This window comes from Toxorhynchites rutilus, chromosome 3, assembly GCF_029784135.1.
Source record: "Toxorhynchites rutilus septentrionalis strain SRP chromosome 3, ASM2978413v1, whole genome shotgun sequence".
Classification (NCBI taxonomy): Eukaryota; Metazoa; Arthropoda; class Insecta; order Diptera; family Culicidae; genus Toxorhynchites; species Toxorhynchites rutilus.
The window spans coordinates 138,045,927-138,118,015 of NC_073746.1; positions in this window are offsets into that span (position 1 = coordinate 138,045,927).

A 72,089-nucleotide genomic window follows, 5' to 3' on the forward strand; every position below is an offset into this window, starting at 1 on the left:
GAATCAGGTTCAGGTTCATTCTCACCTAATTCTAAGAATCAGGTGACAGAGTTCATTGCATCTGACATTTTTTACTTACATCGATTCTCAGAATACCGACACGTGCGCGAACTTGACTGTCACGTAGAGAAGCGTCTTTCGGAATAACCCCCATAGTGTTATGGTTGGATGAATCGAAATTTAACCATTTTGGTGCATACGAAGATAGTAAGTGATGAGAAGTGTAAATACTGCATTAATATGGAACTAATATACTGATAAATATGGAACAACACTATCAATGAACACCAGTGCAATGAACTAGAGATGGGCAAAACAGTTCCCTTTGATGAACGGTTCACTCATTAACCGTTCATCTAAACGAACCAGTTCTTTTGAACCGTTCTTTCGCTCTTTCGTTCAGCGGTATTAGACCCCCGCATACAACAGACTTTCTGTCAACCAACAGTTTGGTCGGGTCGGCCTTCTGGTGCAAAAACCGACCCAACTGAATCGGCGTAATGTGCGCACATGCATACCTCTCCGTACTGATTAAGAAGCCGACCAAACTATCGGCCGACAAATCAGCCTGCAGTCTGCGGGGGCTCTTAAGAACAACTTAGAATGTTAGCTGGAACCCAACATCAATAGACAGCTATTAATTGATATCGTTGAATTGGATAGTGTACGTATGGGATTTATATTTTTGAAATTTAGTGGGGAAAGATAAGCTGCTTCTTCTTTAAAAGTCGCAAACTATATGTGAAAATATCGTTATCGGTCGACAAAAGTTTATGTAATAATGTGATGTGCATAAAATATGTGCAATTTTTCATATTCTCTTTTAGGACAACACACAGGTTCCATGTAAGATCATATTTCATAATGTTCATTCAGGGGAAAAAATCAGCAGCGATTTTCACTAACAATCGATCATACAAACAATCACGATAACACGTACACGCAATAGGCCAAACAATGAATTGAAAGCAACGAAAAACCTTTGCCCTCACTATAAGATTTTATGTTTACCTAATCCATGAATCGCCCCAGCTTCCCCCAGATTTTTTTTCTGATAATCAGGATAAATATGAATGTTACGCGGAATTGAAAGAATACATGAAATTGAAAATATATAGTTTTGCTTTTAAAACTACTAAAATCTAATTTAATTTTTAACACAAAATTGAGTATACATTAACAAAATAAACGCTTCGTTAGATGCATTTTGCTCATCATGACAATATCGTTTTATTTTCCTTACAAACGTTCTCGTTATATTAGTCCATTTCTGCCAGCGCAAATCAGATCAGCTGCACTAGTTCGTTCGCAAACAGTTCGCCCGCAAACACTTCGTTCTCAAACAGTTCGTTCCCAAACAGTTCACTCTCAATCAGTTCTTTCCCATACAGTTCACTCTCAAACAGTTCACTCGCATACCGTTCTTTCGGAATCAGTTCGTTCACAAACCGTTCGCTCGCAATCAGTTCGTGGGGAGAACTACCGTTCTTTGAAAAAGAACGACCGTTCGTTCACTCTTTTCGGCGAACTAGTTCGTTCGTACCGTTCGTGAACGATTTGCCCATCTCTACAATGAACATCAACATCAGCTTGTTATAAAGTTCATTTTTCATTTGCATATTCATTCTCGCCATGATATTCGTATGTGTGCACCCGTGGCCGAGTGGTTAGCGTCATAACTAACATGCCGGGTGTTCGGGTTCGATTCCAGTTCTGGTCGGGGGAATTTTTCGTCAAAGAAATTTCCTTCGACTTGCACTGTGATCACGCGTATTCTAGAGCTTGCCACTTAGAATGCATTCAAGGCGTGTTATTTGGCATAGAAATCTTAACTAAGTACTAATAAAAATGACGCAAGTAATACTACGTTGAGACGGCGAAGTTCCTCTAGGAACGTTAGTGCCATTGAAGAAGAAGAAGAAGAAGATGATATTCGTATCGTCGAAATTGAATATCATTGCGTGTTAGTGAAAATCAAAGCATAAAATTGAACCTCAACTAATTGAGAGTGAAATCGATTAATGGTAAAAGATAGCCATTCATTATACAAAATTCTTGTTTTTGGCGACCTTGGCAATGGAATGTATGGTATAATTCTAGCTATATTTTATGAACCAATTCCCGATTGGCCAGAAATGGCGTACATCCCAATTATATGGGCAATGGGTGACAATAACAGACGAGCGAAAAACGAACATAATCTTGTTTTGATTTCCGGTTTAATGATACTGGCTATAAATGACTAGCAATCATATAAAAACCCCTACGATATGGGTATTGGATGGAAGGGCTTAAACAGCGGAAGTCGAATATCGTATTTCGGTGACTTCTGGTTCATTGAAAACCGCCCTAGGAGACCGAAAATGGAGTTAGATAAAGAAAGTGTTAGAAACTAAGATTGTGTTAGAGCGAAATGGCGATAGTAAAAGATCATATAAAGCAGAAACGGGAACGTGCAACGGGAACGGATCGTACCCTTCACGCTAAAGATCGCGAGTTCAATTCGCACTCCCGACATTCTTCCAAAAATGGAAGTGACAAGCCAGCCAAAAAGTGTTGAAAGTCATTATAATACAGTATAAAAAAGAAAAAGAAACGGAAACGGAACGCTCAACGCCGTTCAACGCTAGACGTCGCTCAACCGCTCAACACCGCACAACGTTCAACGCTCAACGAAAGCTAATGTTGCCTTCTCCGGATTCCTTTTTTTTCTAAATATGGAAATCAAACACGTTTTCAATAGAAAATCAATGCAAGCGATAAAGATCAACTTAACGTTCATGATAATCACCTGAAATTATTGACAGTAATGGAAGTGCCTGAATGCAGGCTTTCCGAAATTCGTTCAATATACCAGACAAAGTTCACGCGTCTCGACTCTTGTGTTATACTCATTATGACAGATATGGCGTTGAATTACAGCAGAAGAGAATTCATCCGACACTGGGAAAAAGCTAATGTCTTCATTCGTGAACAGATTTTGATAATTTGTGGCACTGCTCCTGATAGTATGCATCTTTATGGATACATACTATTGTTGCAACTCTCGTCACAAACTTATAAAAAGGATTAAATATATGAAGTCTAATCTAAGTTTAATAAGTCTAATCAAATGGTTTTCAGTATGATCAAAGTTACAAGGTTACATGAGCATTTTCAATGAATATCGTGTTAAATAAATCATTGTTTAAGCCTCTGAAGCCAAATAATTTGTGCTTTATTTCTTAATAAAGCTACAATCTACATTATGTCATTTGTCAGATTACTCCGTCCACTGTTATTAATCAATTGAGTATTTCGATAGTTCAACTATTGTATTTACGAAATAGTTCTCAGCATTTGTTTGGAAATGTTTTCCAGTTAGTTCCATCTTGTGACCTATATTCATTTGAACCGAGCATTTAACATTGTTGCTCGGCAGATACATCTGCGTATGATATTCCATTTTCTATCGTTAACTGGCGTATTGATAGGGCATTGGTTGTTTCGAACATCTCCCATATTTGAAAGAAGTACAAAGGCTAAAGGATGCCTTCCTGGAGTCGTATGTTAACTCACTAATTATGCGTGACACAGTTCCAGTTTTGAACTACCCATTATGGCACATACTGATCTCCGAGCTATGTGACCTAAGCGCGACACCTTGGCGAAGCGAATCTCAAGCGAATTAATCCACGTTGAGATGTTCCTGTTGTAATTTACTTTTGTTTCAGCCGCTTAGGCCATGTTGTAATGAATCCTCTAGGTTTGCTTCTATACGAAGTTTTTTTTTGTTCAACTTCTATGAGTTATGGAAAACGTGTGACTTCGTTGCACCCACTTGGTTAGCGTTTCAGCATAAGATCGACTCCACGGTGCATATCACGGTCAGCCGTTGTATATGAGGCCGGCTATAGTATAACGATAGTGTAACAATCTCATGAGGTACTGCACTACAGTAAACAACACATTTGATCCATTCTCCGGCTGAGACGCACACGAGGGAGCGTACAAGTAGTTGGCCGGTTAAACTCAGATAAAGCTACAATTACATCATTGTGAGAATAAACGACGCAGCAGCAGTAGCAGCGGAGGGCTGGGAGGTGCAAATTGCTGTGACGAACGTATATTTGAAATCGAATTTAAATATTTCTGCCTTCACAATTGTTCTGATAGTATGCGATTCTTGTTTTTCTTTCCCAATTGCAGCTCAAACGTTCGATCGACAGGATAGTCTTTGCGAAACCTCTACATACGAGATTTATTTGAGCCCAGGAATTGTGAACTGTCTATGAAGTTTCTTGAAGCGTTATCCCCGAAGAGTGATCTCTACATTTTCCAGTGTTTTTTGTGGTAACAAAACACCCAATGCCGAAGGTGTAACTGCTCTTATAATTGACTCGACCATACAAGTTGGTGTGAAGGAAAAACGAGATTGTGGTGCTCTTGAGAAACGTGTCTCGGCTTTTCGTTGTTATGCTGCTTAACGTTTAATGAATTCTGAAAGCGTAGTAACTGTCTTAACAAAATCCAATGTGCTCTGGCTGAATAGTGGTTGTGTGAATCTAGCCATATTTGATAGTAATTGAAATTGCGCTTACTCACATTGTTTGGAGTGGCTGTGAAAAGTTGAATCATATCTGTGGTCTGCAAGTTATACTTGTTTTTCTACCTTGGCGCCACGATTTGGTGCGGAGTATGTGAACGAGTGAACGTGGAAAAATAGATGTATATATATACGTATAGAAGTGCAATTTGCTAGGAAAGCGGAAAAAGTGTACCAGAGCGTCATAGAGAAAAAAAATCTGGGCCTATCTGTTTGCAACCCGCAGAATGGGAGTGAAATAAAATAGTGTGAATGTTTATCAAGTTTTCATGCTAAGGCAAGCAGAAGAGAGTGAGATAAAAAAGATCGACAACAACAGAAGCGTATTTTTGCACGGATTATTTACCCACGGATTAGCATTGTGCCTCCAATACATTGTTCAGATTTCTGCAGCAGCTGGGCGTAATAATTGCAACAACGGATCCAAAGCGCACTCATAATCACGAAACGTACAGTTGCGAAACCTGACCAGCAGAACGTAAACTAACGACTAACGGACAGTGCTTCTAGCATCGAATCATCGAAGCAGTTTTTTGCTGGACCCAGAATATATTGGATTAACTTTAAAACAACGATACGTGAAGGTAGGTCACCGATGCAAATTTGATTCGAAATATGAAATAGTTTAATAATTAAAATGGAGAGTATTCATAAATCAAGTCCGTATTTTATAAACAAAAGTTCCATACAGTTTAATCAAGCGTCAAGGTAGACAATATTCAATCTCGAATCCGTATTAACATATTGCGGACCGCTCACGAGATTTTTCGTGTTTCGCGTTCCATCTGTTACGGATGGATTACGAACTAACCCGTGTTTTCTACACATGAAGGTTAAGTCCTTGGTTTGCCGAGAATCTAACAAGGCCTACCGATGGCTCGCCTTCATCTCATCCACATCGAAGGAAACGAACTCATTCGTGGAATTCAAACAAATGAAGCGTTCAAGTTTGCCGCAAAACGTGCTGTCCTTAATGTGTTAACTCTTTGTGGTCGTTTGTCTGCTCTCAGCCACCACAGCAAGAAACCATGCTAATCTTATACTTTACTCAGTCAAGTATCATTTTATGATTTTCCTAAACGAAGCTTGAAGTCTAGTGACCCTGTTCACGAATCAATACGATGCTTCTGAGCAATAGACAACGGTACTCAGTATCAAACAAGACAACTCACAGTGCGTTGAATGCATAGGAATGTGGGTCAAAAATCATAACAGCAGAATTTAGCCATTGGTGTAGTGGAAAAGATTGTTTATAAGTATCAGGTTTGCATAAATACCTCTAGTTATTTGAATAATAGCCTAAGTGTCTCAAGCGACGAAATCTTTGTTCATCTAAAGTGAAAAGTTCTGATCATTTCGGATACGCAAAAATCATTATTTGGGAAACTAGTGGTTTAAATTATGTTGATGTAGTTGTTTTTAAAGATGCTGCTCTTGTTTGCATAAGTGTCTTATGTAATCTGTATAATATCATATAAAAAAATCTTTATTTGTTAGAATTGAAAAGTGCTGATCTTTTTGGATACACATTGTTGGCAATCATTACACATTTATTGCATCAATGATAAAAGTATCTCATAGTCAACGGATAATAAAAATAAAATTATGTATTGATTATACTTCATATGACTTACTCTTGAAGACAGTTTCACGAAGACGAATTATAAAATATCACAAATATAACATCGCATTAAAAAATATTGTTGAGTTAATACATATATATAAAGTTCACAACAAAAATAAAAAAAAAATATTTTACATGATCTTCCATGTATCTCTGCTTTTTCAAGGAAAAATAATTCCGACCAGTACGACACCCATGCCCAAATGTAATACGAACGCAAAGGGTTAAAGTATGAAAGCTCACGATGATGATCGACGACTGCAACTGAGAGGGCAAGCTTTTTCCTGCTAAAAGTAGATTTCGTTTTTCTAGTCAAGCCAACACGAAATCTGAAAAATTTGTCAGAAGCGGCAAGTCCTGGAATACGAAACATTAGAAAGAACATCCCGTACACTATTTTCCTAACAGTTCTTTACCAGTATAACAATATGAGGTAGAGCGTTGTTTTATGGTGTATTGCGGCATCGCATTTAGTCGTTGGAATTTAGTCATTCAGTTATATGGTCACTTTTCGATAACACGTTGAGCCCCGGATTGTTCTTGCTCACTTCCCATTCAGCCCGCAGCAAGATGATTTGCACAACATCAGCGTCGGTCCCCACTCCCAATGAAATTTATTGTATAAAAAGAAAATAGTCTTAAATTCGTCTAGAAAGTAGTCACATGTCGTAAAACATCCGAAAACAAACCATGTTCCAAACCATGCTACATGGTTTGGGACATGGTCTCAGTGATCAACATTTTTCTAACGAAAAGCTCAACGTCAGTCTCTAGGGACCGACACTGGTCTCAACGGAACATGTGCCATCGAACGAAACAAGTTATAATCGTACGGTTCATTATCGAGGAATATGGCGGGTGAAATTAAACTTCCAATTAGGTATTATTCGATTTGGCAAAGTGGGACCAAGCGTTGTCATGCTGTACAATAACTTTGTCGTTCCTCTGCTTGTATTGTGTCCATTTATGCCACTTTACGAAATTGAAAATGAGGCATGTAACGAACATTTTAGACGAGGATATCATTTAGAATTCGCGTGCTCCCGTGGCCGAGTGGTTAGCGTCACAACTAACATGCCGGGTGTTCGGGTTCGATTCCCGTTCTGGTCGGGGGAATTTTTCGTCAAAGAAATTGCCTCCGTCTTGCACTGTGGTCACGCGTATTCTAGAGCTTGCCACTCAGAATGCATTCAAGGCGTGTTATTTGGCATAAAAATCTCAACTAAGTACTAATAAAAATGACGCAAGTAATACTACGTTGAGACGGCGAAGTTCCTCTAGGAACGTTAGTGCCATTGAAGAAGAAGAAGAAGAAGATAATTTAGAATTGTTTGAATAAGGTACAAAGAATAGTAATATTTGTACCACTAACAAACAATTAAATAAAATAAGGAGGGCGCTCGTGCTTTTTTTTTGTATTTTTAGGAAACTTATGTCCTCAGAAATGTTGTCCTAAAAGAATTATTTGTTATGTGATTTCATTGGAAAGTTACAGCCAAAAGTATGAGGTCAACTCAAGGAATATAGTATTGCTCTACGAATTTTCAATGGTCGCTTTCGTTTTTTCTCCATGACCATGTTTTTTCAGCTGACGGTATCGATATCTCACGATCTACTCGCGGATTTGGTTGTTTTGGAAATTTTTAACAGCATGTAGGAATGAATTATCGTTATCGTTCTTTGATATCATTTTTTTTTCGATTTTTCTATGAGTTTCATGGAAAACAACTCATTTTTAACAAAAAAGGCCGCCGTATTGTCCTAAAGTTGCAAAATATTCATCGGAAACCGAATTTTTGGTTTTGGACATTTTGGCGCTGTAGACAGGATCTAGGCTGCGAAGCGAAGATATTTATAATTATTCCCTCACATACTAACAAGAAAAACTTTCAGCATTCTTTGAAAATATTCATTCATTCATTCATTGAGAATTAACTCTTTGCGGTCGTTAGTCTGCTCTCAGTCACCACAGCAAGGAATCATACTGAAAACTTTATTCAACGATGTAATAGTTTACATTTTTTCTAAACGAATTTTAATGTCTAGAGAACTTTTTCACGAATGTATACGAAGTTTCTATGAATAATAGGTAACGGTACTCAGTATAAACAAAATTTTATTAGCATGGAAAGATAAGAAAGTCTCTTTCAAGGGAAATTAATTCCGACCGCAAAGGGTTAAGGGACGAATGACCTTCGGGTTAAAGTCCCTTAAAAACAAGAACAGGACATCATTGATAATTGATTCCGATGCGTCTTCAAACAAATGGTTAGCATGAAAACGTTTGTCCTACGTCCACCTTGCGGTTATATTACTGATATAACCCACTTCTTGTTTTTTTTTTGTTTTCGGACAAAGCGTATCGATGTGTATTACGAACTTTTCTCCATCTGCCGACAACAGGCTCTTACAAGATGGCAAAATAAATGGAACGGAAATGATTTCGAGAGATGGTTACACCCTGTTATTCACAATGTTCCGTCATGAGCCTGGTTCAAAGGTTTTATGTTGATACAAATTTCATTATAATGATATCCAATTTGATGTGCAATCGCTTAATACGTTCGTCTGCCAACGCGACGTTTCTAAAGGTCGAACCAGAATGTCGCGTTGTGCGTCGCTTCAAATCAGTTGTCATCGCTTCGTTTTGTACTAAAACATTCGCCTGACGTAACATGTTGATTTGTAAAACAAAGTAAAACGCTCAACAATTCAATCAACTAGTGCATCTTTAATTTCATTTTAAAAATTCTATTTTAACAGACTACGATTAGTATAAACTAGTGGAACTGAAAAAGACATGAATCAACATCGGAGAGCAGCCATCGCCGTAGCAGCTATTCATGCTACCCGGAAAAATGCGAGGCACCGGCTACTGTAAGTGGTGGATTCGACCAAAGAACCAGAACTGCGATCAGGGGAGATTTTTTAACGGCTGATGCGACAAAGCGAACGCGGTTATTTTGTGGGTTCGATGCATATAGTGGAGAAGGCGATGAAGGGGTTTTTATCAGCTCTGAAATTGGAAAACGCTTTCATAGAAACGAAGTCATTTGGCCTGATTCTTATATCTTGCGGAAATCCAACATAATATTTCTACATTTCATTATTGATCACGCAGCCTGTTCTCTAAAGTTCAACCTCATGCGATCTTATCCCGTCACACATTTTCTGGTTGTTCATGAAAATTAAGGAAAAAAAAAACAAATGGTAGCAATACTTGTAAGACTTCGTATCAGCTAAATGACACACTTACCGGTTATGTGAAAGATAATTGAATTAGATGACAGAATAAAACAATTAAAAAATCGATAACATGACGTTTATATTCCATTGTGATCATTTTGGGACTCACTGAAGACAACAGTCTCATGCAGATGGAGAACGGTGAGGCATCTGTCCTGGTACTCAGCCTTCAGTGGTCTAGCAACCAATATCAACATCTTCTCCATTAAGGTATTTGTCAGGAATGCATCATGTCTCGAAAGCTTTGCTGCATATATTGTTTTCGCCATGAACTCAATGTTGCGGAGATCAACAGCTTTGTGCTGCTGTTTGTTCCATTTCCAGAACACAAGTTGTTTCGTCGTAATTATCCACATCAGAACCGATCATTCCGATTCATAACCGATTCAATCTGAGGCACTCGTTTGTTTTTACTAATTCGATAAGATTTGATTCAAACTAAATTTCCAAAAATTTTTTTGGCATCACTGCTATAACGTTTATTGTTGTTGTTTTCATACTGGAATTTTGTTTTGCTTTTTCTGGTAGTTCTTTAAGTTTTAAATACCATCGAACTCTTTGTTTGTATCGTTCTTCGCTCCGTGTCTCAGTTGTAGCGAAAGTAGTGAATAGTTCTGTGTACTTTTGTGCTGGTGAAGCTGTGAATTATCTCCGATCAATTGTGTGATACAACGCTACAGACTTCCACACTCATTTTTCCGATCGAAGCGCCTCTGCAGGAGAATAGCGGAAAGTGCTGTTTATAGAGTCATACCTACTGCCTACATCTCGGAGCATCCACATATTTCCAAACATACCGTCACATTACGCTAACGTGCACAGTTATGGAGAAGAAATGCGGAAACTGCGGTGAGGATGTCACCGGCATCGAACCTGCTGTATGCGGTCTCTGTAGTGCATTCTATCACGTTGGAAGAGAATGCTCAGGGGTGTCCCGTACGGAGATGAACAATTTGTTTTCCAAGGGAGTCGCTATCTGGATTTGTCCATCCTGCAGACCAAATTTCGACGGCAATCGCGTTCGTAATTTGTTGAAAACACAGGCAGCGTGTTCATGTAGTGATTTGCAATCTCAAATTGCTCAACTGACAAAGCTTGTGCAAGAATTGGCATCGAAAGTTGAAAGTCATTGCAGTCAAGGATCCAAGCAAGTGTTAAGCAAGACCCCTCACGTTTCTGGGATTTCGTCAAGCAACGAAATTCAAATAACCGAATCCCACATAACGTAAGCTACGATGGAGTGAATGCTCACAACAACACAGAAGCAGCAGACCTCTTCGCTACGTTCTTCGAAAGTGTATTCAGCAAAGGATCGCCGGTACAACGTCATGATTGTTACGCTCATCTGCCGTCTTATGATATCGACCTTCCTGATCATTTTTCCACATCCGAAGTTCTAAAGGCTCTTGAGAATCTAGACGTTAAGAAAGGTTCTGGTTCGGATGGCATTCCGCCATTGCTCTTGAAGAAATGTAGTGCTACACTAGCAGCACCAATTTCGTATATATTCAATCGCTCACTACAAGATCGGATATTTCCATTGGCATGGAAAATGGCAATCATTGTACCAATCCACAAAACTGGCTACTGTAACCGCGTTTCAAACTATCGAGGTGTTTCTTTACTTTGCAGTCTCAGCAAAGTTTTTGAAAAATTGGTGCACAACGTTCTCTATAACGCAGTCTCGCCATTCATCTCTGAAAACCAACATGGTTTCATGAAGCACCGGTCAACAACTACAAACTTGATGTGTTACGTATCCACCCTGACTCGCGAGATGGAATCAAAAAAACAGATTGACTCTATATATATCGATTTTGCTAAAGCATTCGATACTATACCACACATCCTCGTTGCTGACAAAATGAAGCGCATGGGTTTCCCGGGATGGATCACAGAGTGGATTTATTCGTACTTGACGGATCGCTCCGCTTCTATAATGGTTAATTCTGCCTACTCTCGATCATTGTGCATTTCATCCGGTGTACCTCAAGGCAGTGTTCTTGGTCCGCTGATTTTCAACATCTTTGTGAACGACCTGGGAATCCTGCTGTCATCGTTCAACCTCTCTTTCGCGGATGATTTGAAACTATTTCGTATTGTCTCATCTTCCATGGACTTCGCAGCCTTACAGAACGATTTAAATGTGATAATAACATGGTGTGACAATAATGGTATGCGGGTTAATAGTGACAAATGTAAGGTGATAACCTTCACTCGTGGCACTAATCCGCTCAATTGTCGATACTTGCTGGGGCTTGATCCTGTTGAACGAGTGCAGATAGTGTGTGATCTGGGCGTTAAATTCGATTCCAAGCTTAGTTTTAATGAGCACATAGGTACAATCACCGCCAAGGCATTTTCGGTATTGGGATTCATTCGTCGACATGCCTCTAGCTTCACTGATATTTATGCTCTCAAGACGTTGTATTGCTCGTTGGTACGTAGTATATTGGAATATGCCGCTCCGATTTGGTGTCCGTATCAGGTAACGCAAATTCTCGCGATTGAAAAGGTACAACATTTTTTTATTGTATTGTGCTCCCGTGGCCGAGTGGTTAGCGTCAAACCTAACATGCCGGGGGTTCGGGTTCGATTCCCGTTCTGGTCGGGGAAATTTTTCTTCAAAGAAATTTCCTCTGACTTGCACTGTGGTCACGCGTATTCTAGAGCTTGCCACTCAGAATGCATTCAAGGCGTGTTATTTGGCATAGAAATCTCAACTAAGTACTAATGAAAATGACGCAAGTAATACTACGTTGAGACGGCGGAGTTCCTCTAGGAACGTTAGTGCCATATAAGAAGAAGAAGAAGATTTTTTTATTAGATTTGCTTTGCGGGAGCTACCATGGAGGGATCCAGAGAATCTACCACATTATTCAGATCGATGTCAGCTTATTAGTTTAGAGACTTTGTCTGCCAGACGTACAAATCAGCGACGATTGTTCGTATTCGACTTAGTGCAAGGTAATATTGATTGTCCCGCCCTGCTCGAACGAATTCCGTTTTACGTTCCTCCCAGACGACTACGTTACTCGCCGTTATTGGCTATCCCTTCCCACAGAACTAACTACGGTCATAATAGTCCTTTCGACTCGTGTCTCCGCGTGTTCAATGAAGTTGGGGAAGATTTTGATCTAACAATGTCGAAACATGAATTTATTAGTAGAATTAGGAGATAAAATAAGAAATATTCAATCAGTCTGTACGAAATAAGCGAAGACGGTGTAAATAAATAAATAAAAAAAAAAAGAATTTCAGATCGTTGGGAAATCTTGTTCTTGTTGTTTACACTGCATCAGTTGAATGTTTTTAAAAACAACACATTAACATATTCGACGCAAGTAATTTAAAACAAATGTCAGAGTCTAGTACAACGATGCTAATGACACGACGCTTCATTATGGGCAACAATATGGAAACACAAATATTCAAAATGAACTGTCAAAGCACAATTGTCGCACATAACGCAGCATTCTGGTCCCACCTTAAGTTTCTTGCGGGCCCAACTTGCGGATAAATCTTAAATCAACCATAGTTTGTAGAGAACTTTCACATGATCTAGCAATACTTTCTTTAATTTAAAGACGATTTAACAACAATAACACATGCCAATGTCATATAATATGGGTTTCTGCAGTACAAACCAACCGTACTATAAATTAATAAAAAGTATGGTATAAACATCATATTAATATGGTTATGATTTTATGAATTTTCTACATTTCATAAAGTTATATTTAGGTTCTTATTACATCAAATTCTTTTTTAAAATACTTTTCAAATTGTGTGAGCAATGCCATACAAATAAAACACAAACTTCTGCATAGCTCGAGAACTAATGAAGCAAATGGAGCCAAATTTGGGATGTGAGGGTTTTTGGGTACGCGAAATGTTTCTATGATGGTACGACACTCTTCCCTTCTCTGGAATGGAGATGATGTCCCATGAAAATATTACACATATTTCAACCATATGATCTCTAATTACATAGTGACAAGCGTTGTTAGTCCATTTGATGTTTGCGCTAACGAAATTGATCTTTGTTCGAAAGTGGAAATGGATTTTAGTGTGATAAAATGCACTCCTACATCTTCTTCTATTTATATAAATAAAAATGGATCACAATCAACAAATCAACACATTCGATTTGAGCATAACTGGGGGTTTGTAGGATTTAGGACTGTGTTTATTTTATCATATTTTCTGTATCAAACATCTATTCCATGTAATGGAGAAACATGTTATTTGCCTCCCCCTCCGAGGACAAGCGTGGACATTTTCATACCCCTCCTCCTGTTGTCATATTTTTGACTGTAACTTTCCAACGAAATCATATATCGAAAAATCCTTTCAGTACAACATTTCTGAGGGCATAAGCTTCCAACAAAAATGTAAAAAAACAAAAATTATATTTTTTGCGATTATTCAGACCGCTCAAGTTTATATTGTTTCAAATTTCACTAGCTGTACCCTGCCACGCTATAGCACATTGAGGTTTTACGACAGAGAAATGAGTAGCAAAACGAATACGCATCCGAATATAAATCGTACAATTCCAAAGATTGATCTTGAGCAATCCCAATCGAATAAAAATAAATGGATTCAAAATCATTATCAGATACAATTTTTGTTCACGATTTTTAAACACTTTCAAAGAAATGTGCTGCCATCACATAAAATACATATTCAATACTAGAAAATCAATTCACATTCACAGCATAATTTCAGAAGTGAGCTCATTCAATCTGGAAATCTTAAAGGTTCCAGAGGCGTTGGCAGTGGCAACAACAATCTTGGAAGTGGATTGCATATTGTATCATAATATGTATTCCATCAGTGCCGAACTTTTCGAGTTTTTGAAGCGCACAAACACGAACAGAACAGTTTTATATGCATGGATTATTTTTTATCACTCGAAAAGAATTTCAAGAAAAGAAAAGATTGAATAGGGAGCATGCACTGATATCTATTGATCCTTTGTCAAGATTGAGGAGTAAAGGGTCCAAAGGGGCTTCCATAGAAAGTTTCAGTAGAACTATTTACTACAGATGTATGAATGAAACAGAATGAATGAAGAGAGTGAAAAATTATCCTTTAATTTTGAATTAGGAATATTTCATGAAATAATGAACGGACAACAAATCGTTGGTCAAATATGCCCACCGCAAACTTGAAACTATTATATACAAGGTCCAGTTGTGGCTTTGACGAATGCATTATTTTATAACAGAGTTATAGCGTTACAAAAATCACTCAAAATTTTCGATATCGTATTGTGCTGCTCTATTTTTATTTTTTGTCGAGTGTAGTTTTTTGCCCACTTCGGAATACGATCGGTCACAGGAAATGTCGGTTTCTTTACATACTCGATTCACTTTCGGTCGTCAGCGCAATACGAAACTGCTGATCCGTAATATTTAGGTGATAGAGGATCATAAAAAATCTTCCGCGCTTATGGTCAAATCTGACTTTAATTCGAGAAGTACGCTGCTTATCACTATTCAATTGCTTCCATTTGAGGAAATTTTGCATAAAATTCTGTTGTGAAACTTTCAAACTAGTGGATGATAACAAGAAGGATAACAGTGTGGTGTAAAGGAAAGAGTTGTAGAGTGGTTGGAGAGCTTTAATTTAGTTGATAGAATCAATCCTGTGTATCACGCTCTTTTGGAAAATTAACAAAACACGCAATATTTTAAATTTGTTCGTTTCGCTACATCTAAAAGTTACTTGGTTTCATTATTTTAAATGTTCTACAACTGCATTCAACACAAAATTCTCTAATCTTTCAAATGAGCAGCATAATTATTCTAAGTAGTGTAATTGCTAAATTTTAGTCAGTTCAAGACATAAAATTAGATTCAAGAAAAGTTCAACAATATCCTAGTGATGCATGGGCACTTTCATACAAATATAAATATTGATTCCTAGAAATTTCTCAAATTAAAATACTTCATAAAATGATTTCACACGCAATTCTGTATGAGAAACTATACAGACATTATTATCCCAAGACTAGCTGTTCTCGAGATATAACAAAATGTATAGAAAATAATATTTGATGAAAAATCATTAACCTATATCATGAAATCTCAACTCATAATGGTTACGATTTCATGATATGGATCGTTTAATTTTAATTAGTTTTGGACTATAAGGGTCTATGCATACCCCATAACTACAAAAGTTCGATCATAGGAAATAGTTTGGTCATTCACATTTCACGTAAAATATTTATATAATACATATTTCACTGAAGATCGATGATATGAGAAAAAAAAATGTGAACGTTTGACCGGGCAGTTGTTTCAGGTGGCTCAATCCGTTTTTTGATAAATATGGAGTTTTGAAATTCTTGAATGTGTGTTAATTAATTTGATTTTGAATGTATGGGTGGTTGAATTAAAAAAAAATCTACCTGTCCACGTGGACCCAGTCTGTACCCCCTCCCCCCTCTCCGTGGACAAGTGTGGACATTTCCTTACCCCCTATCACCCCTAAATTTGTCCACGTGGTATGTGACAGCCCCTTAGATAATATCATCAAACAACCACCGTATTCATATGTTGGATTATTTGTTGACACAATTCGGGTTTACATTGAAAGCGTAGATATTTCACTTTTTTTATTGAGCATTTTCCAGTACTCTTTTGACAGAATGATTTCAAGTAAAAGTAAAAATTAAAAATTGGTACTTATTTAAAGCCATATTTTTACAGAACGATAAACCGGTTACTACACTAGTGTAATGCAAGTAACTGGCAAAATGAAGCACATTTCGTTCCGTCATTCGGTTGTATTGATCAAAGTTGTAGAGAACATCTATCTGTTCGTAGAACAAACCGTATGATATGTTTGAATGGCTATGACCTATAACTTCAAAAAAATTTTTTTATTGGATTACAAAAATTATGAAGTAATCTGATTGCTGCAAAAAATCTCAGTATTTTTGCCACGCCATGAAATTTTGTGCTCGGAAGTTCTAAATAATAAATTTACTGAAATTAATGATTGATGCCTACAAGCAGCAGGGAAGCTGTTACTCCACCTAAAATACGAATTTTATATTCCACTACCAGAAGAGAAACGTGCAAAAATGTCAATCCTGCATTTGCTAATCTGTGTATCTATGAATAAATTACAATACACGATCTTCGGGCGGGTCGATTTCCGCGCCTTACTTGTCGCTCAATCATTTCACCTTGGACGCGGACGAAGTCGTACGTAATGTCTTCACCAGCAGCTTTCAAGTGCAGCACTCTGGGGACTTAACTCCCCCTCCTTTTTGAGCATGCCGGCTTCCCCGGCTGGTTGTAATCCACTGCTCAATCTGAATCTGAATGCATTGTGATTGTGTGCTAGCAGCAGCTGGTTCGGCAGGCGGTGCGAAACATTTGAATATAAAAAAAGGCTCGTAACGAAATTTTCTTGCATCTATTTCCAACCGCGGGCCTCGCGGTTTATGTGCCGTGGCATCGAATACGTGCGCCCAATCCCCAGGCATTCAGTTTAACCACCAGCTAACCTTTAGAAAAGCACATGTCGCCTGTTTGTCATTGGCATTGGCAATAACAAATTGAAGAAATTACCCACTGCTGCTCGGCTCAGGCCTCCGGTCTTGGCGCACAGCAGCTTTGTTTGACTCACTGTTGTTTAATTTTTTAAACATATATGTACACCTGCACATATGCTCATTCACTGTTCCAGTGCCATGGACACAATGAAAAAATACCTAGTAGAAATAAGTTAGATTCGAATAGTCGAAGTAGCAGAAAAAGTTGCGTAGCCCATTATCAAGACAGTAACTATAGTGTTTATCAACATTTATTGCAATTGTGTACATTGACGGACAAATGTGTTGCAACATTATACTTACTAAATAAACATAAATGTAATTCATCGCAAGCCAACTAATCATCAATTTTATCTCGATCTATGTTAACGATTTCATTTCATATTCTCCTTGTGCAAAACGTTTGAGCTTCACTGTCAGACGTTTTCTGTTAGGCTACACTTTACCACGTACACGTGACATCTGTATGAGGAGTGTGACTAAGTTAGACCTTCTCGCAGTGAACGAATTAGATTGAACTGTTACGAAATTGTGTCTTTTGTCTGCGAAATTATCTGTTTTGTACATTGGACACAGGTCGCAGGTCGAGGTAAGAGGTAGGATGTAGACTACGCCCGACTCAGTGTTATGTCTCCCGCAGATGCAGATGGTGTTGAAACATGTAATGAATATTTTCAACCCTGTCGTGTGATCATGGCAACATATTATACATGCCCATAGGTTATAAGATGGTGTGGTGTAACAAATTTTCCTTATAATAACCGTATAAAAGTAAACAGCAAACTGTGTTGTACTTCCAACTCCAACAGTTTCCGCTCGTTTTGCTACTTTGGAATTTGTTTCTGAATAACTTGTTCTTCTGAGAAATGTTTTCGCAACTGTCGGATCTGAGAAACTTTGGGTATCGTCTGGGGAGTCATTGAGCGTAGGGGTGACATTTGGCTAATTGTTTAATGTTGCAAATTTCAGAAATATACCCGAAACGATTACTTAACCCATTAACGACCAAGCTGTAAAAATTATTTTTTTGACGAAAGCGATTGTTGTATTTTCGATTATTAACGCTAAAGGAACTCCAATGTTCAAGAATTATTTTTTCGAATCTTCCATTTTCCAGGAAATGACTGTTCGAAAAATCGAACATTGGCCGAAACCCGCACTTTTTTTTTTTGCAAGTACAAACATACTGCGAACTAAAGGTCACTTCAATTAGCAAATATACGGTATTCATAAATGCATCAATTTTGGATTCCCGGAAGAACAAGAACAGGGAAATGGAGGTTTCTAAGTATAAATCCAAATTAATCCATCAAAGGTGAGATGTGGCATTTCTTATTTCATGTAATTTTAACTTATTACTGACAGGCTTTTTCTTTCAAACGAAAGCATATGCTGTTATTTTTATTGTTTTTAAAGGGTGTGTCACATCAAATTGCATCACGGAAAAAACGCTGTAGAAATTTAATTTTTAGGAATTATATCTTCAGCTTTCGCTTATAATCAGATAAGAGTGTATAGATCACATTGGCCATGCTTCACTGTCAATTTTCCGTAAATTTGGGAAAATGTCGTCGAACGAAAAAGAGCGTCGTGAATTAATCCTGCGCACTCATTTCGAGAATTCGGACATCGGTAAGATGCTGGGAATCGTCCAATCCACGGCCAGCAGAGTACTAAAACGATACTTCGAGAACCTAACCATCGACCGGAAGGTGAAGAACGGCAAAAATGGATGCTCCGTCAGTGAAAAAGATCACAAGCGCGTAGTTAAGCAGTTTAGACGTGATCCGAGAAGTCCGGTCCGGGATGTCGCCAATAAGCTGAATTTGTGAAGTTCGTTCGTCCAGCGGACCAAGCAGCGGGAGGATCTGCGTACATACAAGGTTCAGAAGGCTCCTAACCGCGATGAAAGGCAAAACATGGTGGGGAAGACGCGAACCCGGAAGCTGTACACCGAAATGCTGACGAAGCCGCATTGCCTGGTAATGGACGACGAAACCTACGTCAAAGCGGACTTTCGTCAGCTGCCGGACCTGTTGTTCTTCTCCGCAGAGGACAAATTCAGCGTTCCGGAGGAGATTCGCAAGCAGAAACTATCCAAGTTTGCCAAAAAGTACATGGTGTGGCAAGCGATCTGCTCTTGCGGAAAGCGGAGCGCCCCCTTCGTGATGACCGGCACGGTAAACGGGCAGGTTTACCTTAAGGAGTACCTACAGAAGCGCTTACTACCACTATTGAAGCAGCACGAGGGCCCGACCATCTTCTGGCCGGATCTCGCTTCGTGCCACTATTCAAAGGACGTGTTGGAGTGGTACGAAGCCAACGATGTCACCTTCGTGCCAAAGGAAATGAACCCGCCCAACGCGCCGGAGCTTCGCCCAATAGAGAAATATTGGGCGATTATGAAGCAGGCCCTCCGGAAGAACCCAAAAGTTGTCAAATCGGAGGCGGACTTCAAGAGAAAATGGATTTCTGTTAAAAAAAACTACAACCTGACGTTGTACAGAACCTTATGGACGGGGTAAAGAGGAAGGTGCGAGCATACGGGCTTGGGCTCGAAGTATGAATAAAAAGAAAATGTCAAAAGTTGTTTAATAGTTTTTATTTTACTGTCTAAAATTTTCAAAAGGATCGGTCTACTGGGCGAATTTCTACAGCGTTTTTTCCGTGATGCAATTTGATGTGACACACCCTTTATTATCCCTTCTGTTTATTTTAGGCTCTTTAGCATTTCAGCTGTAACAGAGCCGAATTTTAATCGTGTACATGTCACATGTTTATCATATCTATAATTAGCACATTACACAGTTGCCACTTTTCGGCGTAAGAGTATTTCTTTCTATACCATTGCATAGAAGATACCATAGTACATTTACACAGTAGCCATTTAGGCGTAAGATTATTCCTTCTATTCTTCCATTATCCAGTTAAACCACCGGACAGCGGAGACAGTTGATATGATCACTGTTGAGTTATTAATAGAACAGCAGCCCGATGTTTCTTGCAGAACAGAGCAGTTGTATAAATGAATCGATCTTCATTCGACCGTGGATCGATCTCCATCGCTGATGATGGTTGCGTGGACGTAGTTATTCTGTAACAACACAAAGATGGTCAATGAGGGCCCTGAGTTTTGAATTCACGATCGATCCAGAGTACTGCTAAAAACAATGACCTAGAGGGTTGAAAGGTTATCATTCGGTCCGGCGGAAGAATATTCACACAAACAATCTCATTAGAATCCTCGTTACACGTACTGATCATTTCCTCCAGCTCCCCCACAAAAGAAATTCTACGGGCCGCCATCACCTAAGGTTGTTACGGAAAAAAATCATACAGATTTTCAATAATATTTGCTAAATTAATCGATATTTGCAAACATTCACAACTGAAAATGCAAGAATAAATGAAAATCCTTCCGTCTTTAAAAAAAAAATGCGCAGCGGAGGTTCGATATGTTGGTGTTGATTCAGCAAAAAAAAAGTTCGTTCAGCAGAAAAAAAAAATGTTCGTTATGGCCAACGTTCGATTTTTCGAACACTCAATTTCCCCGGCTGTTATTTTCCTGTATGCGGCTCAATCGAATGATTTTCGCTCTACATCACAATGTATGTTCTTTTATCAAAGCAATACTGTAGAAAACTTCACATATTTTTGTATTTTATTGGGGTTTTTAATTGAAATTGAAAACACCTTCCAAACTTGCTTTAAATCGAATTTAGTATCCAATAAAGTTACTCAAAATTTAATGAAATCGATATAAGTGGTAGCTAATAAATTAAGCTACACTACACATACACTCTACATATAACAAATCGTTTCCTTTAGCAGGGTTGTTAAAATAAGTATCATGAGTAATAGAACAAAACTAAGGTGCTTCCATGAGCTATTTTCTGTTCAGTTGGCATTATGCCACGGTAACAAGATCGTTCTGGACATTGCAATTTTAAAGTTGAATGATGGGGACTTCGAGCCAACCTTAACTCATCGATTAAGTGTGCGAATTCTATTACATGGATTGAACAGAACAAAATGTATTTAAAAAAATTGTTTTTTTTTCTTCAACAAAATCAATGCTTCAACAATGTAATAATTATAATTCCGTCCAGCGATTTTTCATCATTGTAACATTTTTCTCATACATTGCTGTGAAGCAGTTACACGTTTCCGTTTTTGATCGATTGTAAGCAGGCGGGGAATCTATCTAGCTGGAAGCTTTTTCATATGTAGATGTTCTTGTATGATATTTCTCACGCGTTCTTTTGCGATTTTTGTGGGAAATAAGAGTGAGATAAATAAATTAATAAAAATTATATGAATACAATAATAATAAACACGATTAAATTGAACGAACAAATTGGGTCTATATTTCATAAGTGTTCCGTCTGTTTCGAGTCTTTGACGAAAACCATTATCTTTACGCACTAGACGCTGGTTATGTGACAATAACTTGGGATGAAATTGAAACCAATTCATAAAATGATTTAGAACTCCTGAAATTACATGAAGCTCTGTCGCCAGACGTGTGACCAAATGAGTTGCGTAAATTCAAAGCTCATAAAAAAGACATACATTCTCTTGGAAATCTCATCTTCAAGGATAATAAGACGATCTTGTCTTCTCTTTTACTTCGAACGAAAGCAATGACCTCAGCCCATGGGTGTCAGGTAGGTGAAGGGAATTATGCGTGAATTTTTCTGGTAGCTTCTTCAAAAATAGATGGTTCAAATTGGAGATGGGCTCTTAATCAATATGTGCATAATCACAATACGTTGGTACCACATTCCCGTTTAAATGTGACACCATTCGAGTTGCTGGTTGGGTAAAAATTCCGAGCAACTTTTCCAAGTCTATGGGATCATTCGGACGGTAACGAAATCGATCGCCTTGATTTACGTGAAAGAGACGCAGAAGCGAAACTTGCAAGCAAAAAATATTCAGATATGGTTCACGGTGCTAAAGAATCCGATATAAAACCGGGGGATAAAGTGCTAGTTTATCAACAAAAGAAAGATAAGTGGGAACCAACGTTCACGACAGAAAGATTTCGAGTTGTTGCCAGAGATGGGGCCAAAATTGTAGTTATGAGTGATAGAGGGATTCAATACACCCGAACCGTTCAAGGTGTTAGAAGGGCTCCAGATATCACAGATGAAGAAGTATATGATATAGGGCGAAAAAATGAGATCAGAAAGCCTTCTAGATATGACGACAGATTCATTTATAATATTTTTCAGTAGGATAGAGGAAGGGAGTAATGTGGGAAATATAAGTGAGATAAATAAATAAATAAAAATTATAAGAATAAAATAATAATAAAAACGATTAAATTGAACGAACAAATTGGGTCTATATTTTATAAGTGTTCCGTCTGTTTCGAGTCTTTGACGAAATTTAGATTGAGTGTACATGGTGAATCATAGGGCTTTCCATGAATGAAAAGTGATGTGAGAGCGCTGTTGGACTTAAAAGGAGAGGCAAAATTTATTGAGTGAGTATGAGAAATACGCTTCATTAGGTCTTCCAGTTTTTTTGCTCGGTCCAGTCAAACAGTTGCACCTTTAAATCTTCCAGTTTTTGAAAATATTGTCCAGTTTTATCCAGTTTTGTATATGTGTGCTTCAGTTTCACCAATTTTATGTGAAATAAATTCATAATGCATATATATTATCCCTCCCTCACCTTTTCTATTCCATGGCTAATTTTGTTTTTTTGACATTTTTCGTTTGATCGATCCAAGATGTATTTATTTTGGATTCATCTCGATGTTATTTTTCTCCTGCTTGCACTTTCGAATTCAATACGGTTAGCGCGCGGTGCATGTGGTGACTACCCAAGCAGCAACGTGCTACCTTGTCTTTGAGCTTATTTAAATATTATATATTCTAGGTTCTCCAAAACATTCTGAAATCCAGACCAATTGATCTACCATTTCAACATCGACTGGTGTAATGTTTATAACAACAAATTTTACCCTAATTGGTTCATAGAGCCTGCGTGCTATGCTGAGTTGAGTTTATACAAACATCAGGTGTTATAGGTACTCCATATCATTCTAAAGTTCATAAAATCATAGGGACAATGTTCTCTATTGACTTTAGTCGATATGAATATGGAACCCAAACAGTTTTGCTTCCGTTTACATCAATCGACCATTTGACGAAATAAAAATCCGAATGTCTCATGTGTCCCATCTTGCGGCAATGATTATCTTTCGGTAACTTGAAAAGGACAACCTCGACAGTTAATTGGACCGGCTATATATTCTATTTTATTATCGCATCTTTTTCAATAGAAAACCAATCGCGACGGTGAGTAGTTAACTGTGGAAAACCTGAGAAGGTATTTTAGAGAATTCTAAAATAAATCGTCCCGGCGATATAGAAAATGTCATTCATAGCAAATACACTTTATGAAACTCCATTCGCGACTGCGGAGAGTAATCTTTGGAAAACATGAGAAGATAACTGGAAGAACTCTAAAACCAATCGGACCGGGAATATATTTCGTTATTCATCTATATTGAACTTCATTCTTAAAGGAGAGTTATTTTTTTGAAACTTAAGAAGCAGAGAGAACTCCTTTAGAAACAATCGTCCTGGCAATATGTTCCATGTGTTATAGCAGATGCATTGATCAAATGAAGTGGCAACCTTGTCAGCTAACGCAAACCGTATCCCGCTAGACCCTACATGGCTGATTCGAATTACAACTGACAGTGACAGAAACAAAACAAAAACGAATCTTCTAAGCAAAGTGATCGCGGTTTGAATCAATTATAAAATTAAAAGTACGTGCATTTATTGAATTCGTTACATTTAAAGGGCCACTGAATTGTAAGGAAAACTAATGAAATTATTATGTAACAATGAATGAAATGTTTATATAAATATTTACACATTTGAAGCAACAAATAAAGCTGATCAAATACAGTGTTAGCCATTTTTAAAATTCGAGGCTATCCGCAACACCATGTATGATGTATCACGCGTACGCTTTATAGAAATTAATTAATCGCGACGGAGGAGAGTTATTTTTTGGTAACATGAGAAGGTAAACGAGAGAACTCCTCTGAAACCAATTTTCCGGTGATATGTTCCGTTATGATATGATATGTTCCGTTGATATGTTCCGTTATCAATCGCGCGTACTCTGTATCGAACTTCAATCGCGACGGCGGAGAGTCATCTTTACGTAATAGCCAAGAATAACAGCTATTACAATCGTCCTCCTTATGGGCTTTGGACCCTCTGCTCTGATTCTCTATAGTTTTAAAATCTGTTTCTACCGTCATTTGCTGGCCGCCTTTTTTTATACCACATTGATGACCAAAAGAAATACTACAGAAATGTCACAATTCGAGTTAGAAGGAAAAGAACAGAATATGAGGTTAGGTTCGATGTAGTGATCTAGAATCAGACACCGTGTCCCCAAGCAACTCAATTAATCACATTGTCGAGCAATTAATTTTAAGAAAAGCAATTAATTTTAATAAAAGTTTTATCCAAATAAAACCATTAGTTCTATGAGAAAAGATCCTCAAATATTGTTTTAGAGCAATGTACGAGTGGTGAGAAACGTTATTTTGATCTGCTCGAATGGTTTATAAATAATTTATTTCGTTATTTTATAAACTACCTTTAAATACTACAAGAAGCTTCGAAGTAAATTGTATTTCTAAAGCACTGGAGTAGGTAAAAAAAATGATTTCAGGTAAATCAAAGCCGAGCTTCTTAAAATAAAACAATTTTTCAGGATCCAGTTTTTTTAAGAGCCATCTTCCAGTTTTTTTTTAAATATTATTGGCAACCTTGGGTCTATGCTTTGATTGACGGTTAGAGCGTGAGAATGGAAAAAATGAGAAGTTACGAACCTCATACCCTCTCTTGCTAATGTATGCCGCAAGTTCGATAGAACACTTCATTCTCTCGAGTAGAGATGTCTAAATTTTTCGTTTATTCGATTATCGATTAATCGTCGGATCATTTTTAAATATTCGATTCATTCGAAAAATTGTGTTTCGGTATTCGATTATTCGAGCGAATATTTTTGTTCTTGTAATTATAATGAACAAACATTACATAATAAAGAAGATTACGATATTATAATTTTAAAAGTAACATTAAATATAATTGTAAAATAAACAAGGCGTAGAATCATGGTTTTTGTGTGAAATGATATTTCAGTATATTGATAAATTTACCATTTCATGATTTTTTGTATCACGTTGTTTGTCGGGTTGTCGATGTTAGATGATCGCTGTTGGAAAAAAAACCATAGCCTAACTCTTGACCTAAACATGTATTAACTTTGAAAATGGTTCCTTTTTCATTAATCGCGATTACTGTGATAAGTATTCAATGTATTCATATTTTGATTTTTCATTATTCGATACCAAATTACTCGATTATAATTGCAGATATTCGATTATTTGAATTAATCGAACGATTAACCGACGTCTCTACTCTCGAGTATTATTGAGGCGAGTAGTCACAAAGTGCGTACCCAGTGCGATGGAAAAGATGAGTCACGACTATTTTCACGATGTCTACCACCCCGCTTAACTTTATTTTGCGACTATGAAACCATAATATCATAGGTCTTTTTTGAGCACTCTTGGTGCTGTCATCTTTTTGGTTTGCTCTTCCAGAGCGTTCCAAACATTTGTGTGGTCAGTTTTGAATTCTCCGGACCAAAAAAGATCATTCTCATCCGATAGCTATTACTCTTTTTCGGGTCATTCGCTAGACGGGTAAATTCCAAAGTGCTCGACATTAGAAACTATCGGGGTTTTCAATAAGAGCGCTACAATTTTTGTTTAAATAAAACAAAAACGGTTTTGAATATCAATGATAAGTTCGCTGGTTTGAGTTCACGATGGGTACAATAAACCGTCCATTGATGGGGTAACTTCTTTTTTGCATCACAAATCATGTTTTCGTTCCTCAAGTTTGATGATAACATTCAGAATTACCGACCAAAAAAAAAAAATTATTCCTTAATCTGTCATTGGGGCCATAATTTTAATTGTTCAACGGGAGTTGTTTTTTTGGGCGTAATTTGATTATTATTCCAGTGAATCAAATTTCCAGACATTCGTTGGAAAGCTACTGTCATTGCGCGTCTTTTTCATTATACGTCAAAAAGTTGAAGCGTAACCAACATAGTTTTTTGCCATTTCGAATATATCGAATTTTTTACTTCAATATGAAGAGAAAAGCTGCAGAAAGTCATCGCATTTTGGTGGAAGTTTATGGTGACCATGCTCCAACTAAGCGAACGTGTCAGATGTGGTTTGCACGGTTCAAAAGTGGTAATTTTGACTTGGAAGACGAGAACGTTTCGGACCGCCAAAATAGTTTGAAGATGAAGTAATGAAATCGAAAAATCACCCAAGGGGGAGTAGAGGAAACCGGGGTTTTAGCAAAAAAAAAAGTCAAATGTCTTAAAATTGCATGAAACGTTGAGATCTAGTATCATCTCGAAAAAAAATTGTCAAAAATCGGCATTCTGGGACTTTTTTTCCGGAGTACGAAACGAAAAGTATGGGTTTGGGTGCTAATAAAAATAGTTATCTCGATTTTTCATTTGGAACATTCTACGAAATGTTACCATATGCAAAATATTAGTTTATTCGGACTTCATTCACTGGTGTCACAAACTTAAAAATTTGATTTTTTTTTTGAAAAACGAAAAATCACCGCAAATCGAGGTTTTCAAAAAAAAAGTTTGATGCCAAATTTCTTAAAATTGCATTAGTCGTCGAGATTTCCAGTTATCTCGATTTTTTTTGTCAAAAACAAGTTTTTTCGACACTTGGTCGTTTTTCTGCCTGAAAAATCGATTTTTAACAAAAACATTTTTTTGGGATAACTGTAATTTTAAGACATTTGGCATAACTTTTTTTTAAACCTCGATTTCGGTTTTCAAAAAACTTAAATTTACGAGTTTGCGACACCAGTAAATGAAGTCCGAATGAGCTAATATTTTACATATGGTATATTATAGTGCAAATCAACATTTCGTAGCAAGTTCCGAATGAAAAATCGAGATAACTATTTTAATTGGCACCCAAAACCATATTTTTCGTTTTGTACTCCGAAAAAAATTTCTAGAATGCCGATTTTTGAAAAAAAAAATTTTTCTAGATGGACTCAAACTTTGACCGCTTTGCGCCACTCTCCCTTCTTCTTCTTCTTCTTCAATGGCACTAACGTTCCTAGAGGAACTTCGCCGTCTCAACGTAGTATTACTTGCGTCATTTTTATTTGTACTTAGTTGAGATTTCTATGCCAAATAACACGCCTTGAATGCATTCTGAGTGGCAAGCTCTAGAATACGCGTGATCACAGTGCAAGTCGGAGGAAATTTCTTTGACGAAAAATTCCCGCGACCAGAACGGGAATCGAACCCGAACACTCGGCATGTTAGTTATGACGCTAACCACTCGGCCAAGGGAGCACCACTCTCCCTTAAGTCCCTTAAGTTAAGTGAGGAAAAACCCTTCGATCAAAACAGGAATTATTTCTAATATGTTTAACGAGAAATTACGTCAATAAATGAACAAAATTAACGAACTCAATCGACACAGGCGCATTGAATAAATATGTAAGGAAAATTTAAAACGTAGTCCAAAATATCATCATATAAGTAATGGCATAAAAAATGACGCATTCCCCTTGATGTACTGCTGAACTGCAGATTGCAGTCGCAATGAATATTCGTATTTTTCGCTTATTTCTGTTGATTCGTACCAAACAATACCTTAAACTTTGGATGCGTACAACCTTCTGTTAATATCATAATTCTCCTCTTACAAATATATATGTATTTACATATCAATCACGGTCATGGATGACTTTATTCGTATGACTCGACTCATCTACCCGGTAGCCATAGCAGCAAGTAGTAATAAAAGCAAGTGTACCCATCATATGACCGACGAGGTAAACGGGTACTATCGCACCTTTTTTGCCGCAGAATCACCTCGTAGCTGATCACGTTCTGTTGTTTATTTCTGGATGGTCCGCGACGACTTCAACGCACACACACACACACTCCACACGACACAGGCTACAAGCAACCTTTTGCCAATTGGTATTCTGTGCATTAATGAACTAGTTAGACGAGTTGGTTCGGTATGAATGCTTGACCTGCTCATACTTGTTCGCGAACGTTTCTATTCATTTGTCGAGTTGTAGTTACCGCTACTTAGCGAGTGGTTATCCGTGATAAATCGGAACATGGCATCAGGCCACATGAGGTCAATGCATATTTTTGCACAATATAGAAAGCGTGCGACTAGTGATTTAGATTAACTAATTAACCCTGTTCCAATTACGATCTGATTTGTCAATAATTTCCATTGATCATTTCATTCACATGCTCAGTCTATTTATGTCAATCGATTCATAAATAACCCGCTCAAACCTAGCATAACTTTATGTCCAGCTAACACATGACACCGGCAAACGCCTCTCCCCCGTCTGATAGCAAGGCCGCACGCTACCGAAAAAGATCACAAATTGAATATCACGTCAACATTGACATTGACTGCGACGAATGGTAGCTCCGAGACCAAAATTTCGCTGACGCATGGGATAACCTGCTTGCATTCTCAAATCGATTTGCTCTGCTCATTGCCACTATGCAAATTGGTTCCAACTTAACACACGAACGGATCACGAACGAAGGTTTTTTCCCCCCTGACGATAAGTGTCTCTTAGTCGCGGTAGTAGTTGGAGCAGAGGAGAATCGATGCACTGCGCTGCATTGTTGCTGTGTCTGATTGTACGAGGTGGAGCTATTAAAATCAGGATAAGTTGCACGGTAATAATAATGCTATGTTGTTCCGATAATTGCATGTAAATGGAATTGTTGAAAACAATTAAAGTTTCTCGCTCAGTCTTACTCAGAAACTCTTGAACACATTCTTCGATGTGCAAAACAAAATTTTTGGAACGACGGTTCAGGTTCAGGCAGGTGAAATACTTATAGGAAGATTGATCCCTCCTGTCGTTAGTATAACTCAATAAAAGTGACAAAGAAGTGTTAAGTGTATAAAGCATCTATACATCGGGAGTTCAATCGTTTGGTTACGTTTTGACATTTTAGTAATCTTAGATGTAGATTAGATATGCCAGAAGGAAGAGAGCCGTTCAGAAGGCAGTTTTAAATTGCTAAAATTTGAATGAACTGTTTTACTTGGCATTATTTATTTACTCGAACCACGTTTTTCTCACCCAAACCTAACTTATTTTTTATAAACTTTCTATAAACTAAAACTCATCATTATAATTAAAATTATTTTCAGATACAACTTTTGTGAGAGATTATTTTACCACATGATGAAAAGAAAGTTCTCCGTCCTCATTGAACACTAATTTGATACGGAGAATTTAATTCATTCTCAATTTCAATTTGAAAAGTGTTCATTTTGCCTGAAAACCCATTACTATCTTTGACGCTTTACTAACTCGTAAACCGAAGTTCAGTTTTCACCGTGAAGCGTATACGAGAATTAGGTCCATTAACTCTTCTCTGCTTCCCATGAAAATGCGATGCATTTGTTGACATATCGAAGAGAACGGCAAGAAACTCAAGCGTACTTGTGGAATATAAAAAGTCAATCATACAGTGATTGGCAAAATTAAGTGCCCACTCAACTTCTTAAAAAATTCTTCCATTTTTCTGGGTCAAATAAAAAGTAAACATATCGTAATTATTTTTAAAATCTCGTTTCTAAATTTCATTCATGTTGTACTGAGAAAATTAAAAAAAGATCTTATAGAAAAAACAACAGTTTCTATTCCAAAAAAAAACGGTTATTTTGAAGGTCTTGGAGAATAAAGGAAGTCATATTAATTATTACAACGTTCTATTTTGCCTTTAGTTAAGTTTATTTGAAGCTTTTCTGATCTGGGCACTTTTTTGCCACTTTTTTCCTGGAATACGTTTTTTTCATAAGAAAAACTTTTATTTTTACGAGAGGTACATGACTGAAATTCAAAAATAACATAATAAATAAGATTTGAAGAATGATTACGGTGTGTTTACTTTTTATTTTTATCTAAAAAATGAAAGATATGAGAAAAAATTGAGTGGGCACTTGATTTTGCCAATCACTGTAGGCATAGCTATGTGATAGAATAATAAGCAACGTAATAATTATTATATAAAAATGTCGTTCTTTTGTATGTATTATTTAGTAATATCTATCAGCAGGAAAATAGATGTTAATTGTTAGTTTACTTTTGTAGAAGCTATTAAAATTTGTTGCGTGAGCGTTTAATCTGAAAGACCCTGTATATAGTGTGAAATATAATAATTATGTTCATTGATAAGAATCACCATTCAAACTTTATGTTTTGTTCAGGTGTGGAACATTCAAAAACCGGAAACGCTAGTTTTTTATAACTAGGCTTTTTCACATGATTTAGATTAAGTTTATTATTCGTAGATCATCCTTGGTTCTCAACCAGTTCAAAACCATTCTTCGTACCAACACTCATAAGTTATCGATTGGGTTTTGATCTAGTAAATAGACTGGCTAGTACAGAATATGAACTCCCTGTTCAATAAACCATGCCAAGTTCGTCCTACTGAAGCGTTTTCCTGTTGGAATTTCCAACTATCACTGAAGGACTTTGTTGTATTCCTGAATGTCTATTCGTGTTGGTGAAGAAGGTATCTGAATCAACCTTCAATGGGACAGTTTTCCCCATCATCGAACTTCGGCTCCAAAGTTGCGAGTCGAAAAATTCAGTGGTTCGTTCCGTAAGTCGCTCCAGTTATGATTGGATATTCCAATAGAGCAATTTCACCCCAAATCAACCGACTGCTGACCCGACCCTCTCCGATTTTTTTTTTTGAAACTTGGTACGGACTGATTTTTAAAAAGGGCGTATTCGGAATCATTGATGTTTGACAAAGTTGTTGGAAAATAAATTAACCATTTAGAAAAAATAACATTTTGAATGTACTGTTACAAATTATTACTGAAAAATTGAATTTAATATTGAAAACATTTATATATCAATATAATATGAAGGGTTTAGAATGAATAGGGTGTAAGTGACTTGATCGTTTTCTCTTCATCGACTTTCTCTTTTGATCATAACTTAAATCGATCAAGTCACTTACACCCCTTGCATTCTAAGCCCCTCATTTAGCATCAAAGAGTGAAGATTTTTTTATCGGTTTTTGTTTCGTTGCATGTCGTTTGGTGGCAATGGTTGTCATAGTAGCCCAAATATATGCAGTGACAGTGATGAATTGCCACTCTGGATCCAACATCGTATAGAAATTTCACTAACATTGTTTTCACTATAAAAAAATGTTATATCTCGAGAACGGTTAGTCCTAGGGCACAATGTAATATAAAGTTTTTCTTGTAGAATCGAATTTAAATTCAATTTTTTATGTTACTTTTTTAAATAGGTACATTTTGTGAGATGACCACGGCACCACTATACGTCAAACTTTATTAAATTTGAAGGGCATTCCAATAAAAATATACAAAAAAATATTTAAGGGGGGTGTTTTGAGATATAAAGGTTTTTAATATTAAATTCAATTTTTGAGGAACCATATGATAATGAAAATTGTGATTTTAGGTTGCTCCCAAGTGTATCTGTATTGGCAAGTATCGTGTAGTAATTATTTGCATTGATCATTGTTGAGTTATTTATAGAACAGCAGCCCGATGTGTCTTGCAGAGCAGAGCAGTTGTATAGATAAATCGATCTTATTTCGACCGTGGATCGATCTCCATCGCTGATGATTGTTGCGCGGACGTAGCTATTCTGTAACAACACAAAGATGGTCAATGAGGGTCCTGAGTTTTGAACTCACGATCGATCGCTTACTAAGCGAACGCGCAACCAATGTGGCTACGGAGACCCCCTGATGCTTAGTTCTCGAAAGCAGTAACGTTTTCGGTAAAATTTTGATTAATTGGCGATTATTATCTCACAACATACACACCGACACTGAGAGCCTTCGAAACATCAAATTCATAACGGTAAAGTAATGAAACTTCATTTGTTTCTATGAACGTGGGGGAGTGAAAATGGCACATGGAAATATCACTTTTATCCGTCTTTTTCGACGTGATTTCACAAATATTCACTCCACGTTATCACATTAGCCTCATATTCAGCGGGAGCTCTACAAAAATGTACGTTTTTAATTGATTAATGACTTCCTGAAATAGCATTTTTACATGGATGTGCCGGCAATCAAAGATAAACACAACGACTGACGTCACTATTTAAGAAATAGTTATGGCAGAGCATGCTATGTCGCTCGAAACATCTTCATTACCTTTTTTCCAGGACATTGGGTTGCTCCCATCATTTGTTCCAAGTTTCAACAAAATCGAAGAAGGCCGCGTCAAAATTTGCTGTTTTTCGGTGGTTTCTTGCGGTGGAATTGCTCAATAGAGAAATAGAATTTTTCGAGTCAATATTTTGTTACATATATTATTAAAAATGTGAAATAATGGAGCTGATGGAACAAACATAATATCGCCTGTGAATGTGTGTATGCTAACTGAAAAAAGATAACTGCAATTAGAAAAAAAAACGCTTGAACGACTGCATATTATTCTTGTCTCGTGAGGGAAAGAATGAATCATGACTCATCCATCTTTGACTGATTCTGTAAATCCATTGCTCTTACACCCAATTAAAACTTTCTACTAAAAAGTTATTTTAAAAAATCGATGCATTCTAAAGCAATATCCGAAGTGATAAACAAGTGGGTTGAATGGAATAATTTCGTAGTCCTACGTTAAAAATCCAGTCGTGTCGTTGACACGCAGAGATTTACATTCATCTGTTGTTGACATATCAAAGAACAAAGTTCATTTCTATGATTTGGAACTGAGCTGAAATTTCAACATTAGAGTTCAAGAGTCGGAGACCGCAAAATGTAAGATGTTGTCACGTCAAAAATGTAATTGACTGGCAACAAGCAAAGGAACTATAAAATATTCTCCAACTGATTATTGTTGTTGTAAATTTTCTCAATTTCACTTTGCCATTGTTAACTTTTTGGAAATCGTGTGACTTGTAACGTTTAACAACGTGTTTTCAGTGAGTCGAAACGTTGTCACGTCCTGCTGGCATGTGTCATGTGTCATGTGTTATCATCTCGCAAAATAAAATCGAACTGCGATTTCTTATAGAGTTTGTTTCATCGAACTTTACTTCATACACGTATTATATGAAAACGATTTTAATGCGAAAAAGCCAAGAATAGTGGCGAAGCGTCCCATGACCGTCCCCACTTCAAACGCTTCTAACTTTTTAATCTTAATATTTTTTTTGTTTATATAATTAAAAAAAAAAAATAAGCAGAAATAGAATAATGGATATTGAAAAATATTATTTGTTTTATTTCTTCAGAGCTCAACAAACGTCCAAAAATCATGCATCCACACTAGCATACCCTCTACACTCTGTCTAACTTCTATAAGACCACCCTAATTCTATTTCGTTGCAACACAAACAGTAAGAATTTCAACAAGATAAATTCATACATTGTTGAATGCTTAGAATAAAGTATATTTAACGTCAATTTCGTTCAAAAGAGTTGTCTTTTTTATTTATTGTGCTTAAATATGATAATTTCAGCTGTCCAGTTTCTATAAGACCGCTTCAAAATTCATAAGTATAATCAATGAAGAATTCAAAACGATCGGCTGATTTACCTTGATAATTGGTAACCTTGCCATTTCGGTTAATAATTTGGAAAATTTGTGTTGGAATACTATTTACCAAATTCTGCTGAACGGATTTCTCGATATTTTTCCATGTTTCCGAAATTGCAACAATGAGCTCTTCAATCGCGGTGTACTGTTTTCCCTTAGTGTAGATTCTGCGTACAAGGATCCGCCTAAGATTTTCAGCAGGATTCAAGTCTGGAGAGCGAACTGGCCAGTCCAAAAAATTAAGTTTTTGGTCCTTAATCCATTGCTTACTTTCCTTGCTGGTATAAATAGAAGCATTATTTTGCTGAAATGTGAATTTTTGTGACGATATACACGCACAAACGGTAGGAGAGAGGATTCCAGAAAATGTATGTATTCCTTGAATGATGTGAAATCTATCTTGAGCTTTCCGTTTGCACAGAATCCCACCCAAACCATGCACGAGCCTCCACCAAAATTCCTTGTTGAAAAATAATGTTCCTCCTTCCGTAAATCACGCCAGTACCCGTTTAAACCATCAGGACCATCCAAATTGAACTATTTTCGTTAGTGAAGATAACCTATACATTGAAGAACTTTATGGTAAAATGTATTCTTTTGGAAACATTTTTGTCATTACATACCATGTCCCACTGGCGGTTCATGTGAGCTTTGGCAAAACTCAGACGCCAATGATGAGGTGCTTTAACCTCTTAAACCCTCTTTATGTGAAAATTTTCTACCAAAACTTGACGGATTGTCTCCCGAGTAACATTTAAATTGAAATATTACTTTACCTGCATAGGCGATTTTGAGGTATTCGACCGTATCCTTGAGGATTCGCCAAATAATTGAGCACTACTTGATGGAATCGTCCAGTCCGACTACCGATTTCCTGATACCAACATTTTCTTGGTGAAATTCATCGATTTTTCTTTCTTCTTTCTTCGTGAGCACTTTTGCCTTCGGCAATTTCCAGATTTATTGATCAAAACAACTAAAATAAACGGAAAATGTAACTGGTCTTGTAGAAACTTGACACATACAAAAACATTTGTTTACGATCAGCGCTTGCACACACACATTTGAAAGTCATGCAGTGTTTGGTAGTCACCAATACCTACACACTAGAATATAAATTGAAGCATTGTTTGTTTACAATGACACAAAGCAGCAGGATCTTCACCTGGTCTTATAGAAGTTGGGCAGAGTGTAGTCGATTCCACTCTCAATTGGTTGACGTTGAATTTTAATGTTTTGATTTTCACTAACACGCAATGATATTCAATTCTGATGACTCAATTATCAAGGCGAAAATGAAGACGCAGTGAAAAATTAACTTCATAGCATGTTCACGTTGTTGTTCATTCCACTTGCTTCCATTGATAGTATTGTTTCATCTTTATCGATAATCGCTCGAGCAATAGGTTTTCAATACAAGGTAAAATTCGCCGTATTTGAATGTTGTGAACGTGAATCACTACTCCAGTTGTCGAAATACTTTTTATAGATGCATTCACGAATTACCTTCAGTTTACCCAGCGAATTCATTTCAATATGGAGAGAAATTCATTTGAAGGTGAAAAAAGAAATTAACACGGATCATCGTATAGCAGATAGCAACGAAAACGCCCGAATGACTTTTCATTTATGTTGACAGGGAAAATGCTGGAAGAAGCGAAAACTCATTTCCGATTGAATGCGAAGGTCAATGGCTCCACAGTCCCCTGACGATTTTCAGTTGAGTGGGAATTTGCCGAACCCTGCTCATTATTGACCGTTTGGCCCTCCGAAGGGAATTTAGATCACCTAGCAAGACGAAGTTAACTTGTTCTTAATAACGCTGTAAACAAACTAAATGACCGATTGCGCTCGGAATCGATATTAATAGTAGCACCAACTCAAAAAAAAATTGAAAAATGTTCAGCGGGAAGATTTTGAATTACGTATTTCCGGTATATTTAACAGAATGAACTACTCTTTACCTGTTGTGTTGAGCTTAGACTACATTAGCGAAATAGTGCAAAGTCGCATAGCGCAAAAACAATTTCTCGCCTCCCATTTTCACATAGTGAAATAGTGTTGTTGACGTTGTTACAGATACGTCAGTAATGATCTCTAGATCTGTTTACACCACCATCTAACATTTGTGGACGGAGACTGATATAACGATTTTATTTTGTTATTTCTGTGAAACAAAATTTTGAGCTCGAAACAAAGATCGCAGTAATATCATCTGAAAGGAATAACAAAATATAGTTTTGCCTAAAACTCAATTTGAAGCGTTTCACTGAATGCAAACCAATCTCACTCAGCAATACAACGGATAGCATATTACCGACACGCAAAAGCTCGGGAGAATCGCAATAAAATACAAACACGAATAATCGAATAGTTTGTTGACCCACTTCCGCATGCGAAAACCGTCGAACATTGCAACCGCTATCAACTGGTTGAAGCGTATTTGCGAGACCATCCGCGGCTTTTTCATCCGAGAGTCGCTGTTCTGTTACAGTATTAGTGGCATCGGATAGACCAAAAGTTCTCTGGAATGGTTGGATGCCAATGAAAAAAAATTGTTAGTACCACGATGAATGATGAATCAGAAGAGTTGACACCTGCACATACAACTGGTGAAACCGTTATTGCGCGAAAAAAAAACCTCTTAAGCCTTTACCCAGGCAATACTACTAGAATGATCCGGGAAAGAGCGACATAGCTCTAAATTGTGTGACGGAAACGACATGAACTTTACTCAAACCCAACTCGACATAACTTGTCGCCAAATTTTGTCAGCTAATTATTCTACAATATCTCAGAGATGGACGAACGTGATTTATTCACAGTATCCTCTAACATAGGAGTAGGCTGTCAATTTAAACATAATATGTACAAATTTTTGAATTGATTATCTATTACGCCATTTTATTTCTCTTAGTTTGATTTGGATTTCGCGGAACTGTATGTTCGAAGCTTCGATTAAGATTCGTGTTCCAAAACCATGCGAATAAAACACCAAAAAGTGGAACGCATCCGTCGTCGGCGTGAACATTTCAGGGCCGCATTTCGAAAGTTGTAACAGCATTTTGCATTATACGATGGGGAGCGAATAAGCCCAGGATGGCAATATAAAGTAATGCACAAAATCAAGGTCGTGTGGTGATGGATACACTACTATACCACGCTAGTGTGTGCCGATGGTGTTGGCCTTGAGAACCTGTTTTGGTGGCTCCCCACAACCCATCCATTCTGGCACTAACGGGCGGAGCGTGTGAGACTGAGGTTCCCATCTCCACAATTCAAAGGTTGATCGTCTGATGTTTACCGTGTAACATTTGCAGGGATTTTCCCCCCGGCCTTGAAAGGTAGCAGTGCCTTCTAATTCATAACGCCGATGTAGCGGTTTTTTGGATGTTGCGATTGATTGTTTGAATTTAGTGGGGGTAGCTATTAGTGGAGTATGTGCGTTGAGGTGCAATGCGAGAAAATCACTAGCGGCATTCAGTAATTGTTTTGCCATTGTTATTCATCATGAATGGATATTGAACGTGTTTCATGTTTGCAGTGAAAACAAACAAATTGTGTTTTGTAGTGCAGTTGTACTGAGTTTCAGTAAGGTGTGTTAAAAAATAAACAGTACTCCCTATCGTGGTACGGGAGGTGGAGGTAATACGGACAGGTTAAGAGCAGAGCTGCAATCCATCACCGTCAATGTCACAAAAAAGCTGACCATAGTCACTCAATTCCTCTCACGGCACGTGAGATCCAAAAATTCAGTAGTGATACTCACTCTTTTGTTTCTGACACCTAACCAAATGCCGGTTGGTTCCAATGCCTCTCACTGCCGATCGCTCTGTTTACAACTTTACGTTACGAGAGCGGTGTTTGTGGCGTATGATGGTAGTAGAAATGTGAGTGATCAGACATTTCCAATCATTTTTGACAATCGCGACGGTTGTTTAAATTTGTTTGTTGAAGTAGAGATGTTGCTGTTGTTAGAGATGACTAATTTTTCGTTTATTTGATTATCGATTAATCGTGGGGCCAATATTCGATTAATTCGAACAATTGTCTTTCAGTATTCGATTAATCGAACGAATATTTATTTCTTGTAGTTAGAATGAACAGACATTTATAATAAAAAATATTATGGTGTCATAATTTCAAAAATCACATTAAATATAATTTTAAAATAAACACGGTGCAGCATAATGGTTTTTGAATGAAATGGTATTTAAGTATATTGATAAAATTATCATTTCATAATTATATGCGGATCATGAAAACTATCCGGTTGAAATCCGACAAGGCGTGTTCTTTTTATTTAGAGTTAATCATTACCAGAACTATTGAAGTTTAGTTGATAAACGTGAGATGAACACACAAATTTTATTTTTTCATAAAACGAAGGAAAATTGCGATCTAAGAGAATCGCTCAAAAATCATCCACTTCCATTGAGTCTTTATTGAGAAACTTCTTATATAGTGCCACAAACTGCGCCACGAACACTTCCAGATGGAATATATGTTTGCTTCCTTGCTGCATCCGGTGTTCATAATACCCGGCAAAATTCAACGTTTGCGTCTTCAGACTCATATCGCAGTTTTTAACCAGATTCTGTACCAATCCACAGATTATAACATTCGATAGAACGCCTTGGGATAGCAGCTCGTATAGCTGTTTCCTCACCACCTCCAGCTTCTGTGGACTTTGTTCGAGGACAATCTGATTAGCGGTTTCTCGAAGGAATATTTGCCAGTCGATTTCCGGCTTCCAGCATGAGGATAGCGTAATTCTTTTCGCTAGCTCCGAAGGAAAGTGCTGAAATGCAAATAGTGTTGTTACATTCAAGAAACAAACAAATGACAATCTTACATTCAAAATTTTAAGAATATCCTCCTATGAGAGACCGGCACTCTTATTTCCAAGCAACGACTCCTAACCGCGGGAATAACCCGCGAAGTAGAATTGGCGTACAAAATCAATCTGCATGTAGAAAAATATTTTTCAATGGCTCTTCTCAGCGCATCCTGCGTATCTTTGGTCAGCTAATCCACCTCGGACATAACGAGTCTCATATTCACTCTACCCGCTGGGATCAATTTGGTTGATCAAATTCGACACGACCACCCTGTTATATATCCCGGCAACCGATGAATTCAACTCGATGTGGTAATTACTGCTGATGGTCCTGATTTCCACCTTCCGGTTCGTGGGCGTTGTGAAGTTCATCATATCATTGCGTAGCCGTTCCGCGCCCGATTGGTAGTTTCCGCAGCAGACACATGATGCGAGTTTTCTTACTGGCCTGGAAGGACCGTAGAACATGTGGGAAGTCTCCCTGGGAGCAAAGATTAATCAGATGCGTAACTTGCGTTTTGTGGCAGTCCAGTTTGGACAGCTGGCGCGGTCGGTAGCGGTCAACCCAGAGAGATATAGTACACAAAACTATTTGATGTATAATGTATACAAAAATACTATAATACAAAAAAACTGAAATGTTGATGTGTATAAATGGCAGATATTTTTGTAACCGCGAGAATAGCAAAGTAATGTATGAAAAAAGGGGTTGTTAGTGCAGGGAATCAAGTCATAAAGAGTAGAAATACCATATCCCTGCAGTCTGCAACTGAAAATATAAGTCTGGCAACAGAATAGACAGGACACTAAATATCAGTAAAATTGCGAACATGTCTGCAGATTTAGTATCCTTGCAATGATGAGAAACAAATTTGGTAAAAAAATCGAAGTCGAACGGGTTACAAAATGCATCATTTTGCTAATTTCAAACCCGATCGGGAGCCGGAATAGAGGGGATACGCAAGGCGTGTTATTCCATAAACTAAGTACTAATACAAATGACACGTGTATTACAACGTAAAGTCGGCGAAGTGACGCTAAAAACGTTAAGGCCGTCTGAAAAGTTGAAAAGAAAATACATACCTGAAAACACAATATTCTTCAAATTGTATTTAAAATGAAACTGTATATTCACATCTGGCATCCCTAGTCACGAAGAACGAACACAAAGAGGCGAATGTTGTGAATATCGCCAAACACCAAACCATCAGCTAGACTTTTGAGTGTCGCACTATTCTCAGGGGTCGAACTAAAACGTCAGATCCCTCATATTGCCAGTGTACCAAATAATGCTGCGGTTTACTGACATTTTGGTTCTATCAATTACTATTGTTTACAACTCGGTCCGGTTATATAGTCGAATAGTGGCTAACTTTAAATTCCATGTTAAATTTGAACACCTCCATGTGAAACCGAAATATGAAAATCGCTCATGCAGTTAAAAATAAAGCATACTTTCTCCGTGATTTCAATGATTTCAATCCTCGTAAATGATATGTTAGTAAACAAATGACGCCATATTGATTTTGATTTTGGGTAGCCTATATTCAATTGATGTCTAACCCCAGACTATTCCGACATTTCAGCGACAGGACACTCACTAAGGAGCTCGGATTTCTACTGTCAACTAGAAGCTCACCATGTGTTAGTGTTGTGATAATACTCTTCTCACACTATTGGACTGGCTTTGGGATGGTCACCAGATAATCGATAAGATAATCGTAGCACAAAATTTGTTGATTATCTTTGTGTAAGTACCATCACTTGATTCTCACGACAAATCGCAGCTCTGGTTAAGAGGAACTTCATTTATATCTTTGGAAGCTCATGTTTCCCAAAACTTAAATGCAATGAGGCATACATGTCAATTTATTTACAATCATATTATGTTCATTGCACTGATGGAGGGCAATGTATGGTACAAAAATGAGTTCTGTCTCAAACCTGATCGTTTTTACAAAAAAATCTTTAATTCACAGGCGCTATTATTGAACATTTTCAAACGTGAATTACTAAAAGATAGTAAACCCTTTCATCTATCACATCGAGTCTTACTCGTGGTGCACTCGCATTAGGGAGGCAATGGATGTATGTATAAAATTTCATCATCGAAATTCAAAAACCGACCATGTACATTTTGTTTATTGGTCCGAAAAAATGATCTGTGCAAAGTTTCAGCTCAATCGGACATGATTTAGGAGTGCCTCAAAGCGCTCAAAGTTTTGATTTTTTCATCCTCGAAAATCTTTCAAGGGACGTGTAAAGGAAATTTGTAAAATCGAAATTTTATTTTCAATCCCAATTGACCTCAAAATGCATGAAACGTCGAGATCTGATGTCATCAGGAAAAAAATTTTTGGCCGAAACTCGACTTTTTGAGCCTGAGAGGCAAAAAAAGGTATGGAAAAAAATAATTATCGAATTTAAAGAATCGACCATGTACATTTTGTTTATCGGTCCAAAAAATCCCCTGTGCATAATTTTAGCTTAATCGGATATGATTTAGGGGTGCCACAAAGCCGATTTTTTGGTCACTGAGGCTATGTTCTAAAGTCGATTTTCGGCCAAAAATTCTTTTTCGAGATAACACCAGATCTCCACGTTTTATGCATTTTTAAGCCAATTGGCATAAAAAAAATCGATTTTCTAAATTTCCTTTACTCATCATTCACTCAGATCATTTTTTTGGGCCAATAAACAAAATGTACATGGTCGGTTTTTGAAATTTGACATGACCATTTTCGCTACCAACCTAACTCGCATATCATAGGGCGCTAGAACGCACAGCAGACTAGTGAAATTACCCGAAAATTTATTTTTTTCCTTTTTTTTCCAAAAATTACTTTTTTTCAAAAATTCATAATTTTCGAACCACTGGACTTTAGGTGATTATTGATTATATTTGTTTTTCATAAGTTTCATCATCTCAGGACCAAGGGTGCCATATTTTTTTATAGTTTTTTTTTATATATTTTTTTTCGACAAAGATTGCCTTTAACCCTTTCGTCGCCCCGTCACTCAGATAAGGGTGACACTTTCCTCGTTCAAATTGAATAGGATTTTCAAAAGGAATTTGACAGAATAGGTACCTAAATGTAATAATAGGATATGTTGAAGAATAATAAATTCATAACCATATTAATATAATGTATATACTATACTTTTTATCAATTTATAGTACGGATGGTTTGTACTAAACTTTTTTGCGGAACCCGTATATTTAATATGACTTTGGCATATGTTATTGTTATCAATTCGTCATCAAATCACTAGATCATTTAATAGTTGTCTACAATCTAAGTTTGAGCTTCATTTAATAATTCATCCGCAAGTTGGGTCCCGCACGAAACTCAAAAACGGCGCATTGGGCGACGAACGTGTTAATTTGATATGTCGATCATCGGAATCGGTGTAGTACTTCAAAGATTAAGATTTTTTGAAAAAAGGCGAAAAAGTTGATTTTTGACCATCCTAAAATTGAAACCTAATAAAAAATGGAAAAAAAAGCTGGTCCATTGTTTTGCGATAAAGAACAAAATTGAATTGAATCAATTCATCGTATTTTTATTTAAAAAATCTGTTCATAGGATTTATGATTTAATGCTTACTCATTATCAAATACTCGCCGTATTTCGTCCACCCTTCATGGATGCCATCCCGAAAATTTGCACTTATATACTAAAAAATGTCCGTACATTTGTCCCAAATATTGCTTGCATGCTCAGTCTTTACGGTAGTGAAAGTGTTGAATTCTTATGTCTATAATATTATTTTGCGAAACTCGTATTTAAGCATACACACATTGAGAGAAGGCCATAATTCAACTTATAATAACGTTTCATTTTTTCAACCTTTTCGTCTAATGAAAACTTCCAAGGTAAATTTGCCATAACAACAACAAAAATCTTCACTCCCGACATTCTTCCAAAAATGGAAGTAAAAGTGACGAACCAGCCAAATGAGTTGAAAGTCACTATAATACAGATAAAACAAAAAGAAAAAAAACAAAAATCTTGCATGGTCCTATCCGTCTCTTTTACCAGGTGTGTGAGTTGAAATTGTCTGATTTTTTCTAACGAACAAAACACATTCGCCGACATATTTCTCGACAAATTTATTTTCGGTGAAGTACTGCTCGGCGAGTGCATGTCCCATCGAAACGAAATGGTGATAATATGACGAAGCTGGGTCTGGAGAATATGACAGGTGCAATAATGTTTCCCTGTCAAGGGTTTTAATTGCATCCTTCACGGCTTTAGCGGTGCGTTATCATACTGTAATATCAATTTTCCGTGTTTTCGGGCCCATCCCTATCTTTCTTCTATCAATGCAAAGTTTAACTCTTTGTGGTCGTTTGTCTGCTCTCAGCCACCATACCATTTTTTTGTCGTTCTGGTCGTTGTCTGCTCTCAGCCACCACAGCAAGAAACCATGCTAATCTCATATTTTACTCAACCAAGTATCAGTTCATGCTTTTCCAAACGTAGCTTGGTGTCTAGTGAACATGTTCAAGAATCAATACGGTGCTCCTATGAGTAATAGATAACGGTACTCAGTGTCAAAATCCAAACAAAATCCTTGTTCATCTAAAGTGAAATGCTCTGATTATTTCGGATACGCAGAAATCATTATTTGATTAACTTCAGGTTTAAATTATGTTAAGGTAGTTTATAACAAGCAGAATATTTGTTTGCATAAGTGAATCTCTGAATCTGAATAATCTCATATAAAAATAACTTTGTTAAAAATGAAAAGTGCTGATCTTTTCGAATACGCATTGCTGGCATTGATTACACATTTATTGTATCAATGGCAACTGTTTTGAAAGATTTCGCACGAAGACGAATTATAAAACATAATTTTTATATAAAAACATCACATCGAAATATATTGTTAAGTTAATACATATATATATATATATATATATATATATATATATATATATATATATATATATATATATATATATATATATCTTGCATGTATCACTGCTTTTCCAACGAAAAATAATTCCGACCAGTGCGACACCCATGCCCAAACTTAATACGACCGCAACGGGTTGAATTTATGCTTTGTTGTCGGTAGCGATCTGTATGCACCGTTTCATCCGATTTTAGTAGCTGGTGCGCCGTATCCTCCTGGTCATACCATGCACAGAGCATCGTCTTTCGGCGATTTGAATGTACAGTAGATGGGTACATGGCTCCACCAGGCGAGGGCCATAATTTTTTGTGCTGGGGTTCTCGAAATAAATCCATTGTTCATCATCAGTGACAATGCGATGCAAAATCGATTCCCTTTGAAGCTTTTCACAAACGGTTTTGCGGTGGTCCATTTGCCTTTCCCTCAATTTGAGTGGCATCTATTTTCTGAACTTCTGGATCTTCCCAAAGGCTTTCAAACGATGATCAATTGCTGTTCATAGCACATTCAGTGTTTTTGTCCTTTTTGGTTGTATTTGGACCTTGCCAAAGGATCGTATCCTATGTTTCAAACTAACCGGGCAATCAGTAGAACACAGGTTTGCGTGCGAGAAACCGCACGTTAGACGGTGGGTAGGGAAAAATAATTATAACAAAAATTACGCTTTTTCATGTGAGTCATTTATACCCATGATGTTTCCCCGCGCTACATTATTTCTAGCCTGTTTGTGACATTACAATTTATCGGAGCGGTTGTTTTTGTTGCAGTTGTTTTCTGGAGCGACGATTTATCTCGGTCACGCTCATGAATTAACTATTACACTCATATTTCTCATATGTTTTCACAGTTATTGAACAAGAATCCTAAGGACAATTCCGAAATGTTATAAATCATACATAGTTTTTTCCGAGTGGAATGGTTATGTAATCCGGTGTATTAATCGTAAATGAAGTTTATTGCAATAAATATAAAAAATGTATAAAAAAAAAGTTGGTCACAATATACATTTCACTCCGAGGAATGTTGTTACGGCATAAAAAATTGAAAAAAATGGAGAAAAATGATCTTTTATATGGCCATAGTGCGTTCCTAAAATTAAGCTTCTAATTCTAATTCTAATTCTAAATCGACCATTCCGTATTAAATATGAGTTCTATATGATAGAAACATCTTTTTTTCAAGTGTTTGACAAAATCTTGAACTGAAATTATGTTTCGAATTGATTTAAAATTTAGCGATTTCACTCATCTATCTCTATATATACAAAAATGTTCTGTTCGTTTGTGTACGCGTCAAAAACCTCAAAGTAATAAAAAAATAAAAAATTCAACTCCACCATGGCAGGGTACAGCTAGTATGAATATAAAAATTGTTGTGGTAAACCATTGATCGAGCAATAGATAGAGTTACAGCGCGGACTCGATTATATACAGTTTCTGATTTCTTTTCACTATATATTATATTATTATTAATGTCATCCTGATTTTTTTCTATTAAACTGGATTGTTTCTATCAATCAAATTGAAGCTCTCTAACCGCTCTACAATTTGTTCTTTGACACCCAACTTCTATGTACATTAATTTGGCTGCAATATCGATATAATTAATTCTTGGTGAAAATTCAAGCAAAATCTTCAAAAATCACGATTTTTACTCCACTGTATATGAATTAGTCACTTAAATTACACCTTAACGTTGAAAGGTTACATTTCTTCTTAAAATAAGTCATATTTGAAACATAAAAAAATATTTTTTTTCAAACTGTATATAATCGAGTCCAAAATTGTATATAATCGAGTCTGTATATAATCGAGTCTGTAAATAATCGAGTCGAAATCTCTTCACAGCAAGTTCACATCTGGCATCTTTGTTATGAACATTATTAGGTCTGAAATGGTAGCACTCTTGCTACATGTTCACTTTTAATGAATACATTTTCTACGAATTGGTGGAATTAATAATTAGAACATTGTTTAGATATTCGCTACCCATTCTGGTATTGTAAGCATGGATCAAAATTTTTACAAAAGAAAAAAGGTCACGGCTCCGAAAGAATTCTTGAACTTTTCCTGGAGTTGCGATAGAAACAATTGTGTCTTGGATTGGTTGAGGTGGTCTGTATAACAGCAAAACATCACCAGATGATCGTGGGATCAGATAAACGCCCTCATTCGCTTCTAGCGGAACTCCTTCTTGTAAAGATAAATAAAGTAAAATGTAGTAGTGATATCTGTCCGTAGTCGACATTCACAAAGGTTCATTAGGGTGTCCACGAAAATTGTCATGTAATAGTTCAAAAACTGATCATGTACATGTTGTTTATTGGTGCAAAAAAAAAGAACTGTGCAAAATTTCAGCTCAACCGGATATGATTTAGGGGTTCCTTGAAGCGCTCTAAGTTTTGATTTTTTCCACCCTCAAAAATCTCCCAATCGGAGATTCATCAAAACGATAGAACGTATTCCGATAAAACGACCAGAGAGTCGATGCGTCTTTTTCAGTATACGTCAAAAAGTTGAAGCGTATACAGCATAGTTTTTTGCCACTTTGAATATGTCGAATTTCGTACCAACGAGTGTGTTTTTGCGGGGAGTGTTACTTCATTACATCAATATACGGAAAGTCATCGCATTTTGGTGGAAGTTTATAGTGACCTTGCTCCAACTGAGCGAACGTGTCAGAAGTGGTTTGCACGGCTTAAAAGTGGTAATTTTGACTTGAAAGACAAAGAACGTTCCGGGCCGCCGAAAAAGTTTGAAGATGAAGAATTGGAGGCTTCAATCGATCAAGATCCGTCACAAATGCAACAAAAACTCGTAGATACACTTGGAGTAGCTCAGCAAACCATATCCGATTGTTCAAAAGTAATGGGAATGATCCATGTAAGCGTGAGGTCCAAGAAAAGCGCGGAAAATCGTTACGCAAAGGCGTATAAACGACCGGTAAACTTGCGGGGAATCGAACGAGAATAAAAACGCACGTGCTTCTTCAAACAATTCAAAACTTAGTCTATATTTCGCATACAATACAGATGGGTTTATATAGGAATGCACAACAAAAGACAATAGGTAGAAGACCTAAATTGCGCAAGGGAGAGATAGAGAAAATTAACAATTCGCGAATCATTCCTTTGTTGGTGGACACAGTCCGTTTCTTCTGCTGCTGCTTCGAAGGTAGCGTCGCCCATTCTGGTGCGAACAATCCGAAAGCTAGGACTTCGGGTGCCGTATGAATTGAAGTCACGAGACGTCGAACGCCGTTTTTTCACTGGTGAGACTAGCTGGGTGTGGTGTACTATGAGCTGCTGAAACCGAATGAAACCATTACGGAGGACCTCTACCGACGACAATTGATACGTTTGAGCCGTGTACTGAAGGAAAAACGGCCACAATACGAGCAAAGACTCGATCAAGTTATTTTGCAGCACGACAATGCTCGACCGCATGTCGCGAAACCGGTGAAAACACACTTGGAAACGCTGAAATGGAAGGTCCTATCCCACCCGCCGTAATCTCCAGGCTTTGCTCCGTCCGATTACTACCTTTTTCGATCAATGCAATATGCCCTGGTTGACCAGCACTTCTCCAATTTTGATGAAGTCAAAAATTGGATCGATTCGTGGTTAGTCGGCAAACCCGTTAGTCGGCCGATTATTTTCGCAAAGGGATGAATTGAATTGCCAGACAGATGGAAAAAAGTTGTGACTAGCGATGGGCAGTACTTTGAATATTTAATTTGTAACCATTAATTTTTGAAAAAAAAACCAAGAAACTTACGGGTACTCCTATTAGAACTAACCGTTATCGTGATATATACGACCTCTAAAAAAACAGTCGTAATTTAAATTGGTTATATGATAATAAAAATTGTGATTTTGGGTAGCTTCCAATAGAATCGAGGAGGTCGTGTCGGCTGATTTGGCTTGGAATTGCAGCGGACTTAATGTTCGCTAGCTCAGTAGGAGTTATTATACTCCATGAAGAGAGTTCTACTCCGATATTCAATTTGAGGCTTCCGAGTTTTCGTCAATGCTTCGTTATATTTTTAGGAAAATGCCATACAGTATTCCTGGGTAAATTTAGCACTTTCGCAAGCTTGGACTCGAACCTCGATGAATTTTCCATGCGACTTAGAACATTTTTTTCTTTCCCCTTCATGCATGAGGATTTCTTCCGAATTACGATCGACCTGCGGAATACCAATAATTTATAATTATTGTCATCGATATTTCTTACACATGCTTGACACTTAAAATACTAGGTAAGACTGTAATGGACAAAAAATTAGTTCCAATACCAAATGGACAACATATTCAAATACCAGTGCACAATGGTACAGGAGATGCATTTAAGTGGAAATTAGCATTTAGAGCTCGACAGTTATTCTCTAGACAAAAACCATCTTCGACAAAGTTGTTACATACGATAAAGCGCTCATTTTTATGTTATCAAAATTGGGGTGACCAAAATTGTCGATGACCTAAAAAATCTAACTTTCTTATCTTTATAAATAGAGGTAAATATAGTTCGACAGTGTAGTAGTCCCAGTTATTTGAGACATCAAAGTTTTTTTTTCTATCTCTTGAAATAACCGATATAGCGCTTTGTTTCTATGTTACATTAGGGTCATCATAAAAAAAATGTTTTTTTGCTCTAATTTTTCTATTTCAAATTCTGCATACAAACTGTCTTCGGAAGACTTTTAAAACTTAAGGCTGATTTAGACGATGCCAGTCAGCGCTCTAGTTGAAGTATCCAGAGAATAGAGAACAGACACTCTGTTCAAGTTAGAGGCCAATTACTTGTTCGATACTGGTAAAAGTAACTTGAACAGAGTGTCTGTTCTCTGTTCGCTGGATACTTCAACTAGAGCGCTGACTGGCATCGTCTAAATCAGCCTTTACTAATACAAACATTTTGCGATGCAGAACTTGTCAATATCTCAACTTCACCCAAAGTTACTGATATTTCTTTCCAAAAAACACGCTTTTTCATTTGTTTGTCATTCTTTCTGGGGCAAACATAAAAAATGTTTGTTGACGGAATTTGAAAGAGTAGATTTCACTCTATAAAATGTGTGACTTTCAAAACTATGTTATTTTTTGTGTTTGAGTAAATTGAAATTGAAATCATGAGTTTTTGGGTAAAAAAAAAAACATCAATAACTTCGAGTAGAACTAAGATATTGACAAGTTCTGCATCGCAAAATGTTGGTATTGATAAGCTCTAAAAGTCGTACGAAGACAGTTTTGATGTAGAATTTGAAATATGAAAGTTAAAGCAATAAAAATCGTTTTTTCATGGTTACCCTAATGCAACATAGATAGAAAAAGCCAAAAACAACTTTGTGGGAGACATGTGTTCTTTAGACAAAAACTGTCTTCAACAAAGTTGTCACATACTATAGTGCGCTCATTTTTAAGTTATCAAAAATAGGGTGACCAAAATTTTCGATGAAATAAAAAATCTAACTTTTTTAACTTTATAGATAGAGATAAACATAGTTCGACAATGTTGTAGCCCCAGTTATTTAAAACAACTTTGTAGAACAAAGGTTTTTTCTATCTTTTAATAAAATCGATTTAGCGCTTTTTTTTTCTAGGTTGCGTTAGGGTAACCATGAAAAAACGGGTTTTTTAGCTTTCACTTTTATATTTCAAATTCTACATCAAAACTGTCTTCGTTTGACTTTTAGAGCTTATCAATTCCAACATTTTGCGATGCAGAACTTGTCAATATCTTAATCCTACATAAAGTTATTGATGTTTTTTTCACCGAAAAACTCATGATTTCAATTTCAATTTACTCAAACACCAAAAAATAACATAGTGTTGAAATTCACACATCAAATAAAGTGAACTATTCAATTAGAGGTAAAAGATGTTTTGTTTGATTTCAGCGATTAATTCGCATTCGAAATAACTTTGTTGTTTGTGCCAGAATGAGCCATAACGACTTCCAATGTTATGTTTTCTGGAGCTGATGTACCCTATCACATGTTGCCCTTCAAGGTGTTCCTTTTGTAGATTTGACCCTGCGAAAATATGCCACCCCAAACAAAACCGATTATGTGAATCGTTATGTGGTTCTTACTACGTTTTTGAACGTATGAGAAAATTCTAGTTCTACTCTAGGTGAATAGGCCCAGATTATTTCATGGATATACCTACTTTCTCAATCATGATTCAAACAAGTTTGGCCATGAAACAACATATCAATCTCACCCATTTAACATGATAGGTACAGGTGTTCATTTTACCACCACCAGGTGATCATTTTAACCGCACACTAAAAAAATGTTTAATTTTTCAACTATTTTTATTTTTTAAATAAAAATCGTTTGATATTTAAAACAACAATTAGTTGAGCTGTAATATTCTTCGAAGAACGGAGATTGTAGCGGTTTGTGGACGCACTAAATTAGGGTGTTCAGTTTAACCGCATCTATATGTTTGTGTCAGAAATAATTTTTCTATTCTCAGAAAAAAGACGTGTAGACATATTTTATAAATAAAAAGTACAAAAAATCTATAATCATTCTTCATACCTACCGAATCACTCTTCAATTTAAAATCACGTTACAAATTCGACCGTGTTCTTGGGATCAGATATCCTACAATCAGCACAATATCAAAGAAATTGTCTGTTGCTTCGACAAAAGGCTATCGTGAAATTATCGATGCCGCCATTCCATACATTATAATTTTAAACGAGACGAACTCAGATCACAATCCGGGATGCAAATGTTACGCCGATTTGAATCATTATGGAAAAAATACGCGATAACGTGTGAATAAAAGCTACCACAACACAATCGAATATAATAAGTTGGTATCACTCGAAACCGATCGAACCGGTTGTTCGATGAATCGTTGTAGTGTTTGGATAGATCCCTGTTTTAATTTGTTCGATAGTTTGGAACAAGAACGCATAGTGAGATAGCGAAAATAGGAATATCTTCAGCCGACTTGATTCCATGTTATCATCAGAATCGTCTTATATCTCAGTTTGTTCTAAAAATAATATCAATGGGTCAGTAGAAAAATTGATGATAAATTAAAATATTTTATGTAGGATCCAGCTTCATCGATACATCGTTTTTGGCAATATTTCTAGGTATATTATGTCTTTTTATTCTGTAGATGAATTGGAAAATCTTCGACATATTTGAAACGACCGGGAAGCCTGCGTGTTGAGGCTGTTTTTGCGTTTTCACGTAGATTTCATCAAGAAGTCTTGATAATCATCTGTTCCAAAGAGCGCCTCACTCTGGAAAACGGCAGACGAAAACGTGCTCCTCGCGTAAGCTGCACTTGCTCTCTGAATGGTCAGACATGACTGAGCGACTGCTCGCAACTCCACCGATCCAATCAAGTTCACGCTCGCTGCGACGCATAATCACTCATAACACAGTCAATAATTTTGATATTGGTCCTGAACCGACCCCCTAAATTGTGAAAACCAAAACGTGACCATACTATAATACCGGAATTTATTACCGGTCATGTTCAGAGAACATGAATTGTCGAATACGACAAAACGCCCTGTTTGCTCCAATGTGTTCCAAAATGTTCCGTACTATCACGCTCAGAATGCGCGCTGCTGTAGACCACCTCTACGAAAATCTCTCTGCGATGGCCTGAAAGTGCAACATGTTACTGATTGCCCATCAAGTTGATAACAGGAAAGAAGCAACGAAGCGCATTCCGATCAATCTGAAAACAGCATACCGTCGACCCTCTTGTTTATTCCATTGGTTCAGTTCTTGTCGGTTCTATGCTTTTATTGCCTTTTCTTGCAGCTATTCCGTTCCGCCTGTATAGAGATACCGTGAAACAAATCGTTACATAGGAAGTCTAATGATGATAAGGTTGAATCAAAGCACGAAAATATGAGTGCGATAACACTTGAGCGAAGCACCTTGCGCATCAACGATTCTTTCTTCAAATAAAAAACGGTGTACCATGCAGACCATTGCTACAGTGGAATATTCTTTTTCGCACCAATTGGCCATTGACCTACGTTTGATGACTAATTTTACGACGTGTAAAAAATAACTAGAAATAGCTCATAACGTGGTGTTGTCGTTTATTAGTTCTCTATCTGCTCGAACAAATTTTGACAAGTTTAATGACTTACAGAATCCCATGATGGAGCGAGTCCAGACTGAGCGTAATCAAATAATCATTATGTGTGAAAAGACTCAATTATTCATTATTACTTATGCCATCTGACCTATGCGAATGAATTACGGCTGCTGAGTTGATAATTATTACCCGATGTTGTTTTCGAGATGCTTGTTAACCCCGAACTCGCAAAAAAAATCAAAATGCGTACAATTCGTGTGCAATGGATTGCTAACCGGTGAACTGATTGTGATTAATTCGATCGCAAAACATTTTCCCTAGCTCCCAATCCGCAAACGGAACATCGACTCATTGGATCGCGGGCGAGTTGTTTTTCCCCTGCCAAACTAATGAATCAACAGTTCACACTTCACACCTCGTGTAGTAAACTCAACGTGAAATGTATTTTTTTCAGCTCTAGGTCAGAGTCAAGGGAATTCACGCACTTGTGAGCTAATAAATCGCGATCGGTCAGTCGGTCGGCACTTATTAGCTGGGTCAGCAGGTGAATTGATTTGTCGGCATGCGACATTTGCACGGATGTCGTTTGCAGTTTGAAGCGAGACGCGCACTTCGTATCTCGAGCGTGACATTGCCAAGGGACAGGTGAAATAAACGCTGACAATGCAGTGATGATAAATGGTGTCTCACAGCTACTGGTAAACATTGCTGGATAATTTCGAGAATTATTGGATACATTCTTGAGTGTTAGATATTGACACATGAAATGTTGATAACGCTATTTCATGAATGTCTAGCTGATCCGACAAGCGTTGTTCTGCCTTATTAATTATGATTGTGATTTGACACCAATATTCCGGAATCCGATTGATTTGGAGCTCGGCCGGATCTCACGAATCGATTTTTGCTTTCTAAAACCCGTACAACTGAAATTCATTCGTGCTATGAAATGTGGCCTTATTTATCTTGCCTTGTTGCAAAATAAATGTCAACATTTGTGGAGCAATTAACTCTTTATCAGTACGCAAACCGGAAAGCAATCCTAAATTGTTAGAATTCGAATGAAAGGGCCTGGCCGGGTAGGGGAGTAAAAAGTGCCCCCAAACCAAATCACCAGCTGTATGGCAAATATTGTATAGGATATTAAATAAGAAATTTTGGCGGTTTATTTGAACCCCTATGTGGTTTGACGTAGGATCTATAGTGAAAAACGTACTTTTTCGTTTCTTTCACGACATCCTCAAAAGCTTCGAGATAAAAATTTGAAAAAAATACTGAATGTGCATCTTACTACGGTGTATCAAGTAAAATATTGAAATTTAGAATTTTTTTTTGGGATTCACAGATTCAGTACTACTTTAATTCATATTTAAATGTGTTTCTACAGCTTTTCTAGATATGTGTGATTTTTTCAGATTTTTTTCAGTGTTGCGCGGTTCAAAAAAATATTTTTTTTATATTTCCAAAGGGTCTGGCAGAGTACGGTAAAGTGAAAAGTGCCCCCAAACTAAATCACCAGCTGTATGGAAAATATTGTGCACCCGTGGCCGAGTGATTAGCGTCTCACATTATCATGCCGGGTGTTCGGGTTGGATTCCCGTTCTGGTCGGGGGATTTTTCGTCAAAGAAATTTCCTTCGACTTGCACTGTGGTCACGCGTCTTCTATAGCTTGCCCATCGGAATACATTCAAGGCGTGTTATTTGGCTAAAGAAATCTCAACTTAGTATTACTATATGACGCTAGTTAATGCATACGTTGAGACGGCATAAGTTCCACAGGGAACGTGAACGCCATTCAAGAAGATGGAAAATATTGTAGAGTACTAAATAAAACATTTTGGCAGTAGTACCATATATTTGAGTCCTTACATGGTACACTATAGGATATATGGTGAAAAATACATCTTCTCGTTTTTTTCACGCCATTCTCAATAGCTTTGAGACGAAATATAGAAAAAAAACACTGAAAGTACATCTTACTAAGGTGTTTCGATCAATATTTTCAAACAATTTCTTCATCAAAAAATCAAATATTAAAAAGAACATTAAATTAATTTTTATTTTTATTTTAAATAAAATTTCAATTTTTTTTATTCTGAGGTTCAGTACTACTCTAGTTTGTATTCAAATTTCTCCCTACGTCTATTTTAGGTACAGGCAAACCTTTTTCGTTCGGGGGATAGGGACCGCATAAAAATAATCGTATTAAAAAAATCGTGCAAAACTTCACCAGTAGCTTTAAAAAATCGTGTTCGGTACACATTTTGAAAAATACCTTTTTTGTGTGGTAGATAGGGACCGCATAAAAAAAGTTTCCCCCAAGAAAATAACTCAAATTCACGACGTTCACCATTCAATTTCCTTGGGTTTCCCTGCTTTGCGACGGGACAGTTTGCCTTTTCGTTTGTACGTGGCCATTTTGTGCTTTGAGTTGCATGTCGAAACGTGTTGCTGTTAGAAGTCATGACTTGCACACTTAGAAAAGCATTTGATGAGAGGAAGGGAATGATTTAAGAAGTGGATAAATGAGACGCAAATATGCTTTTTTTGGCACTGAGATGCGTATAAATCATGGAATAAAACTAAATGGACGATAACTTCGTCAAATATGCTTCTTTTCACATGCCGCACAAAAAAAAAACGCACAAGAACAGAAAATCGCACCAAAAAAAATAACCAGAAAAAAAATTCAGAATTTTTAGAGTGTTTTTCGCTGTACAGAAAAAACTATATATACTATCAGACATTTCGAAATTTTGAAAAACAATATTACTTTGAGACCCACTTTTGCTCTAATTTTTATTTAAATGCATTCGTATGTGTTGTTTTTTCCACAAGTAGCGTAATTTTTCTTGACGTGTTAAGAGGATTACGTGAAAAAAAATATTTTTTTGGCCTTTGGGCATTTTTAGTTTATTTTGAATTTAGAGATCCAGTGCTGCTCTGATATTTATTTAAATTTTGTTTTTATATGTCTAAATTTTGTCGGTATATAAAGCATTGCGCTGTATAAAGATTTTTTTTTCTAATATCTTGAAATATATGAGATTATCTTTACATCGAATTAAGACGGTTTACCAAATTCATAGGAGTCAGCAGTACGATAGAGCTCTGTGAGAAAAAAAAAATCCTCGTGGAAAGATCATTCGAATTAATGAGAAAAACACTTAAAAATATCCAAATTATTATATTTTTTTTTTTTGCAGACTGTCTAAATTTTGTCGGTATATAAAGCATTGCGCTGTATAAAGATTTTTTTTTCTAATATCTTGAAATATATGAGATTATCTTTACATCGAATTAAGACGGTTTACCAAATTCATAGGAGTCAGCAGTACGATAGAGCTCTGTGAGAAAAAAAAAAAATCCTCGTGGAAAGATCATTCGAATTAATGAGAAAAACACTTAAAAATATCCAAATTATTATATTTTTTTTTTTTGCAGACTTATCTCACTTCTTAACTAGGCGAACCTAGCCAGAATTTTCACCTGCCCCCGGGCTTCTGAATGCCAAAGAGGGACTAGGCTCTGCGGAATGCACGTATCTGCATGCTCGTGCTGTTTCAGTCCTGACCGAGAAATTGTCGGACAATCGCGCAGGTGCTAAGGATGACCGACTTTTGGATGCCGGCCAATTCCTTCTCCATGTTCAACACCTTTAGCGCTTCCAGAAGTGTCTTCGGGATAATTCCAGTTCCAGAGAGAACGACTGGAACAATTCTTGGGACCTCCCTTAGCCCCCACAGTTCCTTGAGCTCCACGGCCAATGGTCGGTACTTGCAGATTTTGCGACCGTGGGTCTCCTCCAGATTCTGGTTCAGTGGAATAGCGACATCGATGATGGTGACTTTGCGGTCGCTCTTGTCGTAAACCATTATATCTGGGCGGTTGTGGTGGATCGAGAGGTCGGTCAGAACAGTGCGATCCCAGTACAGCTTGAAACGGTCATTTTCCAGGACAGGTGCAGGCAGGTACCGGTAGTTTGGTACGTTGTCTTCCAGTAGAGCACATTGGAGCGCCAGTTGTCGATGAACAATACGGGCCACGTTGTTGTGGCGCTCGGTGTAGGCTGCGTTGGCCAAAACGGGACAGCCTCCCATAATGTGCTCTATGTTTTCACCTGGTTGATGGCACATCCGGCAAATGTCATCAACGTCTTGATGCCAGACGTACCGCCTGCAGTTTCTCGTCGGCATTATCCTGTCCTGGATGGCTATCATGTCGGCTTCTACTACTGAAGAGAGTTCACCACGCGTTAGCCACAGATTAGATGCGGCCTTGTCGATGTGTGGCCGGTCCAGTTGATGGGGGTGGGCACCATGCACTGCCTTCTGCTTCCAAGCTGCAATCTTCTCCTCCACTGTCTGCAGATTGCAGTTGAGTTGGTACTCCGCTTGCGCCAAGTGCAGAGCGCTGTATCCTCTGTCGGCGGCGCAGACAGCCCGGTATAGCGCGTTTTGGTTGACGCGTTCTGCGAAGTACTCGCGCAGTTGTCGTACCTGGGCAACACACAGTGCAGATATGTCGACTATTCCAAGTCCCCCTTCTTTGCGTGGCAGTGAAACTCTCTCCAGTGCCGATTGAGGATGGTGCATTCCGGCCTCTTTAAATGCTTTCCTCATCCTCCTCTCAAGGTCCTCTAGGTCAGTTTTGCTCCATTTGACTACACCAAAACTGAAGGTCAGCAGGGGAACCGCGAATGTGTTGATCGCGCGTACCTTGTTCCCCGCGTTGAGGAAAGTCCTCAGGACACAGTTCACTCGACTCAAGAACTTGTCTCGCAGCTCCGTCTTGATGTCGGAGTGGCGAATCCCGGTGAGCTGTCGGAATCCAAGATATTTATAGGATTCGCCACGAACCATGTCTCTTATGAACTCGCCGTCATAGACCTCGTAACCTCCGGATTCGGTAAGCTGCCCTTTCAGCAGATGGACACAGCGGCACTCCATGCAGATGTCCCTGCTTATGTCTTCGACAACCCGGATAGCTACACCTAGACGCTGACGTGAATCAGCGTAGACCTTGAGATCATCCATGTAGAAGGTATGGGTCACTTCTTCGTGGGCGCCGTCGCCATACCTTATTTTATAGCCATGACCGTTTCTATTGAGCGTCCTACTGAGGGGGTTCAGTGCCAGACAAAACCAAAGCGGGCTGAAAGAGTCGCCTTGGAATATCCCCCTCTTTATCTGCAGCGTTCTAGACAGCAACACATTTTCCCCATCACTGAGGTGCAGAGACGTGCTCCACTGCCTCATCGCATGCTGCAGGAACCTAACGACGACGGGATCAATTTTGTAGAGCTCCAATACCCGGACGAGAAACGAGTGAGGTATGGAGTCATAAGCCTTCCTGTAATCGATGTAGGCCATACTTAGGTTCCGCTGGTTATATACCGCCTGGCCGACTATGGCTGCGTCGATGATGGCCTGGTCTTTGCAGCCATGCGTATTTTTCCTGCATCCTTTCTGCTCTTCTGCGATGATGTGATGCTGTTCGCAGTGAGCAGAAACTTTGGCGGTAATTATGCTGCTCAGTATTTTGTACAGACTCGATAGGCACGTTATCGGTCTGTACTTTGATGGGTTCAATGTGTTGCTGTCTTTCGGGAGGAGGAATGTAACGCCACGGGTGGCGAATTCAGGAAGGTTGTGTGGGTCACGTAGCACCTTGTTGAAGCACTCAGCTATCTTTGGATGTGCGACGGTCAGCTTCTTGTGCCAAAAGTTCTGGACACCATCGGGGCCCGGTGCTGCCCAGTTCCTCAGGTACCGCGAGGCTTCGCGGACATCGTTCTCTCCGACCATGATAGCTGGCATCTCTCCAATTTCACCACAACTCTCCTCCTCCCGTCTTAACCACATTTGCCCGTCGCGATGTTCTACTGGGGTCTCCCAAATACCAACCCAGAAGTTCGTCACATCGCTAATATCTGGCAAACCTTCGCGGTAGTCGGGCTTCTCGTCGCTAATGTGGTCGTAGAACGCTTTCTCGTTATCTCTGAACATCCGATTTTGTTCCTGGCGCTTTGCAGAGTCAGAGTAACGTTTCAGCCGTTTTGTAAGGACGCTCAATTGCTGTACCAGTGTGTCGAGTTTTTCCGTCAGCTGGTGAGCTCCCAGCTGGCGAAGTTCAGTAGGCCGCACGATCACAGCAACTTGGCGACATAATTTCACCGATCTGCTGCCTCTTTTGTACGCCATCAGTCTTCCAATTGCGGCGCGCTTGTTTAGGATCCGTTGCTCCAATCTCCTTCGCCATGGAGGCTCACGCCTTTCACGGAGATGTTGGAGCAGTCCGCCTCTTGGCCTAATACGGTATCCTAAACTTTTGGCGGTCGCCACAGCAGCACAGTAAACTTTCAGTTGCAGCTCCTCCATGTTCTCAGCATCAACCAAGTGCAGCGGAAGAACGTGCTCGTTCATGAGCTTTACTGCACTTGTCAGCCTGCGGGAATGCTGCAACTTCGGGATCCTGGGGCGCGACAAAGGGTCCGTGTCGCGGAACTGTGAGATCGCCTCGTCGTAATGGAAGACCAGATCGCGTAGTAGTTGTTGATCTGGCTGTGGGTCTTCCGGCTCAGGGGGTTGTTGTACTGTGGCCTCCACTGGTGCTGATTCGCGTGCCCCACTCGCGAATGAATTGCTCAGCCGTACTGAACTTCGTCTCGACACATCGCTTGCTCTGCTTATTCTGGAGCTTAGTTGGAAATTTTTATCTTAATAATTTTTATTTTTTATTTTTATTTTAATAATTGAAAGAATACAATTGACAATTGAAAATAATAATGCAGACGATGAATAAAATTATGTTTGTGTCTCGCAATGTTCTTAAACATTCAGGAAAAAATTGCACACAAAATTGCATTAGAACAGAAGCGGATCTCAAAGTTATATCTTTTTCAAAATTTCGAAATGCCAGAAAATATATTAAATTTTTTCGTATCGTATATTCAACTTTTTTTTATAATTACATTTTTTTGATGAAAAAATAGTTTGAAGATATTTATCGATACACCTTAGTAAGATGTACTTTCAGTATTTTTTCCTTGCTTTTGTCTCAAAGCTATCAAGAATGGCGTGAAAAAAACGAGAAGGTGCATTTTTCACCATAGGTTCTATGTTGTGCCATATAAAACTCAACTATATTTGGTATATGGCACTACTGTCAAAATTCCATATTTAGTACTCTATACAATATTTACCATACAGCTGGTGATTTAGTTTGGAGGCACTTTTTACTCCCGTACCCTGCCAGACCCTTTGGGAATAGAAAAAAATATTTTTTCGTACCGCGCAACACTGAAAAAATCTGAAAAAAATCACACATGTCTAGAAAAGCCGTACGAACACATTTTAATATGAATTAGAGTACTACTGAATCTCTAAATCCCAACAATTTTTTTTAATTTCAATTTTTTTTAGCACTTAAATTTTTGATGAAATTTTTTTTGATAATTTTTCTTAATACGAGGGTCACTATTTATATTTCGGGAATAGGAACAAAAACAAATAGTTAAGCTGCGAATATATTTTTATTGTTTTTCAAAGTACTCGCCACGACGATCGATACACTTTTGCATGCGCTTAAACCAATTTCAAAGCATTTATTCCAATCGACACGAGCCTTTTTTAGAGCGATTGTCAAATTATGTGGGATCCAACGTGAACATAATTTTCGCACAACTAAGTGTTCATGTAAAATCGCATATATGCTGGTGGAACTAATGCTTAGGGATCTCACAATAGGTTACATGACGATCTTACTTAATCATTTCGTGCACAGCATCGATGTTTTCTGGCACTACAGTCGATTTTGGACGACCTTCACGAAACTCGTCGGACAGCGAACTACGACCACGATTGAATTCACTACACCAGCGATACACAGGGGTTTTTGATGGAGCTTCATCGCCAAAAGTCAAATTAAGTTGATTGACGCACTCTTGTTGTGATAATCCACGTCGAAAGTCGTAAAAAATCATCGCACGAAAATGTTCACGATTCAGTTCCATTTTTTTGCCGAGACCAAACTTTCAACTAAATATAAAATAAACAAATAGCGTCCGTATGACAAAATGTTCTGAGTACGTATATCGTCAAAAATGTCAAACTTTACGATGGAACCGTCAGATGGACTCACATGACATCAGTGTTGCCAATTCCCGAAATATAAATAGTGACCCTCGTACACCGTAGTAAGATGCACATTCAGTATTTTTATTCAAATTTTTATCTCGAAGCTTTTGAGGATGGCGTGAAATAAACGAAAAAGTACGTTTTCCACTATAGATTCTATGTCAAACCACATAGGGGTTCAAAAAAACCACCAAAATTTCTTATTTAATATCCTCTACAATATTTGCCATACAAATATTGTAACAATATTTGCCATACAAATATTGTAACAATATCTGCCATATATATTGTGATTTGGTTTGGAGGCACTTTTTACTCCCTTACCCGGCCAGGCCCTTTGTGGAGCAATCAACTCTTTATCAGTACGCAAACCGGAAAGCAATTGAAATTTGTTACTCGATACTGTTTGAATACTTAGAAGATTTAATGGTGATATAAAAGTATTATCAGAGACAATTTTTATTCAAGATTTTCCCCATTAGCAGAGAATGTGTTACTCTATATCTGGAATTTCCGAAGAAATAACATTACATAGTTTGAGCTAACCAAACTAAAAATGTGTGTAACAGGTAATTTTTTGCTTTTGCCACTCAACCGAATATATCCAGCAACGTGTGAGACCGAATACGTGTAATGTTGTCATGAAGCGCATTAAAAACTTCATTTTCTGTTTGAACGCATGTGTTGTAATGTCATGATAATGCATGCGTTTTGGTAAAGACTGTGCCGCTGTTGCTCATGATAGCGTCTCGCAAGTGAATGTATTCTTCCTCACGTTGTCACATCGCTTCTGTTGATTGTGTCGCAGGAGTCGCATGAAAAATTGGCATAACTCACGCCATTGTAGAATGAAGTTGTCCTGATCGCGGCGTATCATCATACGACACACATAAAAGCCCATCGAGCGCACTCTCTTGTTTGTTTCACTAATAAAATGTTCATCAATATTAATCCGGAATAAGTATTGATCTTCACAATAAATTAAGTAGCTGTGGCGGAATTTCGTTGTTTAATGTTCATGCAATATCCGAGTTGTCCCTTCAGAGCGTCCGGGGATTTTTTGGTCAAAGAAATTTCTCCTGATTTGCACTGTGGTCATACATATTTGTAGAGCTTTTTACTCAGAATACATTCAAGGCGTGTTTCTTGGCATGGGAATCTCAAGTATGTACTAAGAAAAATGAAAAGTTATTCTACGTTAAGAATGCGAATGGTAGGAACGTAAGTAACGTTTTTACTATTGAATAAGAAGATGAAGAGATTCGTACTAATTGTGTGTGACGACGATGAACTCCAGATTATTATATCTTCTTCGAATCATTACTGGATGGATTTTAAGTTCCAAATACACAAATTAAGAGAAAATTGGCGAAAAGTTGAAGTTATATGTATTTTTTGAAGACAAATTTAAGAAAAAAATACAACAAAATATTTAGAAAAAACATTTTTTACCGTAATCGGTATCCTAGCGATATGATATATAGTTTACGACCTATTCTCATGCTGTCCAAGTGTTTTGTGTATAATTGCATAAAAATCGGTCGAGCCATTTCGGAGGAGTTCGACTACGAACATCGCGACACGAGATTTTTTATACGCGGTTATTTTACGCGGCTTCTATTATGCGGTTTTTGGAATTCACGCGGTTTGTTTTTACGCGGGTTTCGGAATTCACGTGGTGAAAAACGCGGATTTCGAAATTTACGCGGTTTTTTCAAGCGGCACGTATCAACCGCGTACAAACTCAATGTGCTAATTGGTATGACTTTTCACGAAATAACTTTGTATTGTATCACTGATTAGTAGCTGAGAAATAAAAGGAGATACAGATATCATGATTGCAGTATCATATTTTTTGTATAAAACATTTATTCCATGTAACGAAGAAACATGTTATTTGCAAGTGGTTGAAAAATCTTGAACGAGAATTGTGTCTGAGAATAATCTGATATTATAATGATGAGTTTTGTTAGAAATACTTGGAATTTTATAGTTAATGGTAAATTCAAAGGGGTCGATTAGAAGATCAATCAATGAACAGTTCTGCGATTAGACTCATGAACTTGCTCATAGTAAGAAACGTGAATGTTTGAAGGTATTGATAACAAAAATAAATGTTGGGCGGGACGAAGTTTGCCGGGTCAGCTAGTTGATATATAAACTTGACGCTGACTAAGACGCATCAAACCTTGCACTGACAGTTTAAATTCCTTGTTCTGTTCTTGAGTTAGATCGTGAGGAACAGACACCAAATTATTTTTATTTATATAAATATACAAAATTTGCTAAAAAATGACTTTCCAATTTTTCAACTCCCATACAAAATTTGCGTGAATCCAACGAGAAAAGTCGTTACTGCTAAAAATCGGAAGAAAAATAATGTTATATTATAATTTGTGCATACCAGTTGCTATTTCAGGTAAGGTAATGTTTAATGTTTACCTAATTGTGTGAAACTTGATGATAATTATGGCAAAAAACGTCGCTCCGGCCGAAAAGCTGTCATCTCAAAACGGGATCGTAGAGAAATGCTTCGTGCCGTAACCGCCGCGCAACCGAAATAGAGTTCCCATTTGGATAATGTCAATGCAAATAGAATTTGTTTTGTTGATTAAAAAATTCAGGTGCTCCGTCAAATAATTTTGCTATAAATAGTGCTCTGCCATAGACGAAATCTGAAAACCCCTGCTCTAGCATTTATGCAAAACCAATTACTTGTAACAGCTCTTTTCGGGGGTCTTCGTAGCCACTTGGTTACGCGTTCGCTTACCAAGCGATCGATCGTGAGTTCAAACTCAGGGCCCTCAATTGACCATCTTTGTGTTGTTGTAGAATAACTACGTCCACGCAACCATAATCAGCGATGGAAATCGATCCACGGTCGAAATAAGATCGATTCATCCATACAACTGCTCTGCTCTGCAAGAAACATCGGGCTGCTGTTCTATAAATAACTCAACAATGATCAATATCAACTGTCTCCGCTGTCCGGTCTGCTGAACAATGGATGAACAGAAAGAAAACCCTTACGCCTAAATGGCTACTACTGTGTAATTTACCATAATGTAATGGAACAGAAAAAACTTAACGCCTAAATGGCTACTACTAACGACTGTGTAATTTACAATTTATAGAAACATAAAACATATGTATATGTACACGATTAAAACCCGGCTCTGTTACAACTAAAATGCTAATGAGCCTAATAAATAAATAAATGAGATAAAAAAACAGCTCTTTTCGGATCTTCTGGATTTGGTAATCTCTTTCCCGGTATATGCATAGTATTCTCCTCCTCCCTGAGCGAAATCAGTGGAGCCACAATCAGCGTTATTTTTTGTCACCATCGCCGTAAGCTGATAGTACTCTTTTCCCCGCCTATGAGAGCCGAAAAGAAGTACATCTTGCTTGGAAAGAAAGATAGTTTGTTAACTTGAATAACATCAAGTTAAGCTACAATATTCTTCGAAAAACGGAGGTTATATCGGTTCGTGGACGTAAAAATGGGCATATTCCTTAAGGTGGCCGCTCCACCCCCACTTCCTCTATCGCAATCTCAAACATGTTTGAAATCTCTAAAATTTGTGTGCTTTCTTTTCAATTTCATAGAGCTACCGTAAAGCGATTCAATACAAAATCGTAGTCCTACGTCAAAAATTCGGGGTCGGGTTCTCGGCACATAGAATTTGAGATTGGACGTGATATTTTTGACCCAAGCCAGAGTTTCAGCTTGTTTGGGAAACCTTCGGAAATCAATAATTTTTTATAACCCGAAAATAAAACAATAACAAAACTTAACACGTATTCACCATTTGACCTTGCCATTTACCACCGGTGTATTAACCCTTTCGCTACGAGCGTCGTCTATAGACGACATCAGGGTAATACTGTACATCGATCACACCAGCGCGATATGCATACATTTCAGCCCAGTGCTCCGTTCAGCGGTAGCACTTCGACGGAGCACACTGCCGTAGTGAAAGTGTTAAGAATGCCAGACGTATTGTGTAAGTGGCATCCAAACCACTGCCGCGATGATCGTATCCAGCCATGAAATGGCACACAATCTTCATCATCATCACCGAAGTTGCAATCAACACCGGTACTGAAAATTCAGTAGCCACCATCACCTTGACAATGAAATCGAAAGCGTGACGCCTTGTCGTCAGACGTTGACGGGGTATCACGAATTGTTCGGGGCAAGATGCGGACAACACCGGTGCTATGTCTTCGATAGGAAGGTGTCGACACTTAGCGACATTTTCCTATTGGCTCATTAATACGTAATAAATGTGATTTAATTGATGTATGTCTCCTTTGTGTCCGGTACCTCGATCGAGCGGAGACATTTACTCCAATTAGATGGGCGTATCGGAAAATACTGTGCAATGACGCTGGGAATTATAACAGATCGTGTTGTTTTTTTTTGCACTGCTGAGATACTGAATCATAGCATCGGTTCGATTGTGTATTTATGTCGAATTCGAAGAATTCTCATTTATCTGCCTACGCAAATAGCACAAACTATCTTGAACAAGATTTTGCGATAATAGCTCAGTTTGTTGTCATTTTCAGGTTCTCTTAAACTTCCAGGATTTACGGATAATTAGTAATTGAGTATTCGAATTTGGTAAAACTTAACGAAAACTCTTCATGTATTGAAATAAAATAAAGGTCCATAGTGTACAAAATTAGCTATCATGTTCGTACTGATGATGATGGATTTTTTTTCCACTATTGTTTTTATGAACTAGATTATTAAAAAAGTCACAGGAGGGTTGTGTCCGAGACACGACCGCATAGTTCACGTAGGATTCCGTTAGGCTATCTGTTGATTTTGGATATGTTTGAAGAATTACATCGCTAAACTCTTTTATAATGATTTGGTGACTTCCTGAAAAAGGCCGTTTTGTTTGGTTGTTGGGTATTGTTTGTTCACTTCACCAGTGTTTACCGAGTGATGATGACAGAAGAATAGTAAACAATCATTGGATAGTGCGTATCAGATAAAAGATACCGAAGTGGAACGAGATATGATGAAAACCCTCTGTACTCCTAGACGAGATGTGTTATGTATGGGTGAAATAAAGAAAAAAAACTCACCAATGTTATATAAGATTATTACCAATACCGAACTTAATTATCAATTTTTCTCATCAGTAAAAACATGTTACTTTAATATAGAGAAAACATATTTGAAATGGAAAAGGTAATTTTGTTCTATAATTTTTACTTTCTGAGTGTTTATTCAACCCAATGCGAATTTTAATTGGACTAACAACACCTAATACTATATGTAGAGCAATCACTTTTTCTAATATTTCTTCACTTTTCCAATTTTTTCTCGTCGTATAAACTTTTCTTTGGTGAAAATGAACACAACAAAATAGACAGCTTAAACCAAACGACCCGTTCTCGAGCGGGAACACACCTTGGTTTTTATTTATGAAAATTGAAATAAATCGTTTCATATATCAAGTCATTTTTAACACAACTGCTACCCTATGCAATGTTACACTTACACTTGTACTAATTTTTTTAAATACAGGATTCAATCAAATACAGTTTCACGAAGCAACCGACATTAAAGTTCTAAATTTAAATTTTATTTGCTAGAATTAATCGTATCACTCACCTTACTTGCAATATAAAAATGCCCCCGAATTTCATATATTTGCAATGTCGATTTCCCCCAGGCAGCTTGGTTTTGATGTCTCTGTTAGGGACCCGCCTCATGTGTCGTTAATTTCGACCAATCAGAAGTGGTTATTTACGTTAGGATAGGGGTTGAGATTTTTCAATTGTTTGATAGTTATTTTCATGACATATATTATTTTCTTCAATATAAAAAATTGTTATAGAGTGCCGCAATCGATTGACGCAAACATTTCATCAAACCATCATGAAATGACTGAGCAATAAGCGTTTGAAATTGGACAATTTTCACGATGTGCTAGATTTTCTATTTTCGATTTGTACCCCAATATGTTCCCGAAACACGTAATCCTACGTCAAAAGATATACAAATGAGTAGTCTACCAACGTTTGAGACTCGCGCGCGTTTCGGTAGGCATATGATCTTGATTTAGAACATTGGTGAAAACTGATATATGAACAGATTTTATAGGGTCTACGGTGGAAACGGGATTCGAGCTCGGGATAGCCCTGACGGAATACTCGTAAACTATCTTAGCATCAGATAGTTGATGATGTGTTTCTGTGCTGCGGCAGATCTCAGAGTAAGACTTTAGTAGAAACTTAAAGATATCGGGTTAAATTCCCGATCAGTCAAAGATCTTCCCGGGTTGGAAATTTGCTTGACATGCCTTGGGATATTTTTTTCCTAGTTTTCGCCTATTTCGTGATGTTCTTTTGATAGTAAATTTATGTCTGCAACAAAACCGGTCCGTTTTATTGCATACTAGTTTTTTTTTGTTAAATCATAAAATTATCTTCAAGATAAATCGTCCAGCTCAAACCTTTGTAGGGGTATGAGGTGGGACCATCATCATCATCATTTAATAAATGATATACACGACAAGCGACCTAGAAGTTGTATTGACCCACATTTTGGCCAATAGAAAATGTGATGATCGAAATACCCTCGAATATCAGTTAACGCTTGGAACGGTGGAATCGAATATCTCCAGAACATACCGTTCTGAATCATATTTCGGACAACATCATATTTCGGACACTTTGTTCTAATATCTTGAAATGCTTAATGCACTGATGATATAACTATCAAATTAATATCACAATTGGTTCTTTAGAGTAATCCCTTGGTCTCACTATCATTTCACATGAGAACTACATTTGAATTATAACATAATCGGCAGAAATCTTACAACACTACTCATTATCGTTTGTGTTTGACGTTTCCTTAGCGTGACACGTAGAATTTACCCGTTCATAAATATTTAAATTTCTCCCGTATTTCATCAGTTCTCATCATCGTTAACAGTTTACTGTGATTGCTTGGTAAGTGTTTCGCAGTTGACTTCAAAATATAATCAAGTGTAATGTGATTTTCGTCCAAAAAATTACAAAATAAAGTGTCCGAAATTTGAATTCAATCTGTCCGAAATTTGATTCTTATTCGCTTCATTTGAAAATAATTTTATTTGATGATTTTTTTATGTTTTCAATCAAATAGGTACCAAAGTAGAAAGCTTAGAAGTATATTGAACTAATTTATTAAAAATAATAACCAAATAATACCTGTGCATAAAGTTTAGATCTCTTTTCTGCATCATATGCCTTAAACGTCTGAAATATGATTCAAAACGGTATGACTATCTCATTTTAACCGAACACTTTGATCTCCAAACTCCTGTTTCAAATAAATTAAGTAAATACTCTGAAACAAAATTACACGTCGTGTTCGTAACATATTCTAGCATCCAATCATACATGGTTAGCGATTACATTTCCAAGATGTGCTGGCAGTTTTGGATCATACAGCTAATTTATTCACTTGATAGCCCAGATTTTCCTCTTCGGAGTAATTCATCGTCAAGCTTTAATTTATGGATTTTCTTCTTGCCACTCGAGCCCACAGCATCTCGCACAGGACGATAGAGCAAATTTTACTCTCGCTGTTCGGTTGACGTGATTCCAATGAATTGACGGAATTTTCCATTCAAGTAAACTCAAGCAGAAGGCGGCATACTTTGATGAGATACTTTCTAACTTAAGAAAGATTTGCTGAGCCAGGGTGTTCGGGAGATAAGTGAACTGTAAACTTTGACAAATTTGTTGGAAATCGCACCGCGGTGGGAGAATTTGATGCATATCAATAAATTGTGAAACAGAATCGAAGCTTTGCCAAGCACACTCGAAAGCAATGGATGTCAGTTGGAAATGTAAGTAACTTTGTTTCAAACATATAACACCATATGTTTTGAACAGTTCATTCATTCAAAAAGTGGAGAACTCATTACTTTAGGTAAGGGATCGCGACACACTTATAAAAAAGCCAAATTAACTTTTATAATATATAAATTTATAAATTTGAAAACATCTCAAAAAAAAACTTAATAAAAACTTGCAGCTTAAACGTACCTTTTGGTTAAAAAGTTCATGTTTAAGAAACTCGAAATAAGAGACATCGAAAAGTCCAACATTTAGTGCATTTTTGAAACATCCATAAAACATGACAATATTTTTATCAGTGGAAGTTCTTCGAAACCGTACTGGTGTTCGTGTTGTCTAGCTTGAAAATGACACAGGGGTGGGGTATGAGACGCAGCATTCCGCTTCCGCTGCAGGCTTCCATTGTATCGAGCCAAGTCGTTGTATGTGCTAGCAGCATGAGGAAAGAAAAGGAAAGCAGACAAAAGCTTGCTAGTTTGTTCGTGTGTTGGCTCTGTTGTTCATTTTTAATATTCTCCTTGGATAGAATGATATGCGCGGTGGATGAATACGTTTGTTTTCGCAGTAGTATTGATGCACTCAAATTGTATTAAGTTGTTACTCTAGTTGCTCCTTTTGGTCGGAACCATTTGAAGAGCACTAATTGAGCCAATCAAAACGTGGGATTTAGTGCGTTTAGATAATGCTTGACTTCGTACACCGGTTCCTAATCAACAGCCTTTTTTAAGATAAGAGTACATTTCATAATTTTCAAATTACCTTGAGGCGATTGAAGTTTATAGTTCAAAACAAAAACAGAAAGCTGAAAACAAGCGTCTTAGTAGAAAACGATGGCGTGATGAGTCTCAATTCATCTATTTCTTCGGAAACGATAAAGCTGATGAAAAATGGCATGTTCAGGATATCCAATTTAGGTTGCCGATTCCACAAATTGTAATATAGATAGCATTGCTCTTGCGACATGGGGTCAATTCACCCATTCTAGACAATACTTCGGGTGCGATTTCTGTTCTGGTCGGAAGATTTTTCGTCAAAAATATTTCCTCCGACTTGCGCACTGTGGACACGTGTATTCTAGAGTTTGCCACTCTGAATATATACGAGGCGTATTATTCGACATAGAGATCTCTACTTGGTACTAATAAAAATGACGCAAATATTACTACGTTGAGGCGGCAAAGTTTCTCAAGGAACTCTTTTTCTTGTGATTTTTTCTTCATTCCAAAACTCATCGTTACTGTACAGTCATTCATTCGTACCCATAGAATGTATCTATCTAGGGAATAAAATCAATTTCAAGATAATTACACTGACGATTTAAATTTCTTCGATTTATTTGGTTCAAGTCAAAGTAACCACACTCTAATCTCTTTTATATCTAATTTATTCTTTTGAAGTTTCCCTAATTGAAGACTGAAAAAAATATTTCTTATTTGAAGAAATAAAAGTGCAAAAAAGTACCCACTTTCGGTAAGTTTTACCTTGACCCCTCGATTGTTTATGTTCTGAGATTTTGACATATTTTAGAGCGAACGGCTCGACCCGGTGCATTTGTACAGCAGATAGGTAAATTCTTCGGAAACTAGAAACGTCCTGGCAGAGTCAGAACGAGGGAACGGATACCGAGATCATGCGTGAAGTCCCAAAGAATCCGAAACTAACTATCCGCGAGATCCATGAAACCCTTCAGCTATTAGTTTTTGGTCTAACTATTCGTCGCCGTCTCGTACCGTAGGGAATGAATATTAATGATTCCCGGAAGCGGTTATTTATCAGCAAGGCAAACAGAGCCAACGGGTTAAGGGGGGACCCCTGTCTGGAAAGTCGAAAAATAATGAAGTGAATGTGATTTTTCACGACTATGTAACGCATAAGATAATTCATATTTATATGCTGATAAAAAATTTCAACCAAATCGGTTTAGTGGATCCGGAGATATCGAAACCACAAGCTGAAAAACATGGTTTCGAGAAAAACGCGTTTAAAAATTCGTGCAGCAATACTATATCCCTTGAGGTGACCTCATACTTTTGGCTGTAACTTTCCAACGAAATAAAATTTTGAAAAATCCTTTAAGGACAACAAAAAATAAATCGATTTGTTACACCTTCCAGACCGGGGTCCCACTTTGAATAAGGAGCATGCTGATAAACCCCTTGAGTTATGAAAAACCGTTCTCTGGACGAATGAATCGAAAGTCGAGCTGTTTGGTACCTGTTTCAGTTTTAATTTAGTCGCATGAAATAGGACATTTCTTAGCATAGGAATAACGTGCAAAAAGAGAAGGATGTCATTTTGTAGGTTTTTAATGAACTTAAGGGGAAAATACAGTAATGCTGGTAACCGTTTTTGCTATTATGCTCCACCACTCTCTTATTTGAGCTGGTAAGAAGCCAAACGTGAAGGAGGTGTTGCGGGATGGTCCAATTTTTTAACGCAGATAAAATTACCCGTACGTTGATGATATGGCAAGGGATCTGTAGTTGTGGAGAGAAGCCAATATTTTCCATCACTAGGGAATCAATGAATGAAAAAAGGTTTACGAGGAGGAGTGTCTTCAGAACAAGATTTTTCCATTCATTTGCAAACACTAAAGTCCGGTGAAGTTCTGGCCTTACTTGACAAGCTGCTATCAATCCACCAAATTGCCCGGATTTTCGTCCCATCGAGAGATATTGGGCAATTATCAAACGCAAACTGAAGAAATGTGGCAGAACCATCAAAAATGCAGCTTAAATGGAAAAGTGGTGGAACATGATAGCAAGTACGGTTACCAGCAATACTGTGCAGAAAATGATGGGTTAGTTAGAAAAAAAGTTAGAAAATTCATCCGAACAGCTGACGAATAATTTTCATGTATTTTTCTCTTAAAGTTCATTAAAAATCTACAAAATGACATCCATCCTTTTTTGTACGTTATTCCTATGCTGAGAAATGTCCTACTTTATGCGACCAAATTATAACTGAAACAGGCTTTAGCCGGAAGTGGAGGGTTCGTGTGTGGCGCAGATTGGGTGAGGAGCTTTGAGAGCGCCACATCCAAAGCACGGCGAAGCATGGAAGAGGGAATGTGATCGTCGGGGGGTGTTTTTCGTGGAGCGAATTGGGAAGCATCGTGAAAATCAACGGGATATTAAAGGCAGATGCTATACCAACATCCTGCGGGAGAATCTGAAAGTCTCGTTGATACAGTCATACCTCGATATAAAGCAACCTCGATAAAATGTAACTCGATATAACGTAACATTTACCTCGATATAACAGATTTTTTTTAAAATGTCTTAGAATTAAAAAATAAACAATAACAGAAGTAGTTTTTGGAGTATCAATTATTTCGAATAAATGTTTCTAGTAAGTTTTCGAACAAATAAGTACCGATAGCTCACATTTTTTAAACATTGAAACTTATTAAAATAAATGGTTCACGCCCACTTTTCATTTTGGATAACGAAATTATTCAATAAAATTGAATTAATTTATTTTGGTAATTTTCGACACATATGAATTCATGGTTGAATTTGTACTTAAATAACATTTCACAAGCGTAAACAATGACGCCAATATGTTTATCGATTCGTGTTACTTGTTTTTGAATGATCGTGAACAGTTTTGCATCAATAAATGTGTTTTTTGCTTCGATATAACGTAACGAGAATTAATGATTTGCTAGTCCCAAGCGTCATTCTGTGAGTTCTTTGTGCAATTTGGTTGGTTCAGGTCAATCAAGGAGAGCAACTACGAATTGTACAGTCTACCCAAGCTCAAGCTTCGATACAACGTAACGAGAAGAAAAAAATAAAATTGCCTTATATTGAGGTATAACTGTATATACGGGCCTTGAAGAGATGTTCATTTTTAGCAGAACATCGACTCGAATCATAGAATCATGCCAAGAAGAGTCATTCTTCCAGTCTTGTCGGATTAAATGGCCTCCACGAAGCACGGATTTCAACCCCATCGAGTATTTGTGAACGGTTTTCAATGCCATGTTTGATATAACTAGTGTTACCGATTTAAAAAAAACACTATTTTGAAGCTCTGGAACGTGCCTGGAAAGATTTGGATATACAGGGCCTGAAGAACCTGGTAGAGTCAGTTTTTTGCCCTGAAATAAAAATTTTTTATGCCAAATTAGAAACGAAAAAGACTTTGAATGCATTGATCGCAAAATATGAAAAGTGTATTTTCTGAGTCTTCTGTAAACAAACTATGTTTTGAGTCCATTGATTAAATTATTGTTAAATATAAATATTGTATAAAGTCACAGGAGGAAAACGTATGAGACACGACTGCATAGTTAACGTAGGATCTGTTGTATGCTGGTTTTAGGTATGTTCGAAAAATTACATCATCAAACTTCTTGATAATGATTTGGTGGCTCTGAAAAGGGCTGTTAGATTGTTGGGTATTGTTTGTTCACTCCACCAGTGTTTACAACCGAGTGATGATGACAGTAAGATAGCGATTAATAGCTGGATGTC